Source organism: Magnolia sinica, chromosome 10, assembly GCF_029962835.1.
Source record: "Magnolia sinica isolate HGM2019 chromosome 10, MsV1, whole genome shotgun sequence".
In the NCBI taxonomy this organism is placed as follows: domain Eukaryota; kingdom Viridiplantae; phylum Streptophyta; class Magnoliopsida; order Magnoliales; family Magnoliaceae; genus Magnolia; species Magnolia sinica.
Window position 1 is genome coordinate 78,221,140 of NC_080582.1, and position 72,089 is coordinate 78,293,228.

General features: G+C 39.1%; 3 protein-coding genes across 3 annotated transcripts in view; 2 read left to right on the forward strand and 1 right to left on the reverse strand.

The window, feature by feature from the left end:
* Positions 1-392: 392 nt before the first annotated feature.
* Positions 393-30,115, forward strand: LOC131217078 (protein REDUCED CHLOROPLAST COVERAGE 2-like). The gene is made up of 23 exons (XM_058211821.1): positions 393-675; positions 1,435-1,496; positions 1,681-1,773; positions 8,244-8,316; positions 12,929-13,258; positions 13,380-13,444; positions 14,002-14,133; positions 16,005-16,046; positions 16,143-16,676; positions 17,158-17,315; positions 17,997-18,516; positions 20,648-20,710; positions 20,823-20,924; positions 21,998-22,327; positions 22,811-22,903; positions 22,993-23,094; positions 23,210-23,314; positions 23,831-23,964; positions 24,868-25,051; positions 25,529-25,660; positions 26,028-26,140; positions 27,371-27,455; positions 27,578-30,115. The coding sequence occupies exons 1-23, from the start codon at positions 606-608 to the stop codon at positions 29,732-29,734; spliced, it is 5,679 nt and encodes a 1,892-aa protein (XP_058067804.1). The 5' UTR covers positions 393-605; the 3' UTR covers positions 29,735-30,115.
* A 23,706-nt stretch (positions 30,116-53,821) lies between these two features.
* Positions 53,822-62,480, forward strand: LOC131217079 (AP2-like ethylene-responsive transcription factor At1g16060). The gene is made up of 8 exons (XM_058211822.1): positions 53,822-54,221; positions 54,590-54,672; positions 54,805-54,813; positions 55,067-55,155; positions 55,652-55,725; positions 56,718-56,768; positions 57,708-57,784; positions 61,462-62,480. The coding sequence occupies exons 1-8, from the start codon at positions 54,043-54,045 to the stop codon at positions 61,962-61,964; spliced, it is 1,065 nt and encodes a 354-aa protein (XP_058067805.1). The 5' UTR covers positions 53,822-54,042; the 3' UTR covers positions 61,965-62,480.
* Positions 62,481-66,307: 3,827 nt separating this feature from the next.
* Positions 66,308-72,089, reverse strand: part of LOC131217080 (tubby-like protein 4) — a 10,248-nt gene continuing 4,466 nt past the window's right edge. The window contains exons 3-9 of the mRNA XM_058211823.1: positions 69,173-69,349; positions 68,397-68,455; positions 68,163-68,259; positions 67,989-68,078; positions 67,743-67,838; positions 66,918-66,985; positions 66,308-66,800 (exon numbers count right to left, since the gene is read on the reverse strand). Coding sequence (XP_058067806.1) covers positions 66,725-66,800; positions 66,918-66,985; positions 67,743-67,838; positions 67,989-68,078; positions 68,163-68,259; positions 68,397-68,455; positions 69,173-69,349 — 663 coding nt within the window. The 3' untranslated portion in view covers positions 66,308-66,724. The remainder of the gene's footprint in view (positions 66,801-66,917; positions 66,986-67,742; positions 67,839-67,988; positions 68,079-68,162; positions 68,260-68,396; positions 68,456-69,172; positions 69,350-72,089) is intronic.

The following is a 72,089-nucleotide window of genomic DNA, read 5'->3' on the forward strand; positions in this document are numbered from 1 at the left end:
TGATATGTTGGCATGTGTGATTGAGTATGGATAGGCATGGCTAGCACACGCGTGTGGACATGGCTAACCTCAAATAAGACTAGGATGACGTCGTTTTTTTCTATCCTAAGAAGTCTAGTCCTTTCCAACAAGTTAAAAACAGTCAGACAGAGAAAGAGAATGGATTTGAGACCTTTCGTTTCTCGGCCTTGAAGATCATATATCCCTTTCATTCTTTCTCTCATCTGTCTTGCACTCTCTCTCTCTCTCTATCTCATTTTGTAAGGAAGAGGTGTACCTTATCCTATCCTCTCATCCAAATGACCTTAACCTAAAACCCCACTACTTTTTTTTTTTCCTCTTCGAAAGCTTCTCTCTCTCTCTCTCTCTCTCTCCAAACACTACGACTAAGAAAGAAGATATTTGCATTTAGATAGTGTATTAATACTTTCCATCTTTTACGATTTTCATACCTTGAATTTCGAAAGAACAAACGCTAGGATTTGATGGGTTTTGAGAAATTCATATGAGAAGTTACACTCTTTAGTTTTACAATTCGACGTGGAATTTCTTTGGAGAATCTGTTAGAAAGCATCTGAGTCGGAATTCGAGAGTTTTGATGATCGATGGCTCCCAAAACAGGAAAAGCAAAGCCTCATAAGGCCAAAGGAGAGAAGAAGAAGAAGGAAGACAAAGGTACTTCCCTTTTTCATTTAATGTATTCATTTAAGCCATGCAAAAGAAATGCACCACACCATCAAAATCAGGCAAATCCACTCATTAGGTGGCCCACTCGTATCCTTTTAGTCATACCATAGGCTTTCTAGTGATTTTGACGGCGTGGATAGCCCGATGAGCGAACCAGACTAATTTTCTCCCTAGGTGTTCTTCTTTGTGCGGTCCACCTTTTGCATGGTCCGGATGTCCTGCACAAGTACTGAGAAACAGAATCTGGCCAATCTAGTCAAAGGTCGATCACACATACAAAAGATATGGGCCACACCATGAAAATCAGGCCAATCAACTCATTAGGTGGGCCACACGTATCCGTTTAGTCAGACCATAGGCTTTCCAGTGATTTTGACGGCGTGGATAGCCCGATGAGTGAACCAGACTAATTTTCTCCCCAGGTGTTCTTCTTTGTGTGGTCCACCTTTTGCATGGTCCGGATGTCCTGCACAAGTGAGAAATTGATGGAAAAGATAGGGGTTTGCTAATGCAATGCATACAACATACTGCACGTGACATGCTAGTCGTTCATCAGGTGGGCCCCACATGCAACACCGAATGTGGATGGTTAGCCATTCTATCATAACCGTCTACTTCACTTCACGCAACTGGAGCCCACCAGACGAAAGGCTTGAATCTCATACACGTGTGAATGTGTAGAGGTTTGCGTGTAGAATCTCATACCTTCATTTCTTTGATTTTTTAACCCTCTTGCTGTATTTACAGTTTTACCAACCGTGCTCGAGATAACCGTGGAAAGCCCCGACTATTCTCAAGTGACGCTCAAGGTAGCACTTCTAAACTTAATTTTCATAAAGTACGCATGGTGCGCGTTACGCACAGATGTTTACAATGGCTGCTACTGAGGTTAAGGAATTCCGTGGCGTACGTTAACCTCAGTCAGAGGAATGCAAAGGTGGGCCCACAGACGCAAGTTGAGACACTAACTGCACACGCCCTCCTATTTTGCAGGGAATTTCAACGGACAGGATTTTGGACGTTCGAAGGCTGCTAGCCGTCCACGTGGAAACATGCCACCTCACTGACTACTCGCTCTCTCACGAGGTAGGCAGCTACACAGAGATGGATAATGTGAACTTAACCCCAAGGCCCTAAATATGGAATGGTGGGCCCCACCCAACTACTTATTGATCCAAGCCGTTAATCTTATAGTGCCCAACATGGATAGCCTCAGGTTTCAGATTCAATATTCGGGCATTTCTCTATCGAATGTGGACCCTTGCTATCTTTCTTCAACTGAATTTGCGAACAAAAAATAGATCGGTTAGGATCGTTCGATCAGTACCAATATTTGGAACCGGGCCCATCAGACCAACGGTGTAGATCACCGCTCCATTGGTCCACTTATCCAAACTCAAGGCTCGAGGATTTCGTCCGTATCCTTGCTAGACTCGCATGCACCCTGTCCACACGCATTCTCACACCTTGCTCAAGTGCCAACCTGGAAACCTTTTGTGAGATCTGAGCCGTCCACAATGAAGGTGGCCACACGGTAAAATAAGTATGGTCCATTCATCCATCGGCAGGCCAATGGTGCACATTCACCTTATGTTTGTGGCCCACAAGATGATTGGACTAACCTAATTTTATCCTAAGGTAATCTTCTAATTGGGTTCTGTCTTATGAACGGCTCAGATTATCAACCCACTCGCCACTACGGCATTTGTTTGGTCTTGTAAAGCTGCGAGTGTAGAGAGTTACGTAGCTTGCTATTCTTGGAAGAATGAGTGATTGCATTTTTCTCTCCTAAAACAAGGAAAAGTACAATGACGGATCACCATCACTTTTAAAGTTTGGGTCCCCATCCACCGTTTTAAGTACATTGCAAGTGTAGCTACCTACCTATCCGTATATCCCATATTTTCTGGCAGTTCCTCTTGAGGATCTGAGTCGTCCAAACGTGTTGGATCAGTGTCAAATCAGATGGTTCGGATTATTTGTTCAGCAAGATGTTAGGACTCTTGTCCATCCACAATGGGCTACTGCATTGATATAGATAGCCAAAAAGCAGACTTGCATGATCCTTTTCCTTTGGTCTTTGGATTATATTCCATCTATTCCATAGTTTAGACGGTCAGGATTGAGTTATATTTATGCCACGTGTGCAAAGTCTGTGTGCGTAGTATGAATCATAGTACTCCGCTTCGATGTACCTAGAAATACATGTGGATATAGCCATCCTACATCTCACACAAAGTTTCACTCAATCCAGCCGTAGAATGTGTGGATCCCACATTGGGTGGGACATACACTTAAAATCAGATTGATTAAAAAATCCTAACCTCAAATTAAGTACGTTTATTTGTTGAATCGACTCTTTTCCACCTTAGACGTCCATTTGATGGCCATCCATTCAATATCTATGATTCCACGCCGAAAATGGTCCTGTATTTTGGACGGTTTGGATTCAAGAACGTAGATATGCGTCAACTAGCTATATGAATGACTACAGAACCTCGTAGTCTGCCAGGGTATCAAATAACTGTTACGGTCTTCTTACGTTGATATACTAGAGTGAGTTAACCACCATTTTGAATATGTGGTATCTCAGCGACCGTACATGCAGCACACTTGAATTGCAATCAGGACTGTTCAAATCATGCGCCTCATTATGGATGGAGAATATCCGTTCATATGATTGAACCATCTCAACCGTCTGATTATTCTCACTAACTTTGAACCATAGATTCGCTTGTCCATCCATTCAATAGCAGACAATTGATGGTTGGGATCTTAATCCGTGTAATTGTTAGGAACCACTCCATTCCCAATGGGCCAAAGGGATCCCACGGTCTGCGCTGACGTGCATCAATGCATGTACGCTAGGGAGACGAGGACGCTTCCACTTTAAAACGGTGGTGAACTTAGACCTTAGTATGTCCTTTTTCCTAGGTGAGACAGCCTAGCATCGTTCCGTATCTTTCAGCTCTGTCCGACCATTTTGCGATTCTAGGATTCTTCTGAGGACTGTTCAGATCCATCCGCATGGTCCGCAAAGTTACCATTCATCGAGCGCGTGCAGACAATTTATAGAGATTTTATAATATCTGATCCGTAAAAACTGTTTGGGGCCACATGATGATCATTATATATAAAAATCAGACTGTTCTGATGATCAGATGGGCCACGCATCTAAATTGATCCAGTCCATTGACCGTTCATTGTTTTCTATATTTTATACAGTGTGACCCACTTTATTGATTGATCAGATTATATAGTTCTCTAAGTGATATTCAAGACAACCTTTTAGATGGCTCGGATGTCGCATACATGTATGCAACTCAACAGACATATTGGCCTGACTAATCGATGGTAGCTGTGTGTTGAGTATGTGGATATACTGGCCTTCCCAATGACTGGACTGACTTTTCTTTTGCAGTAGGTCACTTCCAGAGTGGGGCCCATACTTTTCACGGCTCAGATTTTCCCTTAAGTCTTCAAATGTAACACACGCAAAGGCGTTCGAACGGCCATCTGACTGTGGGAAACACTGCACTAAAGAGCACTTATAAAATACATCACGATGGACGGTAAAGTCACCATCAACTAGTGAGTACTGGCAAGTGTCACGTGTTCGCAACTTCAGTTTCGGGGGATCCGTGACTGCGGGGCCACCATGATGCATGTGTTTTATATCCACGCCGTCCATCCGTTTTTCAAGATCATTTTAGGCTATGAACCCAAAAATTAAGTAGATCCAAATTTCAGGTGGACCACTTAGGAAACAGTGGTGATTGAATGACCACCATTAAAAACTTCCTGAGACTCACCATAACGTTTATTGCCATCTAATCTCTCGCAGAAATGGATGAAGGGAAAATACAAATATCGGTCTGTTCCAAAACTTTTGTGGCCCCGAGAAGTTTTTAATGGTAGGCGTTCAATCACAACTGTTTTTGTGGTGTGGTCCACCTGAGACGTAGATTGCTTCATTTTTTTAGCTCATTCCATGAAATAAGATGTTAAAACGGATGGACGACGTGGATATAAAACACATACATCACGGTGGGTCCCACAGTCGCGGATCCATAGAATCGGCATCCCAACATCCTAACCTTCCAAAAGGTTGGGCACGTGCTGGAGAAACAGTGGTCTAAACATCGTGTCCATGCATTTATTAGGTGGGCCACAGTTAAGATATAATCTACGTGTTAGCGATATTCTTTGTACCTAGATGATGAGTGGTTGGCCTGATTTTTGCCCCACACATCTTTTTGGACGGACCAAATGTAGATCAAAACAATCCATCAAAGAATGGTTGGATTGGTGGCATTTTATTTAAACCATCCATTAGATTTCATTGCTAAATTCAAATATTAGTTTGACCTAATATTAGTTAAATATTTGATTTCAAATATATATATATATATATATATATATATATATATATATATATATATATATATATTTGAAAATGTTAAAAGATCAACGGTCAGATATTATGAAATAAATAAACTGCCTATTATTATTGACTAATGACCGAACAATGCTTTTAAGTCTCACTACAATGTATGCGTTTCAGTCACCTTCTACATCTATTCTTAATTAAAATCTTTTTTAGGGTTACAAAAGTTTTAGGTTAAGTTGATATTTATATTTTTTTCCTTAATCTATATTTGCAAGACCTAATTAACAGGTCATATGACAAAAAACAATACTGTGGGCCTTGGGAAGTTTTTAACGGCGGGTGTTCAATGGTCATTGTTTTCTCATGGTTCGGTTGGATTGAGGTTTTAATTTGTCTCATTTTTAAACTTTGCATTAAAATGATTTAGAAAAATAAATGGACATTTGAATAAAACACATATACCATGGTAGGGCCTACGGAGCACTATCCAATAGCCAGTGTTAGTAGGTGACACCGGTGGGCAAATCAAGTATTAAAATAACAAAATTATACAATTTCATATCTCATTTATTCTTCTTTTTTTAATTCTAATAATAATTTAAATCATGTTTGAATTTAGAAACAATGATAGAGTCTCTTTTCCCTTCTGGGTTCCTGAATTAAAGCTTGTTCTAGAAATAAAAAATAAAAAATCTGCTGCATTCACAATTTTCCTGAAAAAGGCCTGGGCCATACATATTTTTCAAATCAGACTTTGATGGAACGGGCAGGAGAAAACCCGTTTGTCCCCTTGTTCATTTTTCGAAGTGTTACAAAAAACACACAAGGAATAGATTGGTCCTTTCAACACCATCTATTCAGTCAGATGTCTCATGGGAAGTAGATATGGTTGAGCTCTTTCTTTCTTTTTCTTTTTAATGAAGAAAAAAAAAAACTTTAGTTAGAGAATTGTGTGGCCCATGTGGTAATTATATGTCATCTAGCCAATCCAAAAGATTCATTCCACAATGATGGTCATTTTATTAATTCAATCAAAAGGTCGGCCACACCACAAAAACCATATAAACCATCCAAAAATATCCAAATTCATGTATAGCTCAAATATTTTAAGTTGGTATGATCAACATGATGGGATGCATATATTGGACAGGTTGAATGTGATCCACATATCATATGGTGATCCACATATCATATGGGCCCCACAAATCTTAACTTTAACACCATTTTAAAAATAGACAAACCATCTTGATTATTTCTCCCTTTGAAAAAATATCCAAATTCCTGAGAAATTTTGCAATATAAATAATATAAAAAAGAGATGTCTTTATAAAAGAAAGTCGTCTAAGTTGCGTGTCCCCTTCATGCCATGATCTAGTGGGCCCTCTTTTAAGTGATTTTCAAGCCATTAGTGTAAGTTAGTCCAGGCCATAAGTGGATCAATGACTGAAGTTAGGTCCAGTTCCATGGGACGGTTGAACACTCCATCACGTCAAGACCATCGTCCTTCCAAAATGGCATAAATTCCTTTGCTTTTCTATGCTTTTATCTACTGAAACCATCTTCCACCAAAGTCATTGGCAAATGTCCTAACTTTACCACCATCTTATAGTGGGAGACCGTATCACCTCAACTTGTTTGAGAAACAATCACTTACAAGCGATGAGAATCGTGGGATCCATCATGAAATCCACCAGACACAAAAATTAGGCTGGTCTAAACATCAAGTGGGCTACACCATTATAATGTCATGATATTGTATCTGTATTGGCGAGCATTGTTACATGATATGATTAGTGTATTACATCGACCAATGTGACTGATTTATAGGCCATGTTGGTGTGAATTTTTTAAAAGACAAGAAAAGAAAAGAAAAAGAAAAAGAAAAATAATCTGCATATGTTTTCCAAATAAATAATCCTTTAATACTTATTAATTGTGTGTTTCGAACATCCAAACCATGCAAAAGGTAGGCCTCATGATGAAATTGCGCGCCTTGCAAAAAAATGGGGTCAATCAAGTTACTTGTATGTTGGGCCAATTACCCAGTACCCATTGATTCTTTATGGTGTGGCCCATTGGATGAGTGGCTTCTCATTGTCCTAATTTTCAGAGCAAGTGATCACATGACTCATTTTTGTACTATTAAGAGGGTGTTTGTTTTTTCAATTACATGTATAAATGGAGGTAAATAGTTAATAGTAACTTTTGAGGTTGTTTGGTTTTTCAATATATATATATATATAATTATTAATAACTTTTTGAGTGTTTGTTTGAGAAAAAGATAATTAGGTAATCACGCTTTAAAAATAGTGTCAAATGCACGAAATCTAATAGGAATCGGTACTATTAATATACGTGGGTCCCGTAGTGATGTATGTGTGTGATCATGCTGTCCATATATTTTACCAGCTCATTTTGGCTCATGAGCCCAAAAATGAGGTAAATTGGAAGCTAAATGGGACCACACTATATGAAAGAGGGTGATTAATGATGTTTACATTTCGAATCAAAATCTTCCTTAGCCCCACCACAAGGATGTGTATCTAATCATCCGGCTTGTTTGTAAGATCACACTAACATATATGTGAAAGGTCCACACAAATATAAACTTGATTCAAAACTTTTGTAGCCCCCAAAAAGTTTTCATTGTTATAAGTTCAGTTCCCACCATTAGAGCCTAGGATCAAGAGTTAAGCTATGAAAATTGGTTCAATCTTCAAGGTGTAATTATTCTTACCTTCCCAACAGCAGTGAAAGGTAATAACTACCTTTTTAATCTTAAAATTTAAAAATATAAGTAATTCAAACGGACCCTTAAGGACGGTTTTTAGCCGTCGGCGTAATTTTTATAAAACCCTCCAAAAAGTTAACCCACGTGTTGGTGCCACCCTAAAGTCTCAATTCACCTCCCTTATTTCATTAATTAATCAGTCCTTCCTTCCTGAGTCGGGTCAAGACTCGTCTGAGTCAGGAATGACTAAAAGGGTGACTCGGGGTATTGAACCGCTGAGTCTACTCAGATGGGTCGTGTCAGACTCGTCCAGAGTCTTAAAACCACGGACATGACTCCATGGGCCTGTTTACCAACGTTCACCAGTCTACTTCACGACCTAACATGCGCCTATTTTACTAACGTGTGCAACACCTGACTTGCTAACGTTCGCAGGTGCGAGGATCTGAGCTGAAAGACTCTGTCGAAGTCGTCTCTCTCAAGCCTACTTTTCTCAGCATTGTCGAAGGTAAATATTCCTCATGCAACGTATCAAGGCACAAACATGGTGGTCCGCGAGACAACTAAAATGGATGGTCAGTCGGCTTCCATTGGTTGACTTAGTGGGACCCATGTGTTTCTGGCCGGGGCTCAAGTGCTAGGCTTGCATACCCGTTTCACTGGTCCTGCGTGGATGATTTTATTATTTAAAAAAAATTAGGGGGCGTTTGGTTGCACCAAATATCATCAAGAAGGCGCAACCAAACGCATACATTTGTATGAAAGCCATCCAAACCATCCATCAGATTCATCACCTCGTATTATCCGCAAGTGCCAAAAAACCAGCCTGATCTACCACTTATACATGGAACAATATGTGTGGGGTTGCCCACCCTTGATTTAAACATGGGCTTACTAAAGTTCAAAAACGGCGTGACCATTCATCTAGACTAGGTGAAGCGTCTGAATGGCCTGGATTTCATATACATGTTAACATGACAACACTACACAAATCAAGAGTGGACATTCCCTCCCAGCTTTTCTCCTATAGTGTGGCCCACCTGACTCACTAACCAGACTTATTTCGGGAGCCTATCAGTAATATGCACTTACGCATACAATGGACAGGTTGGATTTCATGCACGCATCACGTAGGCCCCACATCTACCCCACCACTTGAGCGGGTCACGGAACTTTCCATGAGGTTGAGCTGTGTAGGCCTCACCGTGATTTTTGTCAAACATCAACACCTTGAATTTGATGGGTACCCCTTAGTTTATGGGATATCCCAAAAATCAGCCGTATACGTGACTTAGGTGGGCCATACCATTTAAAACCATGTGAAGATATGCCTAAAACATATAAAAGCATTTTTTGGGGCTCATTTGAGTTTTGGATGCGTCTGAAACATGGTCTGACCCCTCATCCAACACAATGGATGGTTTGGATTTGTGAACCACGTGTCGATGGGCCCAATAAATGATTACGAATGTTTTAATGGGAGTCTAACCCCTCTCAACTGTTGTATCTAGTGTGGCCCACCCAAGTCATGCATTAAATTGATTTTTAATCCCGTGGCCCACCATGGAATGGTTCATCTGACTGATGGGGTAGATGTTAGACGCACATCAAGGTGGGGCCCACACAGCTCGACCTCGTGGAAAGTTCCCGTTTTATATATATTATGTATATAACATGGTGACCATGTAGGAGGTGGACTACCTAGTCAGGATCACGTTTTAGCTGAAATCCGGATCGTCCATTCTCCAGGTCGGCTACAACGTCCCAATCAATAGACAACTGATGACTTGATCGTTGAGAGTACGTGTGTGGTCCACCTGATGGATGGATTGTTCCAATTTTAGCTATAACCCACCTTTTCACGGTTCTCACGTTCCACTGGATAAATAAACCATGGACCCATTTACACGTATTGAGATATTTAGCACGTGCATGCATTATATCAAACAATAATTTCTACACTGAAAATGATCATGATTAAAGGTGCGTTTGGCTGCACCAAATATCATGATATTTGGTTCAACCAAACGCAACCAGTTGTTAGCAGCCACACCATCTAGACGGTCCATTAGGTTTAGTTCAATCATCTTCTGCAGTTTGGCAAAAATCACAGCACTCAGATGGTCCTTAACGTCCATGATGGGCCTATCCTTTACAAATGGTCTCCCTCCGTCTATTTTTTTCCATGCCACCAACTGGACAGTTGGGATCATTTAATCAGTATCATTGTTCAAGGAAGTCTGTGAAGAGTGGACTCGACGTAATGGACGGTCTACATAGGTTGTGGATACCAAAGACTCCAAATGCAAGTAGCCGATTACATCAGGAGATATCATTGTACTACATCACATGCACTGGACTACATTAAAAGCTATTGTTCTTTCAAGCTGCGTAGGCCCCACTATATATCTATGTGTAATCCAACCCGTGCATTGGGTGAACCCAGCCATTTAAGGTCTAGATTCCAAAATCCAGCCTGATTTATAACTTATGTGGGCCACAAAAGCCGAAGAATGGAGGACATTGGGGGGAGGGTGATACCTGCCATAGATACTTCCAGATAGAATATGGTGTCCACCATGTTCTGTATATACCATCCAAACCATTCATGATGTGAAAACGAGCAGGATGAAAGGACAAAGTAAAAATTAATGTATTCTTAAACTCAGGTGGTCTACACCATGTGAATCTATACATTTTTAGGCGTGGTTGTACATCGCTTCCTATGGCGTGTCTCATCTGAACTTTGGATCATGACTATTTTTGGGATTTAAGATGGACATGAAACCTTCCACCAGATGCATGGTTCGGATTCCACAAACAGATCAGGTGGGGCCCACACAGCTTCAAATTACGATGCTCCATTAAGAACCAGCAGCACTATGGTCGGTCCATTTCTCATATACAAATGGTGATGGGCTGTCTTGGGCTGGTCCCCATTGTCCTAGGCCCGGCCCAACCTTCTGACCCGAAAGTTAGCTCCAAGCCCAGTTGTAGATCAGGCCCAGAAACCATACTCTCTCCAGCCCACCACGGTCCCTGCTGTGGATGTTGGCTAAACTGCCCATTTGAAGGTCACCCAGATTGTCTGGTGGGCCCATCATGGGCAGGTGATGACTCAGATAATCTTCCCCACAGAACAATCTGAATCGTCCGATTGTTGCCCTTCAGATGGACAAGTGGGTCAATGGTCCACACTCAGTAAGAAACAATGCTCCAGTTGTATGACTAAGATTTTTCCACCAAAGGAGATCAACCACAGGGGGCCCGCCAGATCAATGAAAGGTGGGCCCCATCTAAGATTTTGCTTGCTGTCTCGTACTCACTACCCAGTAATTGCTGATTTACCAACGTTATTATTGGACAACCAGCTCTAGAGCTAGGGGGTCATTAGGAATCATGGAATGGTTGAAGCATTTTTTAAAGTTGTTCCGCCACTCAAAGTATTGGATGGCCCAATCAAATCTTACCACATGGGGTTGCTAGAAAATTTCCTGGTGATTGAATCATTAGGCAATTTATAATAAGAAAGAAGATTATCTTTTGATATGACGTGGCAGGATTTTATTACCATATGTTAAGTGATTGAATAATTTTCGAATATGCTTTATGTGAACTTATCTCCGACAATGATACATGGTTCAATCAAATCCTGCTACATATGATCCAGGAGTAACTATGGTAATTTGATCACCAGGCAATCTAACAAGTTTGCTATAATACATTCGGCCCATTTTAATAAGTGATGCATGGATGAGTGTAATGAGGTCAATCACGGTCTTTCTCAAGGGATAATTACTTCAAATCCATAAAACTTCTTTGAACTCTTCGTAAAGACTTCTCAAATTCAAAAGAAAAAATAAAAACTAGAAATAATTATAGTATGCAAAATAAATTTATTGAATATTAATAGATGAAATAAATGAATTTACAGTGCTTTAAATAGGGATACCAAAACTTGGAATAAGTTTAGGACTTAAACAATAACTCAAACTCCTTAAAATTTACAAATTGCTATGAATAGTAAGTGTCTTATGTAGCTTAACCACATTATTCTCCTAATATTAGATTGGAATATTTCAACAGTTGATCACTTGATTTTTCTTCTTTACCATTTAATAATCAATTAGTAACTTTATTTATTATTATTTTTTTAATACCACGGGAGGTCTTATGGTTTATCTGCCATATGTGGTGAGGCTAATAATATAAATGATTTAAGTATTAAAAAGCACCCAATCCAGTGGAAAGGGGTTGTTTCGATGGGAGTAAATAGAGGTAAGTGAAAGGACTTTAGAGCAAATGAAGGTAAATTACATTTTAAGATGTATTTGGGTGACACTAAATGCATGAAAATGAAACAAAACGGATATAGAAATGAAATCTTGTTTGTGAGAGATGATTTGAAAGTAAATAAGGTGAAATGTTGTTTTGAGCTCCTTAGAGAGTCTCATGAGTAAATAAAAGTGCTGCTACATGTATGGCCATGTTTGCTATATATGTGGCATGTTGATAATACTTCAAAACAATTTAATTTTAAGCTACTTCACTAAAATTATATGAATATCATGATTCAAACCATATAAAGGTTAGCCATATAAGTGGATGGCAAAAAAAAATGCTAGCTTAGTTTCTTGTTTGTGATCCTTACTTTTGTAGCTCACCTAGGTTTTGAAATTTCCTCAATTTTTTCTAAAATATATATTTTAATGTGCTTATGATAATCATTCAGTTTAATATCACATATGTACATTGATTTAAGGTATTAATGCTAGTGGGGATATCATATCTTCTCCTGTAAATGTATCGGAAAATTTGAATCCAAGCATAATATTTAAATTTCAAATCCAAGTACATATGTTTTTACATCTCAACCTTTCATGGAATTTACTTCCATCTACTAGTTAAGCAATAAGCTCAACTAAATAAGTGAAAGTATTGCTTTGTAAGCCTTTTAAACCGGGCACATCATCTTGACAGTTTAAAATAATTTATTTTTTTTCCTGCCACATGCACAATTTTTAATGCCTGCGTATCAACCATCACAATCTATCAGAGTACCAAAAGTTCGTTTCTTTCTCCCACTCATAAACTCCTCCTCTCCTTCTTCCTTCATCCAGACGACTACACCGAAGAACTATCCGTCGCTCACGTCCGTCGACTTCTCGACATCGTCGCGTGTACGACTTCCTTCGCCTCAAGACACTCACCAAAGAGCCCAAAAGAACCCGGTCCAACCAAACCCGGTTCGGATGACGGGTCCCCCAAAACCGTCACCACCACAACCACAGCCAAACCTACCAAAGACGGGAAACCAGAATCTCCCTCAGCCGTTGATGCAGAAAAGGCAGATGCGGCGACGGCTGCAACGGTGTCGATTTACCCTCCACCAAAGCTCGGGCAGTTCTACGACTTCTTCTCGTTCTCGCACCTCACGCCGCCGCTCCAATGTAGGCACTCTTCTCCTTCCTCATCTCTCTCTCTCTCTCTCTCTCTCTCTCTCTAATGAATTCGCCCACAGCAGATGGTTTTGCTGCCAGTGATTGATTCTAACTGTTGAATTTCGTGCAGATATTCGGCGTTCGTTGCGGGCGTTTGTCGAGGATAAGAAGGAAGATGATTTCTTTCAGATTGATGTGAGTATCTAGATTTTTATTTATTTATTTATTTTAAAATTTCGTTATCTGGAAATGGCTGGAAATGGAAAATAATAATCTATTTTTTTTTTTCCTGGATTTTTCTAGTTTGATTATTGAGTAATTGTAGCTAGACTCTGGCTGTGTGCTTTCTGCCATTTTCTTATGGCGGCGATGCATCCATGTACGTGTGGCATGAATGCACTTTAATCTGTACTGTTCTGAATCTTGGGCCCCATTGTGGATGGAGATTGGATGATCTTAAGATTGGATACTGGCTGTTGAATGTGGATAGCTGATTGTTTTCCTTTCAACAGTCCATTTGATTGGGGCTGCTGGGATGGTTAGGGTGACCTGAGCAGTTTGATTTTCAGGATATGCTTCATCCGCATGGGGTTCAGCTATTTAGATGGCATAGATTTGAGATGCATGCATGCCATGTGTATAGTCACCACCATTTAAGAAATGGTGGGACATACACCCTGAATTCTAATGGGTGAAAAGAACTATTCGTAAAGATGGAGAATTTTGTGATATGGGGTGTTATAAATCGACAGGTTAAGATTTGTAATGGGAAGCTGGTGACAGTTGTTGCTTCACGGAAAGGGTTTTATCCAGCAGGGAAGCCGCTACTTCTAAGTCATTCGTTGGTGGGTTTGTTGCAACAGATTAGCCGGGCATTTGATGGCGTGAGTAATCGGAATTTCTTGAATTTTATTTTGCAATTTATTTCTTGCTGTAGTTGGTATAAGGCTTAGATGATGATATGGAAAATGCTAACTATGTTACTTGGACCAACTAGAGGAGACAACATCCTTATACAATGTACCTTTTGTGAAGTTTCCTCACAAAAAACTCCAAGAACCTTCTTCCTATCTCCTTCTAGCATATGACAACTATGTATAAGCTTAAGACACTATAAGAATAATCTTGATCTGGCTGGACTACAGTGTTGAAAACATACATCTAACTTTGGGGCTGTTTGGATGCAAGCAAAGTTATGTTCCGGACAATCTGTCAGGGCATGCTGTCTTTGACAGGCTATGTAGGTTTTGCTATCTTGGACTAGCTACTTTATTTGTTGTTTGTCAAACACTGTAGAATAAGGAGTAAACATGGATGATTGGCGCATGTGACTACAGTGTCGAAAACATATATCTAATTTTGGGGCTGTTTGGATGCCTCCAAAGTTGTATTTTGGATAGACTGTCTGGGCACGCTGTCTTTGATAGGCTATCTAGGTTATGCTATCTCAGATTAGCTATTCCGTTTGCTGTTTGTCAAACACTCTAGAATAAGGAGTAAACATGGACAATTGGCACATTGAGGCGTTTAAGATGGACACCATCACATGTAGTACTTATGACACGTGCACATTGACAGATGTGGCTAGAGCTGGACACTGAGTTGAGCTTGACACAGCTTGGCTTGGTTCGGTTAGCAGCCTACCTCAGCTCGAGTTTGGCTTGGCTCAATCCCCGAGCTTGACTGGGCAGCTCGGGCTAGCTCGGGCCAAGTTCGAGCTGAGTTTGAATGAGGTACATCCTAATCTCAAGTGGACAACATTCCAGGAAACATTTTTGAATGAACATTGTGCGGATCGGATCCAATTGGATTGGATTCCAGATCGGATCGGTCCGGATTGGCTACTGATCCGAACTTGACTCGACGTACGGTCGGATTTGAGTGGGCCTACTCGATCTGACCCGATCTTGGCCTTCGGTTCGGATTGGATCGGGTCGGATCCATCGGATCGGATTGGATCCGTCAGATCGGGTCAGATTTTGCCCAGCTTTGGGCTAAAGTCTATTGATCAACACATTAAATATTCCTAAATTGTCTCAACTTGTACTAGGAAGGGAAACGAAATATGGAAACCGGAAATGATAGTCCCATTCTCATTAGATCTCCTTATAGACCAACAATATGGGTTCTATATACATGACTGTCTGGTGTTTACAAGCTGTACAGTTTGTAGACAATCACCAGAATACTATTTAGTTTGTGTATAGGTGTACAAGTGGAACCTGTTTGTAATGTGGACTCCATATTCCAGCAGATGGCTTTTTTTTTTTTTAGTCCATTGACCCTTTGGGTTCCACAGGTCAATCGGGCATTAGATAAACTATCCAATTGGATATATCCTACAGTCCAATAAGATCGTTAACAAGGGCCAGATCTTGCATCTGCCAGCTGTGGGTTTCACTTGTGGACCTAGGTATTGTACCAATGGTTGATCAGTAACGAATGGGCATCCTCATTGTTTTTTATATTTCAAATGACTAGGCAATCCTCCATTGAGCACAACACAAGTTATTGGAAAGTGCTACAGGCAGTATGAATCAGTGAACTCCTCACACAAAGCTAGTTTTACAAAAAAAATCAACGTTCTTGTACTATTTAGTTGCCATAGAAGAAAGCATCTCTGACCAGAATGTTTGCAACTTCTAACAATCTCCTTTTGTTTATTTCATCTTGTTTCGTTACACGAAGAAGAAAGAAAATTTAAGCTTTTGTAAATTTTTTTTTTTTTTTTTTGAGAAACCTATTTCTCTTTCAGGCTTACAAATCCCTTATGAAAGCTTTCACAGAGCACAATAAGGTGAGTTTACAGAGAAGATGGTTCTAAATAAAAAATTTTAATATCATGAGTTCATCAAAAAGCATGATCTGAACAGAAACATCTATCTTATTTCAGTTTGGGAATCTTCCATACGGTTTCCGTGCCAATACATGGGTTGTCCCTCCCATCGTTGGGGAAGCTCCATCCATCTTCCCCCCTCTTCCTGTAGAGGATGAAAGTTGGGGCGGAAATGGTGGTGGTCAAGGAAGAGATGGGAAGCATGATCAAAGGCAGTGGGCAAGGGAATTTTCAATCCTAGCTGCCATGCCATGTAAGACCCCGGAAGAAAGACAAATCCGAGACCGGAAAGCTTTCTTACTTCACAGTCTATTCGTCGACGTTTCAGTTTTTAAAGCAGTTGCGGCAATTCAGCATCTTATCGACAGCCGTAAGTGCTTGAATGAAAATCCAAGTAGTCATCCAAACTCAATTTCTTATGAGAAACAAGTTGGTGATTTAAGGATCACAGTAACAAGAGATGCACATGACGCAAGCACGAAGCTGGATGGTAAAAATGATGGAAGTCAGCCACCCGGAATGTCATCTGAGGAGCTTGCTCAAAGAAATTTAATGAAAGGGATAACTGCAGATGAGAGTGCGACAGTTCATGTAAGAGTTCCTCATTTCTAATTTTTGAGCAGTGCTACTGCTATGGCTACTTGCGAGAGTAGATACCCGAATCCTACTCTTCCAACATGTACCAATGCAGCATGTATGCATGATATCCTGACAATTCATCAGGTGGGCCACACTCGGTATGTACTGTAGCCTGAAAATCATGGCTTTTACAATCATCAGCTAGGCAACACTCTCATCTCAGATGTGGGTTGTCAGTTCTTTTTCCCCCAACAATCCAACAACAGTCATGATTTTTGGGCGATGCACAAACTTGGTAAGCCCAACAAGATGGATGGTCCAGATCTCTCACACGTGTCACATTGGCATGTGTTCAGAGAGTAGGATTTTATGGCTACTCCCATGGGTGCCATCATTTATCCTGATTTGTATGACTATCAGTCCTGAGATCCTTTCCTTATTTATTATTGAAGGCGCTCGTGTTAAGCCCTGAAGTAGCATAGTGGCCTTGCAGGATACTGCTACTTTAGGTGTTGTGGTAGTTAGACATTGTGGATACACGGCAGTTGTAAAAGTTCCAGTCATTGTCAATTGCGAGGGGACTCCTGTGCCTCAGGACATTGACATTGAAGACCAACCTGATGGAGGTGCCAATGCCTTGAATGTCAACAGGTATCAGTTAGGAGATCTTGTGTTATGTTAAGGGACCTGTGAGGCATTTATTCAACTTTCAGATGAAGAAAGTCAAGCACGTCATTTATACAAATATACGCAACAGAGTGCTGTACACACTACCCCTATACATCTCTTTTTCTTTTTTTCTTTTTTTTTTAAAAATAAATTTAAAAATCCTTTTTTGATGGACCTTTTTTAAAACTACTACTATACAGCGCAACATGGAAATAATGTCACTGACACAGTTGGCCATTTTAGAGTACACAAGAATGCTGTTGTACACAGAATACAGACATGTATCGATATAATGTGATACTCTAAGTCTGTGCTGTTTGTGGGTGCTCAATTGAATTGAATTGCAATACCTCAATTCTATAAAGTGGGAATGACATAAGTGGAGCTAGTCCCATTATTCATAATGTGGAATCCAGCTTGAAATGCATGGAATTGGAACTAGGGATCTATAACCATTATCCATTATTCCAAAAAAAAAAAAAAAAAACCATTAGAGAGGCCCCACCTCATTTTGGTTATTTCTACATTTAATTATTGCAATTTACTCCAACTAAGCATCCAAACACACCCTCAAGAAACTCCAGCCAAGTCCTTTTAAATTTCTCTACAATTCTCAATTTTAACAGTCACTGATCATGAATTGGTTTCCCGATTAACTTTCAGCTTGCGGATGTTATTGCACGAGGCATCCACACCTCAATCGCCTGGTGGAGACCAACGCTCAGAGTCTGACGATTTAAAGTCTGCCAGGTTGTTAATACGGAAAGTAATAGGGGATAGTCTAGCAAAGTTACAAGGAGAGCCTACTAAACAGAGAAGATCCATCCGATGGGAGCTTGGAGCATGTTGGGTGCAACATTTGCAAAACCAGGCTTCTGGGAAAACTGAATCTACGAAGAGTGATGATAAAAAAGTGGAACCCACTGTCAAAGGTCTAGGGAAGCTAGGGGGACTGCTAAAGGAGATTAAGAAGAAGACAGATGACAAGAGCAGCAAACTTGATACGGGAAAGGAAAATTCTACCTGTAATAGCTCCAGCTCAAGCAAGAAAGACACAACGGATACTGCTGACCGGAAAGAACTAGAGAAACAAGAGTTGGAAAAGGAAGCGATGTTGAGAAAGCTGCTTCCTGGCCCAGCATTTCTACGTCTGAAAGAATCTGAAACCGGTCTGCATTTGAAGGTTAGCGCTGCTCACTTCCTCCACAAAGGGATCGTTGGCTAAGTCAGTTTGACATTTCTTGGAAAGAGAACTGATCTCATGAAGGCAAGGTACTGCAGCATGTGGTACTGTGCCATCTTTCCACCAAAATGACCCTTGTCTAGGACATCAGTACCATGAAAATGGTAGGTCCCACCATGAAGATCACCTGGAACAAAAATCAGGCTATTCCGCTAATCCGGTGGGCCACAGTTAGAATCAATGGATAGCCACCGGTCTGACTCGACATACAGATGTTGCCCACCTAGTAAGTGGACCACCATGATTTTCGAGAAGGGTGATTTTCATGGTAGGTCCTACCACTATCATGTTACTCATCAAGCTAAATCATTTCTTGGGGAAGTGGCATATGAACATGTTCCACAATTTTTAGATTGTCATGCTGCATCTTCAACTTTAAATTCAAGTGGTGGAGACTGGTTAGAGGTTCTACTCCATGGCTTATACGGTTATAACAGGTTGTCTTCATGCTTTATTCATATTATATTATCATATTCTTGGCTGGCCATTGAATTCACTAAGGCATGAAACTTGATGTTCTTCATCAGCCGTTGACATCCAGGAACCTCAAACGGCACTTTCCTGTACTCATACCTTCATTGGACTTACGTGTCACCCATTTCAATGTGGTATATGTATGCAAGGTCCAAGCTGTTCTTCCCCACTACTGTGTGCAAAGATATGGACGGTTAAAAAGGTTGACCATGGTCCACATTCAAAATATATGCCCACCAGAAAAGTGGACCTAACCTGATTTTTGGGCTTAGTCATACGTTCCTTCTAATCAGATGCTACTCTCGCTTCAAATTGTGCATCAGATTCGTGTTCCTTCTCCTGCTTCCTAGCTGTTTATGCTTGCTAACGTTTTGAAATTGATGCTTCCCCACTCCAGCACTTGAATTTGTTGTTCCTTTGCTTCATGCTTTATGCAACGCTGCAACTTTAGGTCATGTTTGGATGCCAGGGATTCCATGCCAAACAATAGGAAAGGAAAAAGGTTTTCCTTTGATGTGACAATATCTGTTGTTTGGACAGGAAACAAAAGGATTGATTCCACAAAGGAATCATTACACATTTCCATAATTTGTAATCTTGGCACTAGAAACCATGTGACTGTTGTGAGAGGGATATGATATTTCCGCTTGCTATCCAAAGAAGAACTCTAAAATTGGAATCTATGTTTCAATATTACTCGTGGAAATAATCATGGGATCATCTTCATCATCATCTAAGCCTTGGCCCAATTAATTGGGTGCGGCTACGTGAATCCTATTATGCCATTCCCCTCAATCAAGGGCCAGTCCTTCCATTAGACCATAGGTCATCTAGTCTTTTCTTACTACCTCCATCCACGTCCTTTTGGGGCTTCCCCTTGCAACATGTACCAAATCCTAACAGGCGTAGTTCTTGGGCTTTGTTGCATGACCAAACTATCTAAATCTACTTTCCCTCATCTTATTACCTATTAGTGCTACTCCTAAGTTTCACTCATCCATGTCAATATCCTTATTTCAGCTCCACTCATCCAATGAACATGTTGTTCCTTAAATGCCCAACATTCTATCTCAAAAACATGGTGGTCTGATAGCTATCCTGTAAAATTTCCCTTTCAGTTTGAATGGTACATGACGATCACATGAAATTCCACGGGCATATCTCCATTCCTTCCAACCAGCTTGAATTCTATAGGCAACATCCTTATCAATCTCTCCACTCTCATTAATCATTGACCCAAGGTAATGAAAGTGGTCATTTTGGCAGGAAATCATCATTAGATAATTATTATTTTTTCCCCTTTCTTTTGCTTGGATTCCACATATCCAAACATGCCCTTATTTTTAGGTAGGCATGAGAAAACTAAAATCTGATGTGTCTGCCACACTGGGACGTGTAATTTACATGACAAGTCTCATTCAAAATATTCATAGAAATCTCATTGTTCTTTCTGCAAAATGCAGCACATGGTAGACACGTGACACATGAGATAAACACTGAAGAGTATTTCTTTACTGGCCTACTCAGTTTCCTGTTCTTGCATGATCATATGTCACTGCATGATGTCATTTTGGTCTCATTTTATGTTTGTTGGCAGTCACCTGATGAGTTGACTCAGATGGCCCATAAATATTATGCTGATACTGCATTGCCAAAACTGGTAAGGTCCACTCTCCTTCCCAATCCTATTTTTTATATCGAGCTATCCTTTGTCCCTATGAATGCTTTTCAATCTAGTGTACTTGATGGGATGTTGCTTGAACTTTTATCAGGTAGCAGATTTTGGTTCCCTTGAACTTTCTCCAGTTGACGGAAGAACATTGACTGATTTTATGCACACAAGGGGTTTGCAGATGCATTCTTTGGGATGTGTGGTAAAATCTCCAAGATCTTATCTAATATTTTTGTTTTTTCATCTACTTCTAATCTATATCTATGCAAAGGGCATGGCACTTTTTGTTTTAAAGGTTTCTTGCATGTTGACATTTTTCCCACACGGCCTTGCATATCCAACTAGAGGCGCAATGGGTGGGGTTCGGGCTGGTCAGGTTGGATCATATTCAGCCCATGCCTGATCCATCAATTAACAGGCCCAGCATCTAGTCCCGAGCCCGACATTTGATCCAACATGAGATGACCAGGTCTGAACAGTTGATAAGTTTCCTAAGCCCAAGCCCGCCTGACCCAACCCATTTATGTAAAAAAAAAAAAAAAAAAAGGATATGGAGGATTTGAACCGAAAGCCTTTTGCAAGTTTTCACACATCTAAAGCAAGCATATTTTGTGTGAGTACTTTTTATTTATCACACATCTGTACCAATAAAGCTAGCATATTGTGTGTGAACACTTTTTATTTATTTATATAAATTACATACACAGGTGAATTGGGTGGGGTTGGGCCAATGTCAAGCCAAGCCCTATCCATTGAGTTACATGGGCCACGTTTTCTGACCCGAGCCTGACCAGAAACCCAATAAACTCAACATTACACTGGATTTTAAGTGGGTAGTGTTGGGTAGGTTGGTCCACTTGTCACCCAACCTATTGTTAGTCCTATATGGCTATATCCAACATCCCTGGGCTTAATACCAACTCATTAGGTTTATCATTATTATTGTTTATTTTTGGGATATTTTTTCCACAAAAAATCATTTTTTGGGTTTCCTCTTATTATTTTTGAAGTTTTAGGATTTTTAAATATAAATATTTACACTATAATATTAAAATGTAATATCCATTAGTTTACTAATTTTTATGGATGTGTCAGTGAATTAGTCTTCCGAAAGTCACAGTGTCTGACACTGTGTAGGACCCCAACACATGTCACTCCAAGTTGCATGGATCGATATTTGACCAGAGCATTTAATCCATTTCATTCTTAAAAAAAACTTTGAAGAATATAGAAGTGTTTCTGATTTGCCTTCATTTTTAACCTCTATCATACCAGGTTGAACTTGCAGACAAGCTCCCTCATGTACAATCTCTATGTATCCATGAGATGGTTGTTCGGGCCTTTAAGCATATACTCCAAGCAGTTGTTGCGGCGGTGGATGATGTCGCTGACTTGGCTGCATCAGTAGCCTCATGTTTGAATATCTTGCTTGGATCTCCATCAGTTGAAAATGCTAATATGGAGTTGGTTAATGATGATAACCTCAAATGGAGGTGGGTCAAAACCTTCCTTTTGAAGAGGTTTGGATGGGGATTGAAAGATGAAAGTTGTTGTGATTACCTCAAATGGAGAAAGTTTGCTATTCTTCGTGGCCTTTGCCACAAGGTACTATGCCTTGATTCTTTATTTCAGGAGGATTTGTAGATGAGTGATGATGCATCAGGATTTAAATGGTGTCCTGATGTGCCCACCCCATACATGTGGACCCATGGTTAAGTGATCTAATCCATTGATATGATGGGCTCACTGTGAGGGGGATGACCCAAAAATATCCCAGCAGATGTTTAAGAAAATAATACAAAATGGGTCCATAGAAATGTCCAAGGATTTGGACAGCCAAAATCTTCTAATGCTGTTTTTTTTTTTTTTTTTTTTTTTGGGGGAGGGGCGGGATCTTCCATCCATAGTGGGTCCCATGATCACCAGTTTGTATCTTCAAATCAGGGACCCCACTCGCACATAATGTGCCCACTAGGACATTGTTCACGCACTGATGCATGGTTACCCTGAATGTGAGTTACCGGCAAGTCCTATTTCCTCTCTTTCATATTTAATGTTGTAAAATCCCACTAATCTCATCTTTATTAGGTTGGACTTGAGCTATTTCCCAGAGACTATGATATGGATGCCGCATCTCCCTTTAGGAGCACAGATATTATCAGCATGGTCCCTGTATATAAGGTAAGATACATAATTTTCTAGTTATTACTTGGATTCAGCTCTTATGAGAGTCGTTAACAAGCATTGACACCTGTAATTCTGTGCTACAGCATGTAGCTTGCTCCTCTGCAGATGGACGCACGCTGTTGGAATCATCCAAGACTTCCTTGGATAAAGGCAAGTTGGAGGATGCTGTCAACTATGGCACTAAGGTATTTACAAACTGCGCATCTGGGACTAAATGTCGTTCTTTGGTGTTTATGTATTGGTCCACTACAGTTCCTAAACCCCTAATGCTTTGTTTCTTCAATACTTTGATTTTTGAAGGCACTTTCAAAACTTGTGGCAGTATGTGGTCCTTATCATCGAATGACTGCCGGAGCATATAGTCTTTTGGCTGTAGTTCTTTACCACACAGGTGATTTTAACCAGGTATGCAGTTTGGTATGGATAATGGATATATGTATGTATTTATTTACAGGAATTCCAAGTGAACTTGAGGGAGTACACATCTTTTTTGGGTGTTCTCACATGTGCCAATGTGGCACACATGTGTAAGATCCAAGCTTCTCATCAAGCGGATCTCACCCCATTGATGCCTTGTCTAAGAAGCTTCTCATCAAGCTAGGCTGATTGAATCATCAGATGGACCCTGCATGTGTTTTGAATTTGGACCATTGGCCACTGCTATCTTTCTATTTATTCTGGACATGTGCGACCTACCTAATGATCAGACCAACCTGATTTTTAGATGAGGCGTCACATAGTGGGCCCATCTGATGACAAGCTTGGATCTCGCCCAACATGCGAGGCCAAGAGCCAAGAAAGTGTACTCTGTTGAGTTCCCCAAGCATTCCTCATTTCTGTAATGGGGATTGGTTTTTTTCACATCATAAGCCATTTCAAGCAGAAATTCTGCACAGTAACATTAGTTTGCACTTTAAGCAGGCAACCATCTATCAACAAAAGGCTTTGGATATAAATGAGCGGGAACTTGGTCTTGATCATCCGGATACAATGAAAAGTTATGGGGATCTTGCTGTTTTTTACTATCGGCTTCAACACACTGAATTGGCCCTAAAGTAAGCTTGTCTGTCATCGAAAACTGCCTCACTAGATATGCTTTCATGCTATTGCTAATCTCTAATACATGGTTGGCTTTCAAAACAATGGATGAATATGCCTTTGTAATTCTAGTTTTTACCGATTCATGGAAAAGTATGCCTTTTTTCTAGGTTTCTTTTTTTGAACTTTGTAGTTCTCTCCATGTATAGCTAGAGTCAGCCTGAGCCTGTCCCCATCATTTTCCAGCAGGAAATTTAGGTCCAAACCATACAGTGGGCCTGAAATTAGTCTCAAGCCTGGAAATGATAGCCATAAACAATCCTAAATTTGGGTTTGGGCCAGACCTTAATAAAAAAGGTTGTTAAATCTATGCTTCTGGCCGACCCCTTTATTGTTGGTCCTAAATATCAGGCTAGCAGGCCTGAAAGTTAGACCTAAGCCTGACCAATGGCAGACCACGCCTCAAAGCTTTATGAGCCGGCCCAGCACTTTAGAAACCTTATGATGTTAACATTGCTTAAGAAAGCTATTGGAGCTTATGCTTAAAAAGAAGAAGAAGAAGATGAAGAAGAAGAAGAAGAAACTATTGAAGCTCATGCCTTAAAAAAAAAACTATTGAAGCTTACGCCTTGAGGCAAGGGTTGTAAAGAACTACTAGGAATTATGTGATGCTACTCTAAAGACTCTACACTCCTGCTGTCATTTGAGGCTTCTTTGAGAGGAGCAAGTCTTTTGGCTGTAGTGTTTCATGATACTTGGCATCTTATCCATTTTGTCTATATGCAAAGGACCTCATGCCCAAAGGTTTCTCATGGGACTCAATATTTTATTCAATACACACGTACATATTTATGAACATACATCAATGATTTGATATTGATGGATGCATTAGCTTACTGTTGCCTTTTGCATTGTTCCAGGTATGTTAACCGTGCATTGTATCTATTGCATCTAACATGTGGCCCTTCGCATCCGAACACTGCTGCAACCTACATTAATGTGGCAATGATGGAAGAAGGCCTTGGCAACATACATGTTGCACTCAGATACCTGCATGAGGCTCTCAAGTGTAACCAAAGACTGCTTGGAGCTGATCACATACAGGTCTCTCCCACCCCCCTCCCTGTGTGTGTGTGGATCTTTTGATTCTGATCAAGAGAGACAGTGTTGTATGTTCGACCCAGCAGTGGTACAGGTGGGTGCATCGTTTAGTGACCTAAGCACTGGTCTGGTGGGAGCCATCATTGGGTAGTCCATGCCTAATATCTCCGCTATTTGATGATCCACCCCATCTGAGGAATATGAACAATTATGAATGACAGTCCACTTTTAGTGGAGGCGCTGCTGAATTGTCAGGATCGGCCAACGTGGAAGATTTTTGGGATGTCCCCCATCTACAAGGTGATCCATAAAACGACAATCTGGATCACCAGAAGGTGCAACCAACATCTACAGTTTGTTTGCCTGAGGAAATGCTTGGGGAACATTGCATATTTCCTTCTTTTATGTATTACTTCCATATGTTATGTTTGTTTCGATGACACTGATGTCTGATCTGTTATCTTGGGCTTTATTTCATAGACTGCAGCCAGTTACCATGCCATCGCCATTGCTCTTTCTTTGATGGAAGCCTACTCATTAAGTGTTCAACACGAGCAGACCACACTTCAAATATTGCAGGCCAAACTTGGTACGGAAGATCTCCGAACTCAGGTATCATCTAGACCATTGGTTCATGACCAAATCTAAGCTGATTCTGTATTTCTGATTATCAATTTTACTTCTAGTTGCATTTGGATGCTCAACTGGACTGAATTGCAATTCATTTAATTCACTATCCAGGAAATGACCCAAGTGTGTAGTGCCATTTTATTCATAATTTCAGCCACACCCCTAATGGCAATCCCATGTGTTCCAAGTTGAAAGAGTGTAACAGTAATTTGGGGGCCAGTCCATGAGCGGGATGGTGTTAGCTCCACTTTGGTCATTTACTCTTTATTGAATTGAATTATTGCAATTTGTTTTGATTGATCATCCAAACATAGCCTGAATGTATCTGTAAATCTTGCATACAATGTAGGATGCTGCTGCATGGCTTGAATACTTCGAGTCCAAGGCCTTGGAGCAGCAAGAAGCTGCACGCAATGGTACTCCGAAACCAGATGCCTCTATTGCCAGCAAAGGCCACCTCAGGTAGTAATATTAATATTAGCTGGGGTTTGTTAATAATATTGATCACTTCCAAATTGTGTTTTTAGTGTGGTTTTGAGGTGTGTCCAAATGTACTATCTAAATGCATTGCGATTTGGGTAAAGGGAAATAACAAAACCGTAACTTCCTAGTGTTCATCTTCGGGATCTGAGATACGAATTGAAATTACATTACTTTCAAGTTGGACTTCGAAAAAAAGAAGAAAAAAAGAAGCTTACTGCTATGTGAAGCCCAATTCTTTATGATAACTAAGAAACATCAGTAATTCCTCAGTAAATTGGGTTACTTATCACAGTTCAATTCACCTGTGCATCCAAATGCGACTAAACTGTTTCAGGATTCTTTTGCATTCAAGTTAATGGTCTAGGTCTTGCTTGGAAGTTAAATGCATTTGGCATGCCTTGGCCCTAATGGAAATCATGCGTTTGTTTCTTCTATATGAAGAAACAAGCTGAGTTGCCATTTGGAGCTGGTCTGGACTTTCTCCATTCCACTCAATGTGGGATGGGATTTATGTACTTTCCAAACAAAGTGCTTTTCACAGTTTAAAGTCGGTGCCCTTTAAATAGCGGGACATTTTTGATTTGCAACCTTCTCCAAATAGTGCCTTAGGTAAGCGATGCATATCCTTTTAACTTAAGAAGAATTACTTAGATTATGGCCTTTTTAACTTCACTGATATATTCACAATTTTCCAAGGAATGTGGCAAACTTGGTTCAGATGATCTTTCTAAGGTCTTAATTTACCTAGGAGGTAATATATGATGCTTGATCAGAAGAAGAAACCTTTTTTTTTTGGGCCCAGAAATTGTACAGGTGGTGCGCACCTTTCTGTAACCTAAGTCATTGATCCTGTGACTCATATCATGGGATGGGCCATTCTCTCTAGTATCTCTCTTATATATTGATCCTTGTCACTCAATAAAATGGAGGATACAAGTTACCACCAAATACACACTTAAGTGGTGTCTGTCAGACAGTTGGGGTCGTCTGACGGGGATATGTTTTAGGGTATCTACCATTTGATATTTCGCATGAATAATTTGGAGCACCAAAAGGTCTACCCAACATGTATGGTTTATTGGGCTGAGAAACTGCTGAATTTAGCATTCTATATTTCCTCTTTACCTCTCAATCACAACAGTTGTTAAATAGTTAGACCACCAAGTTCTGCATGTGATGGTAATCTGATTGCTCTGCCCCTTTCACCAGTGTGTCGGACCTTCTGGATTACATAAACCCAGATGTGGATATGAAAGTAAGAGACATTCAGAGGAGACAAGCTGCCCGTGCAAAGGTATTCATTTTCTTGCATGTACCGAGAAATCTTAAAGAGCCCATATAATCCTGATTTCTACTTGTTTTCATCCAATTAAAATTATCTTATCAAAATCTCCTTTATTTCTTCATACATCACAGATGAGAGGCAAACCAGGCCAAAATCAATGGGAAACTGCCACAGATGAAGATCAAAAGGATGCACCTTTATCACCAACTTACCCTTTGAATGAGAACTCCAATGATAAAGAAAACAGCACCAAAACTCAACCTGTTGAATCCAAGGACAAGATGCCTGTCATCGGTGTGGCAGATGAGCTGCCTGCATTGCACCAACAAGATGAAACAATGCAGGTCGACACCTCTGATGAAGGGTGGCAAGAAGCCGTCCCGAAGGGCCGCACTCCTGCAAGTCGCAAGTCTTCTAGTTCAAGGAGACCAAGCCTAGCAAAACTCAATACAAGCTCTGTGAACAGCTCAGAATCCGCACAATATAGAGCAAAAACCACCAACTTCCCTTCCCCAAGAATGTCTCTGAGTGATTTTGTTGGAGCTGCTGCTGCTGCTGCTGTTTCTACTCCCAAGAAGTTGCTCAAGACCTCAAGCTTCAGTCCAAAACCCAATGCCCTTACCATCTCAGCGAGCAGTGTGGAGAAATCCACTAATGCAAAATCAGCACCAGCTAGCCCTTCCAGTAAAATCCAACCTGTCAAATTGGCTCCTCTATCTAGTCCAATCAGCACGCAGTCGGCTGGAAAACTTCTGTCATACAAAGAAGTAGCATTGGCTCCACCAGGGACAGTAATGAAGGTTGTGGCGGAGCAGCGGCCAAAGGAGAACCATCCAGACGAGCAGAAACATCTAGTAACTGAAGAAGCAACAGCTACTGAAAAGCTCAATGGAGAGAAAAAGGTTCAGAGTACTGTTGAAGAAGTGGACGAAGTGCCGTCCTCTGGTCAGGAAGTAAAGAGTCCTGTTGGCATTCAGGTAAAAAAAGCAGAAGCAGACGATGCTGTGGCAACAGAATCCTCTCAGGAAGCAAAGACTGTTGCTGTTGAGGAAAAGGATGCAGTGTCCTCTGGTCAGGAAGTAAAGAGTCCTGTTGGCATTGAGGAAAAAAAAGCAGAAGCAGACGATGCTGTGGCAACAGAATCCTCTCAGGAAGCAAAGACTGTTGCTGTTGAGGAAAAGGAAGTCGCTGAATCAGTAGCTGCAAATCCCACTTCCCCAAAAGAAACGAATGCTGAAACTTCAGAAACAGGTGGGATCATGGAGAAGCAATGTGGACCCACTTCCGATTTGGAAACCCAATCAGTTTTAACAGAAGAGACACCTAACTTGACAGAGAAGTGCACCGCCAATGCTGAAAATAAAGCAACGGAGGAAGGAGATGGGAAGCTGCAACCTCAACTCAATGAACACGAAACTGAGAAAACTTCGGCAAACGAAGGTGAAAAGCACGATGAAGAGGTGGGAACTGGGAAAGAGACAAGCAAGAAACTCTCGGCTGCCGCCCCTCCATTTAACCCATCTATGATTCCGGTTTTCGGGTCAGTTCCTGTGCCAGGTTTCAAAGATCATGGAGGAATTTTGCCTCCACCAGTGAATACTCCTCCAATGCTGACGGTTAATCCTGTCCGTAAGTCTTCTCACCACTCGGTGACTGCAAGGGTGCCATATGGTCCACGTCTCTCTGGTAATTACAACCGATCTGGGAACCGGGTCCCACGTAGCAAGCCTGTTTTGCAGAATGGTGAACATGCCATTGATGGTAATCACTTCATCCCTCCGTTAATAATGAACCCGCATGCCGCTGAGTTTATACCAGGCCAGCCATGGCTTCCCAATGGTTATCTGGTCTCCCCAAACGGTTTTCCAGTGTCCCCAAATGGATATCCGGTGTCCCCGAACGGCTTCCTGATATCCCCCGAGAGTATCCCAGTGAGCCCCAACAGTTTTCTGGCATCTCCTAACAGTTCACTTGCATCGCCTATGCTGGCTGCTGATGAAGTAATTGAAAGTGGATCTCAAGGAGAAGAAAATGCTGATGTGACCGAAAAGCCTCCTCTGGAAGTGAAAGAAGAGAGCCTGGAGCAGCAAATAGATCAGCCCCCAGCTAATGAAGAGACCCATCTCAGCGACACTGAACAAAATCCCATTCCAATAGCTGCTGTTTCTGAAGAAGTTGTGATGGCAGCAAAAGAAGATTGCAACAGTACTAGAATTGAGGAAAAACCAGTGAAGTGTTGGGGTGATTACAGTGACAATGAAGCTGAGGTAATTGAGGTTAGGAGTTGAAAGAAGGATAAATTCTTTAAAAGGGCACCACAAATTCGCATTACTTCAAAAAAAATGCATTACTTTTCCCTTGGTCATACAAGAAATAGAAAGCGAGGAAGCTGAGTCTGTTTCGGAAATGAGAATAGGGAGATTTACTGTTGTTTTCCCGCAGGACAAGATGCTTCCAACATTTCCATGATTTGATTTTGCAGCATGGATCAAGGGATGTCCGGGCATGGAATGTTCTGTAAGTTCATGTTCTCTGTCCTTGTAAAAGATCAACTAAGAAAACAGCTAAAGGAATTAATTAGTTGGTAGATGGTCCTTTAGATTTTCTTTCATCTGTACTTTAATTGAAAATTTCATGCACTAATCTGAAGAATTTGGCCTTTCACTTCATTCTGATCTTCATGTTCAATTGGGTTCAGTGTTCGAAGTATTGGTATCGCTACAAATTTCGCTAGCCAGGGATACGGAAACAATATCGTTATTGTCGATAATATCGCTGATTCTCGGAAATGTAGGGAAACATGGGGAAAACGATGAAATTTTTCAATGAAACTACAGGAGATCCTAAAGTACACATATTTGCATATTTAAGAATCAAATGATAGGGGGAAAAATGACTATTTATATATTTAGGAACCAAATAATAAATTTCCCTTTAATGGGGCATAAAAGCATGTATTGTTGACTCGGGGAAAACATTGAGAAACATGGGGAAAATGGTAGATCCATCCAACCATCCATCCAAGCATGCATATACATACATACAAACACACATGCATGATCCATCCATCCATGCATGCGCACAATTATTGGGGAAACATTGGGAAAACAGGGGGAATATGGTGGATCCAACCATCCATCCATGCATGCACATACATGCATACATTCAAATACATGCATGATCCATCCATGCATGCGCACACACATTGGGGAAGCATGGGGAAAATGGTCGATCCATTCATCCAACCATCCATCCGTGCATGCACATACATACATACGAACATACATGCATGATCCATCCATCCATGCATGCATGCATGCACACATTGGAGAAACATGGGAAAATTGGTGGATCCATCCATGCATGGACATATATACAATCACAAATGCATGATCCTTCCATGCATGCATGCATGCTCACACACACATACACATCCATCCAATCAACATTCCAACCATCTATCCATCCATGCATACATTCATTCATACGTGCATACATATACATACGTACAAATATGCATTTCATCATACAATCACGTCTGTAGAAAAAATTTGAAATGATTTTTTTTTTAATAAACATACTTTTGATGATATCAATAACATTGGCCATATTATCGAAATATCACCGATACACTGCGATACAAGGGACACTAGAAAGTTACACAATCGTAAATATCAACGATACAAGAGATGCCTGGGATTTATACAGTCGAAAATATTATTAATATCAATATAGTAGCGAAATTTAGTGATATATCCTCTATACCTAAAATTTCTATACTACCAGTACTATCGGTATAGCCTATCCGAGCTGGAGATACTGATAATATCAGAAATATTTCAATAATATCAGAGATTACTTCAAACAATGATTGAGTTTCCAAAAGGCTGGCGGTGAAGAGAATAACCCTCTCTATCCTCACTTGGGCTCTCATGTGGAAGGATTATAGAGGCATCTCCAGCTCTGATTTATATACTTGGGGATTTCGGGCTGTTGTGAATAGCAGATGTGCTGAAACTAATATAGAAATTAAATTGAAGCTACTCATGGTTGGTTGTTCGAAGCTTACTTTTGATGGTTCCTTGCTTGGAAATCCAGAGCAAGCTAGAATTGGGGGTTTTTGAGAAATGAAAATGGTCATATTGTCATTCTTCTCTAGTCCCATCGGTATTGATGGATTCTAATGCTGAGGCAAAAGCTCTTAAAGGAAGGACTGCAATCTTAGGGCCTGTTTGGCCAGGCAGATTAAGAGATTAAGAGGGATTAGGAGGGATGGGATGGTAAAATTCCGGGATATGCCAAACGAGCCAAACAGACCCGGTGAACTTGTCCCAAGATATAGCAAACCCATGGATCTTAAACCTATCCACTGACAATCACCATCATTACCTTAAAATCCATCCCGTCCCTCCTAATCCTGTTCAATCGTACCTGGGGCGTGTTTGGTTGGACGGATTGGAAGGGATTGGGATGATAAAATCCCGGGATATGTTGGGCGTGCCAAACAGACTCAGTGAACTTGTCCCGGGATATAGCAATCCCATGGATCTTAAACCAATCCATTGACACCACCATCATTACCTTAAAATCCATCCCATCCCTCCTAATCCCATGGGATCTGTCCGGCCAAACAGGCCCTTAAGGGTCGTTTGGTGTCCTGGGATTTAGAAGGGCTGAAAGAGAATTTGTTTCTAGGAAAAGAAATCACTTCAATGTATGAGCTTATTTGGCTCCTTAGAGTTTAAATGGGCCTAAAGAATTCGTTTCTAGGAAACAACATCCATAAGAAAGATATTCCAGTGGAAATGTAATTATGTGGAATCCAAAAATTATGTTTGAGTGTTGGGAAAGAGTCAATACGAATTGTAATCTGAGTTACTATTTATTAAAAAAGAAAAAAGAAAATCCAAACCGTGACCATTGGGAAGGACACCATTCCCTTGTTATTTGCAAGCCAGCCCCCCCACTATATATATATATATATATATATGTATAAAATGGTGAAAATGCTAGAATAAGCTTCCAACTGGAAATTGTCTTTAAGTTTTTTCTAGGGTCTCCAGAATTTAGTACCAATTGATATGCTTTGATATTAGGTATTCCATGGAAATCAATGGAAATAGAAAGAAAAATGGTTTCTTTTGATTTGATAGTTTAAGGTTTTCTTTGATAACGGTTTTGGTTTTAGATGTTTGGATAACAAAGAAAATAGTGAATTTCACCTGATTTTGTTCATGGTCCACTTTACATGGAAGGATCATCATCTTTTCTTAGTCATTGGATAACTTTAGTTATGTGTGTTCTCTTAGCTCAATAAAACATATTTTGCATACTAAAAGGGCTTGTTACATAAGTTAAAACTCAAAAACTTGACCTGAGAAATTTTATTGATTGTTGCTTTCTCCAAACCTTTGAGAAAAGCATGAAAAAAAGAGGCTTGAATGATACCATCCCTCTATCACCCAAAAATAAAAGCAGCGATCTCATAGTTCTTGATTTGTGAAGATACGTAGCTAGGTGCTTCATTTTTCTAGTGGAAGACCAGTCAAGACAAGTCAAGTAACTCGCGCGAATCTTTTTTCTTCCAAAGTTCTCTACAATGTTGAATAATTCAAAACATAATGGGATTTAAATGTTGTGGAGCCATTGCTAGTAGATTCAGGTGGACTGTTTTTCCTTGTTTTGTCAAATCGAGTCCAAGTAAACTATAGTTGACTCTCTTATCGGGAGTGAAGAACATTCTTTACAATGTTAGATCACTAAATAAACTTGATTTCCTTAAGGGCTCATGTCAGATCTTGGATTTGAAATGCATTGTAATCCAAATCACAATTATATTAGAATCAAGGTGATTCTAAATCATTATTTGGATCCTGAATATTTAGTTTGAAGTTACATTTGGAAGGCATTTTAATTCTTCGGTATATTCATAGGACTTAGATTTGATTAACTAAATCAGCTTTCATAATCCAAATTTTTATGTGTGTGTGATATTAGATGAAATGAGCCCACAAAAAATATACTTTGGCCAAAAAAGAGGAAATTGAGAGCTTTGAGTGGGCCACAAATGCTAAGGATCACAAACAAGTGACTTACCAGTGTTTTTTAACCGTCCATTAGATGTCTAATGTTTGGACAGCTCAAATCATTTTATTGATATAATTTTAGTGTTGCAGTCAATAATTAAATTGTTTTGGAGTATCATCAGTGTGTCATGTGTCCCGTGAAATAATAACCCAGATACACTTTTGTCATATGTGTAACTCTTTCTCCTTAAAAAGAGATAAAAGAGACATTTTCTTTAGATTAATATGGAAGCTCAGCATTGTGTTGAGATTTCAAGATATACTGAAAATGTAAATTTGAAATATATATCAGGATTTTTACCCATGCCTTAGTGGTAGACTCACAAAAGTTGCATTTTCAAATATATATCAGGATTTTTACCCAAGCCTTAGTGGTAGACTCACAAAAGTTTCAACTCTTTCGATTTACATCCCACTGCAAAGCTGCCAAATGCAAAAACCAGCTAATTGGATCTGAAACATACCCATTTACCACCAAATCCAAGGTGCCAACTGGCCATGTAAGTACAGCTACTTTAGTTGTTTTCTTTTAAACTTGTTGTCTTTTATTTTAATTTTTATATTTATTTAATTTTAACTGTGAGGGTTGGTCCTTGATCTATGTTTCAAGTTGCCGTAGAAACGGTTGGTTTATCAAATCCTACACAGCTCATTTGCAAAAAACTAACAGCTTGTCAAAATATCAATCTAGACCATCCATCCAATAGGCCAGATTATCGGTTCCCCATATAATCCAAAAATCACTTTGATTGATTGGTCCAAATCAGCCATTTTGTTTAAATTCTTAGAACAGTGGGCCCACTCAACAGACAGTCGAAATCATCAGTCCATCTGTCAACATACATATGGGTTGTACCATAACAGTTGGATGGGATAATTCCTAATATCAAATCATTAAAATTTTTTTTAAAAAACCCTATATTCCAACTGGTATCTGTTGTGTTGTTGGTTGTATCGGTCAATCCGGCTATTAAAAGACATGTTTTAATCAGCATCCCATGAAACGGTATCAGTTCACCATCTATGAAATGAATATATGCCGAATTTGTTACGTGTATATTAATGGCTTGGCTTTGGTGATAGTTTACCACCGCTTTTTAGATGGTAGTGGCGCATTCATCTTGCAGTGGCACACTTACATATGTTAATCCAGACCGTCCAAGGGGTCCATTTTGGGAGGATCGCCTGAAAAAAAATACACTGATTGAAAGAAACCATCTAAATGGTGGCTATAAAATGGTTGCTAGTCCAAATAAGATGGTTAAGATAATTGTGCGACATTCAGTACATCCAGAACGGGACCCATGATTTGAATGGTTTGGATTGATCTACATGCACGTCACATGTGTACTGGAGGGATTATATGATCATTGATTTATATAGGTGGGGCAACAGATCATTAATCCAACCGTTGATATAAAGACATCATAGGTCCACATTCAACTTAAGAATGGCCAAGACTAGATTCCTAGGATGATCTAATCTGAAAGATTTTTGGGGCATGTTCAATCCATAGTGCGGCCCACCTAGACGGTTTGGATTGCCTAAAGAGTGGGTCCCACTTGTAGAAACTCAAAACCCTAAAAATGGTGGTGAACTATCACCATACTGTCAGTCGTGTGCTCTACGGTGTATTGGCTGGCAATTGCATTTCGGTGAATTAAAGCCGTTCGATTAAAATCAAAGAGTAGCCCACCAAATGTACGTTCAGACAAAGCAGTAAAGGCCAAAAAGGGAAGGAAGAGTTCGATACTCTTGCAGATTGTGTGGTTCATACGCACGCACAAAATTATGTACACGTGGCACGAAAAAACCAAGTTGAACGGTCCAAGCTCTTGGTAGGTAACAAAACCCAAATCAGATGGATTAAAGAGAATTTTTCGTGGAACTTAGACCATTGAATTTTTATTTTGACCGTACATTAGTTGTCCAACCAGTCTGCTAGATGGTACATCAATTCACCTCAACTCTCTACTAACAACGCATCTCAAGTGGGTAGGACGATTTGGTCGGTTAAAATTTTTTACATGTGTGCCACGTGTACAATTCCAAGTGCATGTTTATGAACAAGCATACTCTACCAGAGTATCAAATGCATTCGATATTTTGGGCGTCCATTAGAGAAATTTAGGACTGTGGACCCCACCTTTTATCCAGCTGTTTTTACGAAGCAATACGAACCTTGTTTTGCAACTTAGACGTGCGCGTACGGACAACGAATTTGAGGACGAAAATACCCCTCCCTTTCGAAGACGAGCGCTGACGCTCCTCCAACCGAGAGTTGTACGAACGGCTCAAAAGAGATCAAAGTTACATGGCCCCACAACTATGTATTTATTATATCCACAACGTTCATCCATATTTCGAGATCATTTCGGAGCATTATCCAAAAAACATTCATATCCAAAGATCAACTGGACCACACCACAAAGAGCAGCGGGAAAACTGATTTTCACCGTTAAAAATTTTGTAGGGCCCACTACTTGATAGTAAGATCTGTCTTATTTTACGTCTCAAGATTAATATGAGCTCGCAAAATAGATGGACGGTTTGGATATAACACAGACCTCATGATGGGACCCACAAAAGGCGGTGGGGATTACAACAGCAAAAAAAAAAAAATTTAATAAATAAATAAAAACCCTGAAACTATAGCTACGGATTATAACCGTAGCTATAGCCGCAGCCCCTGCTGTATCAAAGGCCTTTCGATATATCGAAAAAGGTCCCGAACAGTCCAACAAGTTTGCCTCAAAATTCCTGCAGTGTTACCTATAGCTACGGATTATAATCGTAGCCATAACTGTAGTCTGTTGCAGTTCGTTTTTAATTTTTTTTTTTTTTTACATGGAGAACTTTATTCTACTTACATTTTTCTCTAATACATATTTATATAAATATGTATATATAAGCATATAAATTTTTTTTTTTCTTTTTTAATTCATTTATTTATTTATTTATTCAACAAGCATATCTCCTAAACTAAAATGATTTACTTAACATACCACATATGATTTTGGAGTAGGAGAAGTTAATTTAGCCAACAAACCTAGTTATTTTCCAAGATTCCATCAGGTCGATGATTGAAAATCTATTTCATTCACTTCGTGGTCAATTTCAATCACTTCGTGGTCAAATTGAAAATTGAGCGGGGCAAACTAGAAATTCAGCGGGGTAAACATGAAATTTAGAGGGGCAAACTTGAAATTGAGCGGGGCAAACATGAAGTTGAGCGGGGCAAACATGAAATTGAGCGAGGCAAACGGTGGGAAACAAAATATATTTGTGTTTTCCCCTCATTAATGTTTAAGAGATCTTATGAACCAGTTAGATGGAAAATAAACATATTAGGCCTAGAAGCACTAGTCTGTTTGGAGCTCAGAACTGGCAGGGCAATACTTAATCCACCGTTAGACTTTCTTAACATGTCAGCGCATCAAATGATCGCGTGTTGTGCTGGAGAGGGAAACTGATTGGCTGGTGTACAGCTGCTGTAGGTACGTGTCGTTGGAAGAGGAGCACTGACGCTCCTCGATCTCCACGTTGTACGAACGGTTCAAAGGAGATCAAAGTTACATAGCCACACAGTGATGTATTTATTATATCTAGATGATTTTAAAGCATTATCTAAAAAACTGAATCATATCTAAAGATCATCTGGACCACACCATAAATAGTAGTAACAATAATGATTTTCAGCGTTAAACAATTTGTGGGGCCCACCGTAATGTTTATTTTACATCCAATCTTTTCATAAGGTCACAAACACCCGAATGAAGAGTAAAAACAAATTTCATATTGATCCAAAACTTTTGTGAGCCCAAAAAGGGTTTCAATGGTAGATGTTCAATCCTCTACTTATTTTTGCAGTGTGGTCCACTTGATAGTTAGATCTGTCTTATTTTTCATCTCAAGCCTTAAGATAAGATCCCCAAATGGAAGTATGATCGGATATAACATATACCTCGTGATAAGACTCACAGAACTTTCTCCCATGGCTACTCCCCTATATAAAATGCATTCGGTCCCTAACACAGATCTCATGTTTGCCCCGCTCAATTTCATGTTTGCCCCGCTTAATTTCTAGTTTGCCCCTCTCAATTTCATGTTTGCCCCGCTTAATTTCTAGTTTGCCCCGCTCAATTTCATATTTGCCCCGCTGAATTTCTAGTTTGCCCCACTAAAATTCTCGTTGGCCCCGCTCAATTTCATGTTTGCCCCGCTCAATTTCTAGTTTGCCCCGCTCAATTTCTCGTTGGCCCCGCTCAATTTCATGTTTGCCTCGCTCAATTTCATGTTTGCGTCACTCAATTTCTAGTTTGCCCTGCTCAATTTCATGTTTGCCCCGCTCAATTTTTAGTTTGTCCCGCTCAATTTCTAGTTTGCCTCGCTCAATTTCTACTTTGCCCCGCTCAATTTCTAATTTGCCTTGCTTAATTTTCATGTTCGCCCCGCTCAAAAGAGTTCAAAGTTACATGGGCCCCACAATTTTTTATTTATTATATCCACAACGTTCATCCATATTTCGAGATCATTTGGGAGCATTATATAAAAAAAGGAATCATATCCAAAGATCAACTGGACCACATTATAAAGAGCAGCAGGAAAATTGATTTTCATTGTTAAAAATTTTGTAAGGCCCACCATAATAGAAATTGAGTGGAGCAAACTAGAAATTGAGTGGGGCAAACTGAAAATTGAGCGAGGCAAACATGAAATTGAGCGGGACAAATTAGAAATTGAGTGGGGCAAACATGAAATTGAGCGGGGCAAACTGAAAATTGAGCGGGGCAAACTAGAAATTAAGCGGGGTAAACATGAAATTGAGCAGGGCAAACTGAAAATTGAGCGGGGCAAACATAAAATTGATCGCGAAGTAAATGAAATTGATCACGAAGTGAATGAAATGGATTTTCAATCGTCGACCTGATGGAATCTTGAAAAATAACTGGTTTGGTTGGCTAAAGTAGCTTCTCCTACTCGAAAATCATATAGGGTATGTCAAGTAACTAATTTTAGTTTAGAAGATATTCTTGTTAAATGAATAAAGAAAGAAATGAAAAAAAGCGAGAATTTATATATATATATATATTAGAGAATATTGTAGGTAGAATAAAGTTCTCCATGTAAAAAAATAAAAAATAAAATAAATTGTAGAGATTGGCACAGGCTACAGTTATGGCTACGGTCATAACTACGGTTATAATCCATAGCTATAGATCCTACGATATATCGAACATCTTTCGATATTATCAAAAAAGTCCAGAACTGTCCAGTGAATTTGCCTAAAAAATTGTAATTTTCGATACACTATTGCTATGGATTATAACTGTAGCCATAACCGTACCTATACTGCGCGGTCGGCAGTGCCGCTGCAGTATGTGGTTTTCTTTTTTTTGTTAATGTTGTGTTGCTTATGTGGGTCCCATCATGAGGTCTGTGTTATATCCAAACCGTCCATCTATTTGGCATGCTCATATTAAATCTTAGACGAAAAATAAGATAGATCTAACTATCAAGTTGACCACACTCTAAAAGGCAGTGGGGAATTGAATATCTACCATTGAAACACTTTTAGGGGTTACAGAAGTTTTGGATCATTATAAAAGTTGTTTTTCCTCTTCATCCAGGTCTTTGTGACCCTATGAATGAAATTAGACAGGGAGGATTTCTCACAAACATCACATGGGCCCCCTAAAGGTTTCTAATGGTTGACGCTCATTCAACACTGTTTCCTGTAATGTGGTACACTTGAGATTTGGATATACCTCATTTTTGGTCTCATACCATAAAATGATCTGGAAAAGTATATGGACGGCATGGATGAAAAAAATACATCATGGTGGGGCCCACAGACCACTGACCATCCGCCATTGGCTGGTGGCAGGCGGAGTACCCAATCCGTTTCCGTGAAAGGAGGGGTATTTTCGTCCTCAAATTCGCTGTCCGCACGTGCAGGTATAAGTTGCAAAACAAAGTTTGTATTGTTTCGTAAAAACAGCTGGATTAAAGGTGGGTTCCACAGTCCCAAATTTCTCCGTCCATTAACAACATCCACATGGGCGCACCAAAGTCGAAAGGGTCTGAGATTCAAAACAGTTGCACGAACGAACAATACCTAAATGCAAAATCAGAGCTTTTCTAAGCCCACACGTGTGTACAATAAAGCTCATGTACGCGCCACACGTGTACCAGCATGGCAAGGTAAGGTTAAGATCCAATCCATACATCAGAACGGCACTAGCATCCTGATATTCTAGACCAAGAATCAGGTTGACCCACTTTTCAAGTGGGCCACAGTTTGCGAAATCGAATGGATGAAATTTCTAACCCATCCACCTATTATGGACCATGTGATGACTGGACCAGATTTATTTTTTGGGGAGTACGTAAAAGGTTAGATGAACATGATGGGTGGATTGGATCTCAAAGTGCCTTGCTGGCACACGTGTGGCGTGTGCGGTTAGCAAAGCTCACAAAACCAACCACCCACGTGGACGTACCCAACAAAGTTGAAAATTAGCTAATGTAGAAAGAAAAAACCAATCGCACATGATACCGAAACCAACACATGTGGAACCCACTGTGATGTATGTAATTTAAATCTACACTGTCCATTCATTTTTCCAGCTCACTTTAGGGCATGATCCCAAAAATGAAGCAGATCCAAATCTTAGATGGACCATACCACAGGAAATCAGTCCCAAAAATGAAGCAGATCCAAATCTTAGATGGACCATACCACAGGAAATAGTTGTGATTGAATCCCCACAATTAAAAACCTTTTGGGACCCAACGAAATGTTTATTTGCCATCTAACATGTGGATAAAGGTCACAAAGACGTGGATGAAGAGACTACACAAGTATCAGTTAGATGCAAAACTTTCGTAGCTCATGAGATATTTTAACGTTCGATTATCAGGGTTTCTTGTATTATGGTCCTTGTGATATTTGAGTTCGTTTAGTTTGCATACCATCTGACAGTTCCTAGCCGTCGCAAACTCTACTCGACCCAAGAAATTCACTTTCAATGTCCTACATGTATTGATTTTCTCTTCTTCAACGTAATCAAGTTCATCATCCTATGGATATAAAGAAAATACACCACGGAAGGCCTCATGGTCAGGATCCCACCCAGCGCGCTCACCAAGACCTAATTACTGGCTAGAGATGGACGGTCTTGACAGGAGATCTGTGGGGCAAACCATGATGTATGTGTTATCCACACCGTGCATTCATCTCTACAGATAATTTAGAGCATGATCTCAAAAAAGTAGTTAGAAGGCTCAAGTGGACCACTAAATATAGAACAGTGAGATTTCAAAAAAGAGGTAGATCTAAGGCTCAAGTGGACCACATCATAGAAAATAGTGGGATGAATGTCTACTGTTGGAAACCTACTTTTGGATTGAGTTGGTATTTACGGTTTTCCTTTGTGGGGTCTTTCTGACCTTATGAAAAGGTTGGATGGCAAATAAAAATCACGTGTGGAGCTTAAGAAGATTTCAATGGTAGGGTATTGTCACTACTACTTCATGTGGTGTGGTCCACTCAAGCCTTGGATCTGACTCCTTTTTAGGCTCATGCTCTAAAATAATCTGTCAAAATGGATAGACGGCGTGGATCACCCCAACACTTCACTAGTTTTTAATGTGGGCTCCCATGAAGTTTTTAATGGTGAGGATTCAATCCCTACTGTTTCCTGTGATATGGTCCACATAAGATTTAGATCTAGTTTATTTTTAAGGTCATGCCTTAAAATAAGCTTTCAAAACAGTTTAACGGTGTGGATTTAAGACACATAAATCACTGTGAGCCCCACACTCAGGTGACTCATCCACCTCAGTGGATCCGGGGTCTCACCTAACCAATCCGCGCCATAGCTAGTAAGTTATTTATAGTACTTTAGGAAAGCACAATTAAAGTTGGACATATTTACGCTCAAGGTTAAGTAGCCGTTGAAGTTTGTTATAAGGGTAATTTAATAATTTTATGGGGATTTTTTTTTGTTCTCTGTTTGCGCACGTACCACCACCATGCAATGATGGTGGATGGGACTCTTAACTGGCATTTTGAAATGGGCTTTTGGGATTTTGCGTCTAGATTCGCGTAGATAATTTTTAAATGGTGAAGGATGCACCGTGTAAAGTATACTCGAGTTTACGTTTTATCAGGTGGGGCCCATTTTTCAATCATCCGAACCATGGGTGCGGCAGGATTTGCTGTGGATGGACCATCTTGGTCGTCCTTTCAGTTGAATGTGAACCGTTGCTGTATTTCTCTGGTTAACCGTGTATTTGATGGGACACGAATTGAATGGATAGTATTATGCTATGGAGGATGTTTTCGAGATGGGGTCCATCAACCTTGAGGCCCAACAGACCAATGGTAATGGTCTGGATCCATGAACTACGACTGTAAATCAACTTGAAGACTACTCCGAATTGGTGGCCCACTCTTATATCTACCGTGAGCATGTGCAATGATCAGAACCGTTAACTTACTGGGCCTCTGACGCAGGGGAGGACGTGAGGTCGAGCACCGTCTTCCTCAAGAGGATAACTATTCCGAATCCACGGAATTTCTCTGAACTCCTCACAGAGACTTCTCAAATCCACGAGGAAAGAAAGCAGAAAATAGAAATAAATTCTAATAAATTCGAAATTGATTGATGAATAATTAATAATTCCCTAATGTGTCTCCTTACACCATTAATATAGGAAAAAAAATAAACTAAAATTCGTAATTACCAAAAATAGCAAAATTCTAACTCTAATAAAAATCCTAATTCTAATAAAACTCTTCTAAGGCCTAATTTCTAAAAATAAAAATTGCAAATAAACTTTCTCTAGAAGAGTCCTAGTATAACTAAAAGTTATTTCTAAAAGGAAAGAAAATCTAAAACTCTAAAAATATTTAAAAAATCAGAATTACTAAAAATAGTAAAATTTTCCTGAAAATTCTTTTTTGAGCTGAAAGCGCGCCTTTTCTGACGAAATGGACAGATGCGACCCACTTTGTGGGTCGGTTCACCTCGGATGGCCCATTTCAGTAAAAATTGATAGGTTGTCCGCCCCATAACGATACTCGGATCAAAAGTTATAGTCAATTCACGGTCCATCTTCTTTTGGCTCAACCATGCTAGGAACGTGTCTGTGACAGGTTCTACATCACTGTATTGGATACTGGTCTGAACAATGACAATTAATGGCACATGAGTCTGAGATAACTTCTGACGCCGATGTTCATTAGACTTTTTTTTTGTACTTAGCATTAAGCTTTTGAGCCGATACGATACATATACTCATGCTTTCCTTGACTTGACTAATATCGATTAATTCCTTCACATCTGTCTTCAAGATTTCATATTTTTTCTGATAATGTGGGCAATTAGGTGGACTTGCCCCTGCGATGGGATCAACGTGATTTTGCATATCTCGTATGAGAGGTAATTTATTAGGGAGTTCATCGAGCACAACCCCCTTGAACTCTTGCGATACTGGTTCCAAATCCTCTAGGATATTCACAGGCTCCACATATTTTTTCTCTTCAACTACTGCATATATGTCTCCCGTTTCCTCAGATTGTTTAACAAAGGCCTGTTCAGTCATGAGAGATTGTCCCTCCACTTTAGAAGTCTTGAGTTGGCTCACCGTTCCCATAAGGGTCACATGTTTTCCACTGATGAATCCTGTGGTTTGTTGCAACTCTGTTTTGACCCGGTCACCTCTCGCCGACAAATAATAGGATTTCTCTGCATAACCCTTTAATGATTGGTTATCTTGCCAATAATTTTGATTTTATTGGAATAATACCTGATCGTAATTGGTAGGGAAGAATCGCATGCACAATAACTTCTTCATCAGCGACCACATGCGGATTGACGCCTTTATCTGTCTCGTTCGCTCGAGTTGAAGTTGCTCCCACCAATCTGAAGCTCTGCCCGTCAACTTGTAGGCTACGAGTTTAACTTTATTTTCTTCCATTATGTTCATGTAGTCGAAGAAACGTTCGACTTTAAGCAACCAATCGAGGAAGTCCTTGAAGTAGAGTTGACCATTAAAACTAGGAAGATCGACTTTCATCTTGAATTCTTGATCCATCCGATCTACCTGATCAATGGCTCGTCTAGGATGCTGTAAAATTATGTTGCTAGATCCCACTTTATTAGGAGGGATCCTGTGGTTCACTGATAGCGTCGCCCTACGATCAATATGATTACTAATTCTAGCAATTGTTGATGGTGGATCACCACCATGAACACGGAGCTGCCCTAGGGCCTCCGCCAAACGATCAGCCATGTGATCAATAGAAGCCTGCAGCTCTTGCATGGCTTGCCGATTCTCTCGCCGTGCTGCTTCGAAAGCTGTCGCCATTAAAGGTAAATTCCCTGGAACATCGCCCATGGGATTGTTATTAGACCTGTTGTTAGAAGCCATCAATCCAAGGAAAAACCTTGCTTTGATACCAAACTGTCGCAGGGGAGGACGTGAGGTCGAGCACCGTCTTCCTCAAGAGGATAACTATTCCGAATCCACGGAATTTCTCTGAACTCCTCACAGAGACTTCTCGAATCCACGAGGAAAGAAAGCAGAAAATAGAAATAAATTCTAATAAATTCGAAATTGATTGATGAATAATTGATAATTCCTTAATGTGTCTCCTTACACCATTAATATAGGAAAAAAAATAAACTAAAATTCGTAATTACCAAAAATAGCAAAATTCTAACTCTAATAAAAATCCTAATTCTAATAAAACTCTTCTAAGGCCTAATTTCTAAAAATAAAAATTGCAAATAAACTTTATCTAGAAGAGTTCTAGTATAACTAAAAGTTATTTCTAAAAAGAAAGAAAATCTAAAACTCTAAAAATATTTAAAAAATCAGAATTACTAAAAATAGTAAAATTTTTCCAAAAATTCGTTTTTGAGAAAAATTCGTTTTTGAAATGAAAGCGCGCCTTTTCTGACAAAACAGACAGATGCGACCCACTTTGTGGGTCGGTTCACCTCGGATGGCCCATTTCAGTAAAGATTGATAGGTTGTGCGCCCCGTAACGATACTCGGATCAAAAGTTATAGTCAATTCACGGTCCATCTTCTTTTGGCTCAACCATGCTAGGAACATGTCCGTGACAGGTTCTACATCAGCCTCACTATGGTAAGTCACCATGAAATAAGTGAGTCTAGTCCCAGTGCGGCTTGCAGTACCATAAGCTGAAAATAGTGCTCGTTTTTCTCGCTAACGCGGTCTAGTTTAAGACATTGATCCGTTCGAATGGTGGCCCCACCATGAATCTCATCTAGTATGAAAATTAGGGTGATCCATTCATAAGGTACTCTAATCCCGAATATGGGTCATATCATCAGCCGTTCATTCATTTTGATAGTGTGGCCCACCTGATAATCAGATCGGCGTGACTTTCATGGCTAGTAGTATCCATGATGAGGAAATTCTTTATATCCTGCACACGTGGCACATTGTCTGGAAAAAAATGTGTTCCTTAATCTCAGTGAAAAGTTTACGGTGGAGATTGCGGGCTAGAATCATCTGAGATAAATCCGCCCGATAGGAAAGTAAGGCCCCGTTTGTTCTGAAGTCTAAAGCCTGAATCTGAAATCTAAAGCTAATATGAAATCTAAAGCTGAATATGAAGCCGAATAGGAAAGTAGGTCCCCATTTTTCTCGTATCATTTTAATATATAATCTTAAAGATTAGGCAGGTCCACATCTCCAGTGAACCACCCCAGAGGATGCAGTGATAATGACATCTACCGTTGAAACCTTTTTGAGGGCAACTGTGATGTTTTTTTTACCATCCAACCTATTCATTAAGTCATGTAGATGTGGATGAAGTGAAAACAGATGAAGTGAAAACACAAATACCAGCTTGATCCGAAACTTCTTCAGCCCCTAAGAAGTTTTTAATGGTGGACATTTAATCCCCACCTTGTGTTCCAGTTAATCCTTGGACCTGCCTCTTTTTTTGGTTCACACCTTAAATAATATAAAAAAGTTGATGGACAGTGTGGATCAAACACATAAATCATGGTGGGGCATAAAGAAATTTCAAAGGTTAAAAGTTGATTTTGCACTGTGAAAACAATTTAAAGAGAAACAATTGCCGTATTAACTTAAAAGGGAATAATTTCGGAAACAAAAATTTTCATTTAATAAAAAATTTGCCGAGTGCATTCCGCATTCACCATTTAGTTAGACTCCAGTCACGGAAAGAATTAAGTGAAAAACCTCTTAATGCTTTTTTTCTTCTACGATACCGATGCATTAATAAACACCACTAAACATAAAATATTTTTTCCATTTCACGTAAAGTGCAAAAATTCAGCAATAACAAAGAGGGCTAAGTTATAAGTGCCAGAGTTTCAAAAAACTACAAAATTGACAAAAATGTACCGACAAAAAAGTACAATATTGATACCAGAGAACGGTGAGAACTGAGAACGGTGTTTTAATACACTGGTTGAGTATGGTGGTTGGTACACAGTACTCAGAAACTGTACACGTGTCATACAATAACTCAAATTAAACCTCCCAAATTGCGGAACCCGTTGCAGATAGGTCATCATCCAAATCGAGATTGGTTGAAAGATCCTAGCCATTGATCCGTAGGCATTTGTTCGTATGGTTTTCTACGGCAGATAGGTCATCGTCCAACCAACACCCATAAATTAAAAGATATATGCAAGATATAGAGAAACAGAATCAGTTTTCTTTTTTATAATTGCATTAGAATGTATTGGGTTGCTACATTTAGATGGGCACAAAAAATAATTAATTAATGTTTCTTTATATTAATAGTGAGGAATTCACCTCCAAATTATAATTATGTTTCTTTCTAGTTTAATTTAAAAGCAACCAATACCAAGGAAAGTAGAGTGTTTTTTTTTTTATTTATTAAAAATTTTAATATGGGCCAACAACAATCCAACTACTTTGACTTTCTTAAAATTAATAATTGTAATTTAATCAACCAAACACGTTGGGATATTGGAATTTGAGTTTCCAACTATGACAGTTTAATAACTGTGAGAAGGTTGAGTTGGTTGGAAAACTCAAGGAATTCAATACTCGAGTTCGTATAAAAATTTCAGTCAAAATTCTTTATTAAAATACACAAAACATATACGGAGTCAAGCAATTTTCCGATAGTCTTAAATGCATTGATTTTAACTGTCCAATTTAAATATTTGAATTAATATAAGCTTTCAAATGAGACTAATTACAATGATATTCATGAAATAAGATAACCAATGTAATGATCATTTAAACAAGATGTATGACCATAAGTTTATGGTGGACATGGATGAATATTAGATGCGTACCATCATCAATAAAATCTGACCGTTAAAATATGATCCTCCATGTTGATAACAGGATTGAGTATTTTTAAGTGGGATATGGTTTAGTAATCCAAAATATTAATATGGAGGGTCCCACATTGGTGGGTTGGAAAGTACCATAGATCTCAAGAACCTGTAATTTTTTCTTACCCATTTATTTATACCTCCTCGATTTTCTATCCCACTGGATCAACGGTCTAGATCACTAGTCCATGGCCCCCACTTGTAGGATTTTGGGACTGTGCTCCATCCAATGTAGGTCCCTCCTACAGGACCTACCTAGATCTATCCAAGCTGTTTTCCACATGGTTGTCTGATATATTCAGGTGTACAATATTCAATGCTCCACAGGACCATGACAAAAGTCTTCGGTGCTAGTTACCCACCATGTTTATATTTTAAACAGTGGTGTCTCATCTACCGTACACATCACCGTCCAAATCGTAGGGCCCACCATGGAAGGTGCAAAGCCTTAAAAGTCACATTCCTCTACCAATCCTAACCATCCAATTAGCAATCTGAGAAATAAAAAAAATAAAAAGACGTCTGAATTCCAAAAGTAAAACTGGATGGTTGTCAATCGGTGTGGATTTCCCGTCCACGCTCCATCCACAACCAGGCCCAAAATAAGGACGGCCTGGATTTGCATACATTTACTCCACGTGTATAAAATATGAGACACCACAACTTAAAAGAAAATTTAAAATTTTACCACAATCTTTGTTTTTCAAAGTATCATAAGCGCTTCCTGAGGTGGATAAAGACCAAAATATCCCTTTTTTTCTTTAACAATGTGGCCTCCAGTATTGTGGGGCCCACATGTCGTGTGTATGCAATCCAAGCCCTACAACTGTTGTAGCCCACCAGAATGATCACATAAAAATTAAAAAAAAAAGAGAAAAAAAAAAGGCCACTCCAATCATGAGTTGGGTCAGACCATAGAAAACAAAGGATACCACTAAAAAAGTTTCAAATTCATGTATGGCCCACCTGCATAGTGACAAATGTGTCCTTGAGAATTTCCAAATTTGGAAATTTCAGTGTAGATTTTTAAATTTCGAGGTTTTTCTTGAAATATTACGAGAAAATCTCACCAAAAAAAAAATAAAAAAAATATTGGCTATAAATTAACAAACAATTTTAAAATCAAGTATATATTTTTAAATACTGAATTATTTAAAATTTTAAATAATTTGATGTAAACATCAGTATAATTACACAATAAAATTACAAAAAAAATAATAATTTGAAGTATGATGACATCCCTCAGTTAATTTTATCGAAGTTCTAAACTTACTGATTGTAACGCTCCAAAAACATAACACCCGAGTGACTCAGGTCTTAAGTTCTGAGATGTTAATCGCAGAAGGGTTGGGTCCATTCTCACCGATGCTGACAATGCCTCAATTTTAGACATGAGTTCGATGCTCAAGGTGTGCAAAATCGGACAGTTGTATAGGAATGCAACGCATGAGAAAAAATCCCTCACACGGATACTTAGTCAGATTAATATTTATCATATATATATATATATATAAATAAATTAGAATAATGCATTTCAAATTCAACAAATATCAAATAGAGAACTAGATAAATAAAGCATAAGCAATAGGGCAAATAACCCAAGTACAGAATCAAAATAGTGCCACATGATTTACACAAACCATAAAGCCAAACACAAAATGTCAACATTAAGAGAAAGCCAAAAAAAGAAAAAAGAAAAAAAGAAACTAATGGCTCGAGCTTCACTCAGCCCACTCTGATCTCCTATTGCGATCATCCAACTATCATTGATCCAACTTTAACCAGGCGATACTGCATCTTGTTTAAATGCATGAGTTCATGCACATATTCTTCGATCTGGGGATGTACATCCAGCCGAATCAAGAATGAACATTTCAAACAGTCAGCCCATTCAATGCAAAAGGGAATAAGTCTTTCAAATAATCAACCTATTCTCGTAAAAAGAGACTAAGTCTTTCAACCAGTTGACCTAGCTGAAAGATTCATTAATTCGAACAATACATTACCTTTTTAAATAGTTCATTAGGCACTCGATAACAGTGCCTTTTCTCGAATTCTAAACTTACTGATTGCAACGCCCCAAAAACACAACACCCGAGTATAATGACTTAGGTCTTAAATTCTGAGGTGTTAAACGCATAAGGGTCAGGTCCATTGGAGCCGATGGTGACAACGCCTCAATTTCAAACACCTGAGTTTGATGCTCAAGGTGTGCAAAAACCAACAATCATTTAGGAATGCCGCGCGTAAGAAAAAAAACTCCCACATGGATACTTAGTCAGATTAACATTCATCATATATACAAATAAATTAGAATAATGCATTTCAAATCCAGTGAATATCAAAGAGAGAACATGATAAATAAAGCATAAGTAATAGAGCAAATAACCTAAGTATATAATCAAAATAGTGCCACGGGATTTATACAAACCATAAATGAAGTGAAACATAAAATGTCAATATTAAGAGAAAGATATATATATATATATATATATATATATATATATATATATATATATATATATATATATATATATATATATATATATATATATAACGGCTCGAGCTTCGCTCAGCCTACTACGTATACGATCTCCTATTGCGATCATCCAACCATCCTTGATCCAACTCTAACCAGGCAATATTGCATCTTGTTTAAATGCATGGGTGCCTGCACATATTCTTCGATTTGGGGTTGTACATCCAGCCGGAGCAAGAATGCACCTTTCAAACAATCAACCCATTCAATGGAAAAGGGAATAGGTCTTTCAAATAGTCAACCTATTCTTGTAAAAAGAGACTGTCTGTCAACCAGTTGACCTAGCTCAAAGATTCGTTCGAACAGTACATTGCCTTTTTTAATAGTCTGTCAGACACCCGATAACGCCCGCGTGTAATGGATGCATGATTAATTCAACCTTTATTATTCCAATTCACAAACAATCCATTTATGCAAAATCGATCTCAATTAGAGGCCAACCGTAATTCAACAAGTAGGCCTTACCATCCCAAGATATGAATCTACTAACGGGTTTTTCCCAACAAAAGTCAACTAGGCAAGCCAATAATGTACAAATGATCCACCCAAATAAAACCAAAAAGGCATAATGATACACCAAGATGGTAAGTCTACAAGCAAATATAATTTGATCAAAACATGGGATGACCAATAGATTAATGTGTAATCTCATATATGCAAAAATTATATGAATCACAAGCATGGCAACCCGAGCACCTAGGTCAACCCATAATCGTGATTCCAAACGTCATAGCATGCCATATGGATGGATTACACTAAAGCATACCGTAATTATATGTCCACGTAAATCCTACGAGGTAAGGGACTAATTTAAGAACATTTGAATGTATTAAAAAGTGTATGTGTGTGATTTAACTTAAGCATTACATTAATCATGTTACGTGGTCATATCCAAGATTCTAAACATGTCATAGATTCTAATAGGGAACTAAGCATTCATAGATTTTAGCAATTCATCCTAAATTTAACGTATGAGTGATATATTAATAGGGTTATAGCATGATTATCAAATGTTGAGACTATTGCAATACTAAAAATGTTAAAGGAAAGCTTGAAGGTTAAATCTCACCTTAGAATTAGAGATTCTTGGCTCTGACGTAACCTCGATAGAGAGAACTTGAGAAAAGTAGCTTAAAATCCTAATTCAACGGTAATACATCGTTAATAACCTAGATTCTAACCTAATTAAACTTTAAATAAGAGTTTAAGGGTTTTACCTAACCCGATTTGATCAAGCCCTAATTCGATTGAGCTCACATGAAATTGACCTCGATCATGGCCCACGAACGAGAATGGGCTACATAAATTGCTTGTGGAGACCACGAACCTAACAATGAACAAATCCTAACATAAAAAACGCTAAAAATGGATGGAAATGAAAGGTTTTCCAACCCTAACAGCTATAAGGATGTTAAAAATAGGAGAAAGACACACATGCACTAAGGGAAGACTATTTACATCACTTATCAACAGATTTTACGGCTGGGGAAGATGTGAAACAACGAGAATGAATCGGATTCGACAAAGAACAGTTGGGTGTGACGATCTGCACCTGATCCCCGAGCTCACACTCTCTCCCTCGCTCCATCTCACTCACTTTTCCACTCTCTCAAGCTCTCTCCCCATCTCCCAAACATGGAAAATGAAAGAAATGGGCAAAAGCCCTTTTGAAGCCCCACTTGAAAATTGCGAGTGTTTTTAAAATCTGGAGGCTATCGGTCGGACCAACAACAGCTTTCAGTCGGACCGACATGAATCAATGATTGGCCGGTAAGACCGATAGATATCAAATCTGCCATATTTATGTGCTACTTAAGTTTGTTGATCTGATAGGGGCCAGAGTAGCCTCGAATTAGCCTAGTTCATATCCTCGAGGGCCTTATGGGTCTAGTTCTCATGCTGACCATTTACTCATACCAAGCCACTTATTCATTGAAATGGAGCATCAACTCCCGGTCAGACACCAAAGCCATCTGAATCAGAGCGTTTGGCGGTTTAAGCTCTAGTTTTAAGTTAGTGGGGTTGAATGACGATTCGACTGACCAGCACTGAAGTTTGATCAAATGTATTTACAGGCTAACTTTCAACTGAATAATCAATTTGATGTTTGTTTGATAGATCCTATTGGATCAGACATCCGAACTAGCAGGCGGGGGATTCGGGGAGTTCGAGTCCCACCGGTGATCTAATGCGGTTCATCTAGTTGGGGCACGGGGTTTGACTGAGCTACAGGCTTCTAAGTCAGGCTTTGACCCATGAATTTCTAGGTCTTCAAGTACAGATGGGTGCAAGCACATGTAGCTTCCTATTTTAACCCAAACTCCTATGGTTAGAGTTGGGCATCAAGTCGAGTCAGACCGAGTATGGGTTGTCCCGACTCGATTTAGTTTTGAAATAAACCTGACTCGAACTTGACCTAACTCGATACGGAGCCCAACATGCCTGATCGGATCCGAGTCTGGGTTTGGCCTGTACTAATCCAAACCAAATACCCGGTCACAAGGATTGAATCGGGTCAAGTTGGCACTGTGTCGGGTCGGGTGCAGTGGGTATCCACGGGCTGAAATCACAACTTAAAACCTAGGTCCACCTACTAGAAATACAACCTCTCCATCTGCTACTCGGCATCTCATATCTAACACGTCAAATCTAGGGTATATATGTGTACAAGCCGGGTTTCGGATCGAGTCAAGTTAGTACCAAGTTAGATTTGGGGTCAAGTCGAGTCGAGTTACTGGGTGGATTGGACAAAGTCTACTCGGTTTGGATTGACTCACCCACTCGATTCAAATCGAGTTGAGTCTGAATGGGTCGAACGAGTTGAGTTCGCCGAATTGAGTTATCTCGAGCCCAACTCTACCTACATTAACACTAGAGGACATCTAATACTGGAGTATTAGAGGGTCGGGCTATTACACTAAGTCAACTTGGTGAATTTTTTAGTTGGGTATCTGGAAAACTCAGTATTAAGCCTGACTTGACTAGATAGTTCAATCAACTAGGCACTATATAACTCAAACCGAGTCACTTAAATTATTATTCTTATTAGGATTTATTAGCCACCGTAGTTTTTCAATTTATAATAATTAAATATTGAGTTCAATTAAGTCTTTAAGTCAACTCGACCTATGTGAAGTCAATTCAAATATTCCAATTTTTGAACTATATATGAAGTTTCTTCACAAAAATATCATTTTAAACATTTCCACATTATTTATCAATGAATGTCCACATGATGATTAGATCCATCTAATTTTTGTTCGCCTTTTTATCGTGATGGTGTGCACTTGTTGTATAGATAGAGCACATGGGCTAGACTCCACTTTTAGAAAATTAAAAATAAAAGGATCCAACCGCACCATAATGATCATTTCACCTCTTAAGAATCGTGTTACAATAATCGTATAAAAAAAAAACATTATTTGAAAAAATATGATTTCTTAAGGTTCAAGTTAGAACATAGTGGAATTATGTTTGGTTTTATAAATTCTATCCAGTGTTTAGAAATGATAAGAAGAATTAAATTAATCTAAGTATTTGATCTTTTAATCCTAACATGAGAAATAATCATATTTCTAGTAGAATTCAAAATGGAATACATGTGGTCCCACATTAACACGTGTATTTTATCCACACGGTCTATCATATACACCCTTTATACATAACACCCTAGTTGCATATAAATACAAGTGAACAAGCATCAATTGTGAAATCTAGTCAATTGATTATAATTCTAATTTTTACCTAATGTTAATTTCACATGAAACGGTATTTTTCTCAAAGGAGGAATTCAATCCCAAATGTAAGTAATGTCCAACTATCATAAAATACCTTGTTTCATATATATATATAGGGAAATGCTCACCTGTGAACGTACGAACTTTTTTGAGAACCCATCATACGTGATGTGGATCCGAAATCTGAACCGTTCATGTGAAGAAGCACCTCCTGAAACCCCCAGGGCCTAAGTTTTACTTTGATCTAAAACTTTGATGGGCCATTAAAAATGAAAACAGTTTCCTTCCTTGATTTGCATTTCTCTTTGCTATGGCCTCCCAGAATATTAGATTGGGGTGAAAATTTGTCACATGGGGTTTTATGGGATTCCGCATCACATGGACCGTTCAGATTAGATACTCATGGCACGTGTGCAAAGGTGCGCACGTGCGTAGGTGTGCAGGGGAGCATGACTCTCTATATATATATATATATATATATAAGTGAAATCGAACTATTTTTTTTTTCCAACAATGGTAATAAAGCATTAAAAAAAGAGGAGTTTTTAGCTGTGTCCTCCAAGTATTAGGACATAAGGTAGTACGCCCATTTTCCACTCAATCCACAAAGACATAAGAGTCTCTTTATTGAAAGGGAGAAAGAAACGACAGGGAGAGGAGACGAAAGCAGAAGCCGCTTAGAGACGCCCATAGCCGGCCCACCTTCAGATTTGCCAAACCACTCCCTTCCAAATCCCAGCTTTGCCGCCCCTTCCCTTTTCCTTTATAACTCCTCTCCTTCAAAGACCAAGTCATCTCTCTCTCTCTCTCTCTCTCTCTCTCTCTCTCTCTCTCTGGTGAAGACTAATGGCGAAGATTTCACAACAACAACAACAGCAGAAGAACACCAACAACAACAGCAATGGCAACAACAACAACAACAGCAATCTTACTACGACTACCACAACGAAAATGAAACGAACGAGGAAAAGCGTCCCCAGAGACTCTCCCCCTCAACGCAGCTCCATTTTCCGGGGTGTCACGAGGTCCTCACGTGACCATCGAATTTTCTTATCTTTTCCATTTTCAGTTCATTTTATCTCGTGGCCCTTTTGTGTATGATTCTTCCATGCATCGAATCAGAAGTCACGTGACCACTGATTTCTCTTTTTATTGTTTATACACTGTTGTTATCATGGTCACGTTCTTTCCACCTAGCAATGTTGCAGGTGGGACCAATGTCCTAATATCTCCCATGTCAGTGATCCAACGGTTAGGATCTTCTGATGGGGGAGATTTTTTGGGTAATTTACATCACCTGAAGGTGGGCCACACTAGTATACATCTAACACTGTCACGTGATCATGATTTTTTATTTATTTTTAATCTGTTCGGTCGTGTATGAATCCTTCAGGCATCGATGGACTGGTCGATATGAAGCTCATCTCTGGGATAAGAACTGCTGGAATGAATCCCAAAATAAGAAAGGAAGACAAGGTTCATTGAATTTTCTTTCTCTTTTTTTTTTATTTTTCATTTTAATTTTATTTAATGATTTTTTCCTAATTTTCTTTTTTAATTTCTTTTTCATTGGGTGATGTTTGGAAATGGAAATCAAATGGAGTACAGTCTATTTAGGTGAGTTTGATTGGTATTCTTTATTTATTTGAATTTTTTTTATTTAAATTCAAACTTAAAAATATTGCAGGAGAAAACCCAAAAAGAATCTTAAATTTAAAAAAAAAAAGAAAATCTCAAAATATAAAGAAATTGCTTTTGGGTTTTTCTAAGAGGATATAGTAGCATTGAGATTTGTGCTTGTTTGGCTGTCTTACTATTAGATTTTATTTAAATTGAGATTTCTTCTTCTTTTGGGTGTTTTTTTTAATAGGTGCTTATGACGATGAAGAAGCAGCTGCACATGCATATGACTTGGCAGCATTGAAGTACTGGGGCCAAGACACCATCCTCAACTTTCCTGTAACCATTCTTCCTTTTTTCTTTCTTTCTCTGATTTTTTTTTTTAGGTGCGCACAAATCTCCTACCAAAGAGTAACTTTTGGTGGGAATCCGAACGCACATTTTAAAATGGACATCAGAAAATTCAGTTTTTTTCTTTTTTTTTGGGTTGTGAATCTCAATACAAATTCCAAAACAAATATTTGAAAATTCTGTTTTTCTTGAAATGCTTCTAGATTCTCACCAACGGTCTTGGAATGGTGTGGGAGATAATGTGCACACCAACAATTTTGTTTTTCCGTGCGCCCATCATCAAACAACCGTTGGTGGGAATCTCAACACGCATGTCAAAACAAACATTTGAAAATTCAGTTTTTATTTTTTCTTGAAATGGTTATTAATTCCCACCAATGTTCATAAAATGGTAGGAGATAATGTGCGCACCAACAATCCGTGATCCGTACGTGTATTGAATTCGGTGCTCCTTACTGATTTTATTTTATCATTTGTAATGTAGTTAACGACTTACAGCGAAGAACTGAAAGAAATGGATGGACAGTCCAAAGAAGAATACATAGGATCTTTGAGAAGGTAATGTGATTTTTATTAAAGAGAAGATATGGGCCAAAAATTACAGTGATTGAGTGATCCTGACCACCCAATTGGAGGGCTATTAAATGGACGGTTTAAGATCAAATGGTTAGTGTGATTTAAGGCTGTACTTCATTCACAATGGGACCACGATTTAAATGGTATTGATTTCCATACATGTTCGCCGTTTGGGTGGACGGGTCACCACCATTTAAAAGGGAGATGGGGTGACACATGGCAAACATGGGTCAGATGTGAAAGTTCATTCTGTTAAGTCGAATAGTGGGGACGATAACAAGCAACGACTCCCATTCAATGAGAAAAAAGAAGGTTCATTTATTAGATGGTTAGGATAGTCTCCGATCATGTCAACCTTTTTTGTTAGTGGCTAATAAATGGTGGGCCCACGGGATGCATGGTTCAGATCATACACGTGTGCCATGTGGTAAGCGTACGATGAGGATGCACGGAAACTGTGCATCCCTTTTTTTAAATGGTGGTGGTGAACTGTCACTGTAGCTTAAGCCTTTGATTAATATAAAAGAGAAAAAAAAAAGACTAATTAAATTGAGAATGTCTCAAGTCCGGTCAGTTGGACCAGAAGTTAAGATCCACCCGGTTGATAAATTCAAGATATTAACTGGATGCATCATCCAACCGTCCAATAGGTTGGACCGACCATGAAGATCACCTTCTTCCAAATTCAGCCATCAATACTAATGAAGTGGATCAGAATTATATTTTTCTATTACCTATAGTTAGATATTGTTCTCTACAGTCTGGCCCACTTGGTGAATTTATGGTGCTAATTTTAAAATTGGGAGATTCTCATGCTGGGGTCAATCTATTGGAAGGATTGGATGTCAGATGTATTTAACAGTTTAATAGTTTTTCTCAAGTTGGACTGTAGCGTGTGGTCCAACCGGTTGGACTTGAGACCTTCTCATTAAAATGATTTTATATTTATTTATTTTTATGGATTTTAATTGCAGGAAAAGCAGCGGATTTTCTCGTGGAGTCTCTAAATACAGAGGTGTTGCAAGGTAATTAATAAATTAATAATATATAGATGTAAATATCCGGTGCTCTCAAGAGAAATGTAAATTATAGTGCTCCTAGTTGCATCGGTTCACTTGGACAGTCCAATCGATCCATCTGAACCGTCCATTGTGTCCAGAGAACTTTTCAAAAGATACCCAGAAAATATTACAGCGATCAGATGGTTTAATCCATCGTTGATGAGGCCTTCTTTTTATAGACTTCCTTTTTCCAAGCCATGGATGGGACGGTTATGATTACCTAATAAAAGTGATTATTTTAGAATCATAAGCAATCCATGATGGTCCCTAACAAATAGATGTATCAGATTGTCAATTAAACCTATTTTGTGTAAATGATCTTGACCATCAATGCTAAAGTCCATTGATCAAACGGTTAATATTTCTCCAATCTGATTTCCATTTGTATGGTATCTCATGATATGTGCCTTGGGCCTAATGAACAGTCTGGATCGATGAATTGAAATGTCTTAAGTGCTCCAATGCAACTACCAGCACTTATATCTTATAGTGCTAAGCAATATCGGAGCAACTCATATCAACCTGTTGATTTATTTTTTTTGGTTTTTCATGTTGTCTATGATGTGGCTCACCTGATAGTTGGATCGACTTAATTTTTGAATATTCCATTACCGTGGAAGTATTAACTTCCTAGGGACCAAATAAATTTTGTGGGCCCCATTTTCAGAATGTTATAATGCAAGCTATTGTTGCGGGCCCCACTGTGTTGTTTTAATAACTTCCACTCGGACCATCTTGTGAACCATTTCTCGTTTGGTAGTGGGTCAAAAAATCAGGTCAGTTCATAACTCAGGTGGGCCACACCAGCAGGAAAAGTAGAGAGGAGACACTGACCCTTGATTTTCGATAAGGTCCCACCGTCTTGAGATTTCACTGTTTTAATCTTTTCTTTTATCTTTGCAGACATCATCACAATGGAAGATGGGAAGCTCGAATTGGAAGAGTATTCGGCAACAAATACCTCTACCTTGGAACTTATGGTACACTATCTTTCCCTCTCTCTTATCATCATCGCATGTGACATTCACGTACGGCTATCTGGACCATCCTAACCCTCCAATTAGTGGCTCTATATAACATCATCTTCTAACCAGCCATTGGACGGTGATGGATGCGACGAAAACACTGGGCCATAGCTCCAGCGCTCGCTTACCAAAATATGACTATCAACTACACAAATGAAAACTAAGTCATTTTAGTTGAGACGTACCGTGAAAGCCATTCAACTCGGACGCATACTGACAGGTTCTGTGGGGCCCACCATGATGTATGTGTTGTGTCTACACCGTCCATTCATTTTTATAGAACATTTTAAGGCATGAGACAAAGAATAAGTTAGATCCAAATCTGGAGTGGACCCCACCACAGAAAACAGTGGGGAGAGGGACCTCCACCGTTGAAACCTTCCTAAGGTCCACTATGATGTTTATCTGAGACCCACCTGTTTATAAATTAAGACACAAATGAAAGAATGGAAAAAAAATAAATTTCAGCTTGATCTTTATCTGAGATCTAACCTATTTATAAGTTAAGACACATGAAAGAAAGGAGAAAAACAAATTTCAGCTTGATCGAAAACTTTTGCGACCCTAGGAAATTATTAATGGTGGGCGTAACTCTCTCTATTGTTTTCTGTGGTGAGGTTCCCTCGAGCTTTGTATTTGACTCATACTTTGTATCATTCACTAAAATGATATCTGATAAGTTCAAAAACTTGGTGACGTCACTTCAATAGCCAGTCTGGCTGCTCAACCTGTCGCTATCTAATCCGCGTCCATTCAACTCATTTCACCCGAACCGATTTTCTAAGCTATTCACAGTGTGACACGTGTCAGAATATCACAGTGCCGGTGCCAACCAGTTTGGCTAGTGGTTGGTGCAACGAGGACCCGGCCATGATGTATGTGTTTTATCTACGCCGTCCATCCATTTTAAAAGATAATTTTAGGGCTTTATCCGAAAAATGAGGTATGTCTAAATATCAGGTGGACCACACCATAGGAAAACAGTTTTGATTGAACCTCCACCGTTAAAAACCTCCTGGGCCCACTGTAATGGTTATTTGACAACTACTAATCTTTTGATTAGGTCATACAGACTTGGATGAAGGGAAAAAATATATATCAGCTTGATTCAAAAATATTATGGCCCCCCAAGAAGTTTTTAATGGTGAGCGTTCAATCAACACTGTGCGGTCCACTTGAGATTTCAATCAACCTCATTTTTGGGATCGTACCATAAAATGATCTGGAAGAATGTGTGGACGGCAGGGATGAAACACTTACATCCTGGTGGGGCCCACAGAGAACCGACCAATAGCCATTGGCTAGTGGCAGGGTGCGTAGCCGATCCGTTTCCAGATGACTGACCACTTCGTGATGACAGTTTTATGCTGAAATAAATTAGCAAGTAACAAGTAGTGGACAACCTAACTCTTACCTACATTAGATGCGCATGACCATTAAGTCCAATCAATGGTCACGTCTTGTGGGGCCCACAGCCCTAAAATTGCACCGATCATCTGTTTCTGACCGTCCAATCAATTGCCCAAATGGTTTCACAAAGTGGGTCACGGGGCCCACCAAACGCCCACGGATCCAACGGTTTATATCATGCAGTCCACGTGATCATCACAATGGTGGGGCCCACCTTATGAAACACTTAGATGTCCCACACACTTTCCAGGAGGTGCATGTCGGAGCATTGACATTTCAGTCAATCGCGACAAAAAACAAAGGGAATCCATCAATTCAGTAGTTGGGGGGAGTACCAAACTCAACGGTTTTTTAAAATCTACAATAATATTTCCAACCCTCCACCGAATTTCTCACCCCATTCAATTGACTTCCGAACTCTACGGTCGCGATCAGCGTGGGAGCCTTTTCCATTTCGTCGAGTATGGACAACATAATCCATCTGCCCCTGTCAGAAACAAAGTACCATACGAGCAGTGTGGGCCCCACCTATGATGTCTATTTAATATCCACTTTAGCTCAGTGGGGTCCACCTAGTGACTGGGTGGATGGCATATATACAACACGGTGGACCCCACATTCCCTCCAGTGTGGCCACCTGAGTTATGGACCAAGTTGGATTTGAAATCTTCCCCTAACATGTGGGGTTTAGGGGTGTACGACAGAGCTCGACTCTGCTCGGCTTGGCTTGGCTACTAGTTGACCCTAAGTTGAACTTGGATCGGCTCAATTCAGTTCAGTTAGCAGCTGGGGCTAGTTCGAACTGAATTAGCTTGTGCAGCATTTTCATAAACACATGAATTACACCTTTAAAATTTCATTATATGTAAACAACAATAGTGATTTTACAAATATGTTGTCAAAGACTTTCTAAGCAGCATAAAAATTAAGAAAAAAATAGCATTTGTTTCGTATACATACCTTTCCTGCCACCTGCCACACTTGGTTGAGTAATTTCATCAAATATTTAGTGAGTAACATCAATATCAAAGTAACCGTGTCATTGAACTGGTTTGATCCGAGTCGAGTCTAGCTGGGGTGCTCAAATTTATTTTTGAGCTCAAAAAATCAGCTTGACTCGACTCGAACTCAGCTTCAAACCAAGTTGAGCAAGCTAACCGAGCTAACTCTGTTCATGTATACCCCTAACGAGGGTGCATAAATGGTTGGATGCCATGCAAATGTTATAGTGAGCCCCACATATCTCCGATGTAGTCATTTCATTAATGGGCAATTTAGATTATTGATTTCAATAATAATATAAAGGAAAAGTGTAATATTTAATATTTTATTATTATCTAATAATATTTTAAATTTAAATTTAAATAATAATGTGTATGAATATAATGATCTAACACTTATGATTGACAAACCAAACCTAAATATTTACTGTTACAGCTGACTTTATAATAATTGCACTTTTATTATGCATACACCAGGCCCATCTATGTGTTTTATAGGAATGCACATGTAAATTAACCCTGACGCATGCATGGAACCCAATCAAACTGTCTGGATAGTGGGCCCCACTTTAGATGGGCCATTAATGGACAATCGCAATGATCTGCGGTTCTAGCCGGAATGTTAGTGAAAGTCTAATGTGGGATGTGAAAATTAGCCAACGGTCACAATTCAACGAACAAGTGTCCATGACTTGGAGGTTAGAATCTGATTGTCCACTGATTAAATGGTCAGGATTGTCCAATCACTTTCCGTTTTCAGGACATGCCCCTGTACACAATGGGCCACTAGATGGACGGTCTTGATTACATGCAAGGGAAAATGCTAAACACACAGACAGGAGCATGCGCATTGTTGTATATATGATACTCGGGCGGTGAATGGTGCTTATATGCAGGCACTCGGAGATGGTACACGTGGCATACATAAACTCAAATCATTCGTTGCATGTTGTTGAAATAAGACCAACGGATGATTTTCATCTTTCACGGTCCAATAAATGTCTACCAATCCGTTAGTCAGATAATCAAATAAGCTCCATTTTTTGTTCACGATACATCTATATTGGGTACCGTAATTTGGACGGTTTGATTTGATTATTTGTAAGCAATTTATTAGTACTTTCTAAGTGCCTGCGTATCATCCATCACAGTCTGCCAGAGTATCAAAGTTTCTCTTTAAATTTACGAAAATAACCTCAACGTTTGGTTTTATTTCCACAGCCACCCAGGAAGAAGCAGCTACCGCGTACGACATGGCCGCGATCGAGTACCGTGGACTTAACGCCGTTACGAACTTCGATCTCAGCCGTTACATCAAATGGCTACGTCCCAACCCCCAAAACCCTAACCCTAACGCTAGCTCCGACCCCGCAAACCCTAACCCTAGCCCCAGCGCCGACCTAGGTCTGGGGTTCCTCCGCCAACGCCAAGCCGGCGCCGCCGACGCGGCGCCCCCGCCACGCCCGGCCGGTGGCGCTGCGGCTTCATCGGCGCTGGGGCTCCTGCTGCAGTCATCCAAGTTCAAGGAGATGCTGGAGATGACGTCGGCCGCAGACTGCCCGTCGACACCGCCGGAATCTGACAACCCGCGGCGCTGCAGCTTCCCGGAAGACATACAGACCTACTTCGAGTGCCAGTACAACGGGGAAGGGGATGACGTCATCTTCGGCGATCTGAACTCCTTCGCACCGCCGATGTTCGAGTGCGAGCTGGAGGTGGAGTGAAAAAGATCGGCGATTATTTGAGCGGTGTGAATACGAGGGAAGCGACGAGAAGGGGAGATTCTTTTTGGACGGTTGTGATCGGTCTGATGTAGATAGACTATAAAGATTCATCATTATTCTAATTTATTTTCAAATAACGGACACGTGGCGGTTTAAGGGTTTAAGATGGTGGGTTTTTTTTTTTTTTTTTTTTTTTAAAAATTATTGGAATTTTCATAATAGAAGAAATATCGCAATCGTTATTTTTATTTTTATTCTTTTTTCATAATGTGGTATGGACAGGGATGTGATTATAGTGGATGTTACCGTACACTCAGTAAATCTGGACCATTCAAATGGTGGGTCCCACAGCGAATTGCCTCTGGTGAAAAAATGGAAATCAGATTGAATAAACTCTATGGTTTTTCTTGCGTGGTCCCCCAGACACTGCAAGGTTCGCCAGATGGACGTTCTGGATTTACTAAAGAAAATGGCATCCAAGCAGCATTTGAAGATAAATGAGTTTTTGTTTTAACTGATTTCAGGATTTCTGTTTTACCTGTTTGTACTGAAGAAATGATTTTTGGACCATCTTGAAAGTAACTTAACAGCGACCCAAACCTTCAGCATCAACGCTTATGCGGATTAGATACTGACAGGTTGAGTAGCGAGACCTGCTACTGAAGTGACGTCACCAAGTTATGTGGGCCCCACTATGATGTATTTGTTATATCCAAACCGTCCATCCATTTAAAGAGATCATTTTAGGGCATGAGACAAAGAATGAGGCAGATCAAAAGCTTGAGTAGACCCTCCACAGAAAAGAGTGAGTAGAGTGATGCCTACCGTTGAAACCTTCCTAAGGCCTGCCATGATGTTTATTTGAGATTCAACCTGTTAATAAGTTAACATAGACATGAAAGATGGGAAAACACAAATATCAACTTGATTTAAAACTTTTGTAGCCATTAGAAGTCTTTAACAGTGGTTGTTGCTCTCCCCACTGTTTTCTATGGTGGTGTCCACTCCAGCTTTGGATCGGACTCATTCTTTGGCTCATATCCTAAAATGATCTCTGCAAATGGATGGACGGTGTGGATACAAAACATACATAATGGTGGGGCTTCTAAAACTTGGTGATGTAACTTCACCAGGGAGTCTGAATACTCAACCTATCAGTAGCTAATCGACCTCAAAAAAAATATCGTTTTCATCCAAACATAGGCTTACACATGGTTTGGAAACAGTGTCTCATCTGTAAAAGCATGTTTGGATCAAATGTAAATTAAAAACATGCAAGGGAAAGCAAAAACAGCAGGATGGGTAAACTGACATTAATGCTAGGTGAAGCAGGATATAGATTGGGTATACTTGGCAGATTTCACTGGCTCTAATAGGTCTTTATTAGAGATGGACCTACGCAAAGTATATTACAAAAATATTTGGAAACAACCCATCTCTATCAAAGTACTCCGCTTGTCTCCATCTTTGACATAAGCCTGCGAGACCACCAAATCCCAAGCCGATTGGGTACTACCCCACCGTGACCTAGCTAGAGATGAATGATATGTCGGGAGCTTTTAAGGGCTCACTGTAATGCATGCATTTTATCCAATCTATCCGTTTGTTTTCACAGCTAGTTTTTGGGCATGATCCCAAAAAGGAGGTGAATTGAAGGCCCAAGTCTAAACTTTTCTAGGCCTCGCAATCATGTTTATTTGCCATCCAACCTGCTCCTACGCCCACATAGACTTGGATGAAAGGAAAACACAAATAGCAGCTTGATCCAAAACTTTTACGGCTCCACTGTTTCTTATGGTGTGGTCCAGTTGAGCTTTCAATCAGCCTTTTTCTTGGGCTCATGACATAGAATGAGCTTTCAAAATGGATGGACAACTTAGATAAAATAATTGCATCACAATAGGCCTCACAAAACGCTTAAAAGGACCATCCATCTCTAGCTAGTTATTGGTGGGGGTAGTACTTAATTTATCATAAGAGAAACAAATTCTTGGCATTTATTTGTTTTGATGAGGAAATTTTTTTTAAATTTTTTTAAATTATTATTTTGCATTTGCAATTGTTTAGATTCAAATCCTACAATAGGATTTTTTTAAAAAATATTAAAAATTAAAAAAACTTTTTAAAGTCTTTTTATTTAAAACGACACATCAATGGTAACTTCTTTTTCCCAATTTGGTTTTTTGAAGCAAAAAATAAGTTACAGTCTTGTTGGGTAGGACAAAGTAAATACAAATACTTCATTATAATATTTAGTGTTTTTTAAACAATACTAATTTGTTATCGACGCATCACATTTCTCAATCTGCAACCCGTCCAAACAAATCATAGCATTATCGCCCACTCAAGTGTCCAATGGACTAAATTTTATTTGAAATAGGTTTTTGCGGGGCCAAGTTTAACAAACGGTTTGGATGTTACAACACTTGTTCAAAATTCAGGGCACATCGACTTCTCTAGAATACAAACGTACTCTCTTATGGGACATGAAGCATTTGCCAAACGGACCAAACGAAGGAAAATACAACTTGGTTATTTCCAAATCATTAAGAATATTGATTGCAATTAAATTTGATTGAGCATCCAAATGTAACCTTTTACAGGACACGAAGCATTTACCAAACAGACCAAACCGGTGCTCTTTCATACCTAGCTCTCAGTAAATCTCTCTGTTTGAGATGGCCCATCTGAAAGGCCGAGCTCATAGAGCTTCCATGGTATTTTAAATAATCAATCCACCGCAGACAGAATATTGTGATCACTTGTCGTCATCGAGCGGGCCATCGAGATATGAATAGCATATTGACCTTGTATGGTAGGGCTCTTCAGCAGGGTCTAGTTTCATGGCTTAGTGGTAGATCGATTGCGTTTTAATATCGAGGTCTTGGGTTACATGACCATACAAATGGCTCAGGTCAGCTTGGCCACTTTCACAATATCACTACTACACATGCTTACCACAGAAAGATAAACCACCATTGAATCAAAGTCGGCCAATGCCACCGATTTAAACCGGAAACAAGGACTAGAGCCACTTGACCTTGAACTTCATAATAGTGATTTTCACAGGTATGTAGCAATTTCAATTGCATTTTCTTATGCATTTTGATTTGAAAACAAACCACATTTTAGAGATCCAAAATGCTAACTGTTGGATCATTAATCCAACAGTTTTTGTCCAAGGGATCAATGTGCCCTTTCAGTAAAGTTGGTGATGCCCAATCCCATATCACCATCTGTCCAAGATGGGGTCTCAACGGTCCAAAACACCCCATCTTATTAAAGAAGGGTTAAAATGGTTTTGTGCAGCCATTAATCCCAACATACCATCTGAAGGCAGTGCAATGAACATGTGTCATATAACATTATAAAATTATTTAAATTTGCATTGTAAGATTGATATTTGATCCCTACATTAACAAAAAATACAAAGAAGAAAAGCCCAAAATTTAAAAAAAAAAACAAAAAAAAAACAGAAGGTGATTTTTAAGAAATTACAAAGACGTGATAGTCTAAGGAAACAAAACGAGTAGAGCTATGGAACACACATGGTGGACCCCATCCTGATAATTACCCTTGCGAGTAGCCGTTGCAAGTATAACATGTGGATGAGGTTTGGTAGACTGGACCATGGCTGGGACTAAACCTTTGGATCTTATCATTCAATGATCCAAGCCCTTTATACAATCGGACGGATTGGATGTTTGGATATTCTGTCACTTTTCCATTGAATATGGGACGGTCTTCGTAAATTTTGAATAATTGAAGAGTTTAAATATTTCAATATGGAAGTGTTTTTGGGTATCCTCATCCATCGTAAGGCCCACCATATGAACGGTTTGGATCATTAAAAAGGACCCCATCAAACCGCTAGTCTGAATGTAAACTATTGCAATAGATCAGGTGCATTCTAGCAAAACTTCCAACAGGTAGATGATCTATACACCCAATGCCTGTGATCAATACACTTTTTTAAATTGCTAACACCAAAAAAAGAAAAAATAAAATAAAAAATGGTGTATTTATCAAAGGATAGGGTCCACAGATCACTTTCTCCAAAGTAATCTCTTCAGTAGAGAAGTATACACAGGATCATCCCACATGGCAATCTAGATCTTTCATCTGGCTGCCCATCATGGATCGTTCATCAACCAATCCCATCAGACTGCTGGATGGTTAAGATACAGGTATAGCAAATGGGCATAATACTGCCCAATGGTGGAATTTTTATTTTAGCATTATCCATCCAAGTGGGCCCCACCTGACAAACAGTTCTAATCTCTGAAAGGAGTCAACAAAGATGCCACATCCTGTCTTTCCTAATGCAAAGACAAAGGGTTGGATTGAACTGAAAATGGTGGGTCCTTAAGAGGCAACAGATGTTGTGGTACACTTCATAAGCTTCTAACATTGAATAAAAGTGCAATCTAATCTAACCTTTTGCATTCAGAGGCTGAACAACAAGGTGCTAAGTCCACACATGTGTGTAAGGCAGATCATGTACACACCACACATGTGCCAGCATGGCACATTAGTGCAAGATCCAATCCAATCATCAGAGGGATAAGACTATGTTGACATTGTTACCCAAGAATCACGATGGCGGTGGGCCACTGTTCAAAAACCAAATGTACAGCTGAGAAAGACTTTGGCCCTTCGAACTATCTCCAACATCATGGCCCACCTGCTGAATGGACAGCTTGGATATCGCACCTATGATGGTGTGTGCACAAATGCGAGCTTATCAAAGCTTGACAAGATTACACTGAGCAACAGAGCTTCGAATCAATTGATGCCAAACATATGCAGAAAGCTTGATATGCGGTCAGCGGAAATCTGCGCGCAAGCAAAGAAAGCAAATGTTTATAAATTTTCCTCTATTTAATTCAATATGAATCAAGAAGCTTGACAGTTAAAATTGTTTGTTGTTTTTTTTTTTTTCATAAGATTTACCTATAATCCATCACATACTTTGATTTCCCAATCCGTCCTAGTTGCAGAATTGATTGCTTTCCCTTCTCCTGTTTGAGGCATACAAGTTAGATAATGGAGGCGAATTCACAAACAGATGAAATCCAATATTCACATTAGTTGTGTTTGGATTTATTATTATTATTTTTATTTTTTTTTACACACACCCACAACCCACACACTCACACCCATACCACATGGGCACTCGATCCCATGATCTCAACGTCGAAACAGAGTCTACTGTAGATGTCTTCCTACGTATTTCAAATTGGACAGTTTGGAACATTGGATTGCTGTACAACTATGCCATGTGTACGGGTGAGACACCACCATTTTAAAATGGTGGTGAAGTGTCATGAGAGTTGCACAGTTTCCGTATCTGCTTTAAGAAGAGGTTTGCAAAGCACTTCAAGCTATTTGTTTAATTTGAATTAGTTGGTGCTAAAATGGGACATGGACAAAGGTAATGAGATATCAAAGAATGGATCAAGGACTTACATTTAAGATTTTCATTTTGTTGTAACACCAAATTTTAGATGTCAAGGCTTCCCAAGCCAACTTAATTTGCATGGTTATCGGCGGCGGCGCAGCATATAAATCGCAACCCACGTTTTGGTACTAGCGCAGCATGTTGGTCATAATCACCCAAAAGTGCTTTACGCTTTCTATCTAAAAAAGTCCATTGAGAGCTGGATTTGTTTGTCTTTTTTTGAATCTTTCTCACGGCTCGATAGATAATTTGATAAAGCCAATGACTGGGATTGTCTATAATGAAATTCTAAATAGAACCAGAGAATATAGTTCTACCTCCATAGTCAACTGGAAATTCTTTACTGATGTTCGAATTCTAAGCCCCGGTGCTCTTCCCCTCTCTCTGAAGTCCAACTCATATCGCTTAGACACCTTAAGTAACATAAGAATATCACAACAAAGTAGCATTAGTTTAAATAGAAATCTTTACACAAGCTTGAAGCACATCATCTCAACATGAAATGCGAATAAGGCGGTATCAATATGCTCATCTATACAGGAAATGTTTGCATTTAGACTTACATTATTGTAATATGGGACCTTGGAAAAGAGCTGGTGGGTTTTGTTCGTCTTCTCCTCCCAATTCTTGGGTAGTCCATTGGCATGTTGAATCTAACAATATTGAGAATGTCAGCAAGAACTTACTGTTTTTAAATTTTACAAAATTACAAGGGGACCAAGTACCGTAAAACTCACCTGAGTGGCATTCTTTAACTGCATTGATTGGTGCTTGGGTATCCACGCCCTCATGCTTCTGAAACTTCCTGTCAAGGTGGTTATGGTAGGTGTGAATCTGTGAACCAAGAACGAAACCAGTGAGCAAAAATAAGGAAAGATTTTAAAGTTGTGAAAGGAGGCGGCAAAACCAGTGAGCAACATTAAGGAAAGATTAAAAGTTGTGAAAGAAGTTGGCAAAACAGAATCACATACGTTACAACAGCGAGAAGGAGCTTAGATTTTTTCTTTAGGGAGGAATCAAAAGGGTTCCCCTGCAATCAAAACCAGTAGTTTATTTAGGTCTATCAAAAAGATTAAAGGCCAAGAAAAATCTTTGCAAAATTTTTTGCAAGAACACTTACACCTGTGTTTAGATGCTTAGTTGATTCAAAGTGCACTGCTTCAATTTGATAAAGCATACACAATCAAGTGGGGTGAAACCTACTTCATTTATCATGAGATGCTACTGTACTAGCTCCCAAATTGCAGTATCTATTGTTTCAGGTCCAATTTGAACCGGATGGAATTGTGATTAGTGACCAGGGATTTGGTCAACATTATGAGTAAAATGTCAGAGAGAAAAAGGTTTCCCTTTGTGGAATTGCAATCCAAACCGTAGCAAATGCAAAGAAAATGCATTTTCCAGGAATTCTCTTTAGCAAAACAAACAGGTGCAAAGGCTTTGCTTTCCCTAGTGTTGATGTCAGTTTACCTCCCACTTATGTCATGTTTTTTATTTACCTTACTTTCCCCAAGCAGCCCTTAATGAATTGAATGAATTGCAATTTTGTTCAACTTAGTTAAGTTCTGATGCTCAATTGAAATGAATCACAATAACTCATATCAGTAAAGGAGACCTAACAATATCGCATACACAATCAAACACTAGCCCACCACCACCATTGTGACCATTTCGAGCCCATCTTGAAATGCATAGAATTGAAATAGAAATAAAAACTTCAAACTAATTATAAAGAAGAGAATTCAACCTGGTCCCATATGCTGTATCTTGATCCCATGAGGTTAGCTGTTATAGTCCCCATGAAACTCTCATCAGAACCACAGGATATCCCCTTTGCATTTTGAGCTATGATGAACTCAGAACGACCATTTCGACGTCTGTGTCGAGCAACGGCAAGTTTCCTGTCCTGCCGTCCTTGTCCCTCCTGTTCAAATGAGAAGGCAACACTAATATAGTACTTTTGAGATGCAATTATCACAATTTTTTTCTTAGTGACTGATTATTGCATTGCAATATGTACCTCTTGCCTGCTCTACAACTAAGAAGAGGCATTGTTATTAATTTTTCAATGTGCTACAACTTTAATTTGAACCATTCACAGTGTTGTCAAAATCCTACAATTTATGATTTGAGTCGAATCGTAAGCAAAACAATTTGAATCCCTTTTTATACAAATCCTACGATTTTATGATTTGAATCCTATGATTTACAATTCAAATTATACTTGTTTTTTCTAGTTTAAGCTTCACTTGGCTTTCATTTTATTTTTTAAAATTGGTGGGGGCTTTAAGAATCATTTAGGAAAAACCTTTCAAAAAAAAAAAAAAAACAAAAAAAACAAAACAAAAAAAAAGGAATCATTTGGAAAAGGTAAATTATTTCATTTTGTTCTTTATCAAAGATAAAATGATATATATTCTCTTCAACATTAAATTGTCGAGTTTTTCTTTTTCTTTTTAATGATTTCTTACTTCTTAAGTGGTTGAAACACCGATCTGATGTATGACTTATCTGGAATGTTTTTATGGATGGTAACAATCGTTTTGACTTACATGTATCATGGAATGATGGTTAAAAATTGAAATATCTTTTTCCGTCGGTCTACAGAATCTAATGTCACTTTTACAATGTTATTATGCATTCAAGAAATGTAACAAGAACATAAATTATTAAAGGATCCTTATATGTTTTAAAGGAATTTTTCTTAAAAGACAAGAAGAATGAAATATAAGAATCCTTTAACATTATCATGACATGGTATTACTTGGTGCATATTGATGGTTAAAAGGATGATGGCTAGTTTTTATTTTTATTTTTTTTAATATGTTTCATATTTGTAAGAAAATCATTTAAAAAAAAAAAAAAACTTGTGATTTATTATACGGTTTGCGATTCAATACGATTCAATCCCTATTACAATTTGCAATACGATAACAATTTTGACAACATTGACCGTACAATACAAGTATAAGCAGAATGAGATCATAAAGGAATACTTAAAATGATCTTAAGGCAAGATATCAAAGACTAGCTCTTAAAATCTTTGGCAAAAAAAAAAAAAAAAACAGACTAGCTCTTATGGTCATATTAATTGTGACCTCCTTGAATTTTTATTTCTTTTAAATGGTAAGAGACCTGTAAGGCTATAACTTGTTGAGTCTTAAAGCAGCAACAAAGCATACTCGCACACAGGTAGTGATACAAGTACAACCATACCATATAAAATAAAATAAAAAACAAGACAAAGATAAATAGTATTTAGCAAATAATAATAATAATAATACCAACTCAAATATCTCTTGTTCTCTTTTACTCAACCACCATCTATTGACCTACATCTACCACAAATGAGTTGTGTAGTCTGTTGATGTCCAACTTACAGATTAATTTTAGTTAAATCCCATTATCAGAACTTAGGGTCAACAGGAACTCCTGCAATCATCAACACCTTTCCACTAGTTCATTAACAATCCATCCCACGAACTTTAGGATGGACCTATGTGTAAAAGGAGGCAAGAAAGGACACCACCCAAAGTCATTTAAAAACTAAAGAGTGGCCTATTTTTGTGACGGTAGAATCCTGCCAAAACATTTAAAATTAAAGGATTTTAAAGTGACATTGAAACAAGCCCTTTTTTTTTTCAAAAAATATGGGGATTTATAGTTCCCTTTTTGGACAATAAGCAGCACTCTTACAGTAATTTTCCACATTTGAGATGGGCATTGTTCAAAAAATACAGAAGGCCCATTGGGCAATGTGTCCAATGAGTCTTCTTGTCAAACCAATGCTAGATTGGCATTAAGCTTGGTTCTTTTCCAACAAGACTAAAACAAGCATTTTGATAAATGAGAATGGCATCAATGGGAATTTTTTTTTTTTTTTGGAAAAGTATGGGCTCAAACCCTCAACCTCATTGTTGAAACACAATCTGTCTACCACTGAGCTACGGGGTCAAACCTGTAGCTCAGTGGTAGACGTATTGCGTTTCAACACTGAGGTCAAGGGTTCAAGCCCATACTTCCTTAAAAAAAAAAAAAGGAGGAAGCTTAACCAGCTCTTATTGATGGAGCTTAATTAGCTCATTATGTCCACAACATAACATGTATGTAAGCAAGCTTCGGAAACATAACCATTGATATAGGCTATTGCTTTAGTCTCTCTCTAACAGTAGCTTTAGTAGCATCCAGTCCTCTTCAACAATGTAGACATCGCCACCAAGTACCAATACCATAACCATCAAACCCAACATTCTGAATCTCATCGGCCTCTCAACAACTAAGAGTGTGTGGCACATGCACATCCCCCTAGCATTAATATCCCTTCATAGGCACTATAATATTTTCATCCAGGGCTTGTGGTCCCTCTACTTGAAATCATCTTAGGAGCTATTTGGATGCTATCCTTAAATTATTTAATTTCAAATCTGTTGCTAAGAATGACACCATTAAGAAAACAGGATACTCATACTTTCTTTTTTTTTTTTTTCAAAAAATGAGTTTGGGAGGCATCATTTCTTCATCCCCTTCCACACCAATTACGAGTGTGCAGGATCATAACCATCGTGTCATGCAATGAGAAGAAAGTATCATGCCCCTATTATCAAACCCATCCTATATTTAGGTAGGTCACATTATGCAAGAGAATCATAACCATTCGCAATTTA

Coding starts and splice junctions, on each gene's coding strand:
- LOC131217079 (XM_058211822.1), top strand. CDS start 54,043: ATGGCGAAGATTTCACAACAACAACAACAGCAGAAGAACACCAACAAC. Junction 55,726..56,717: donor TACATAGGATCTTTGAGAAG/GTAATGTGATTT, acceptor TTTTAATTGCAG/GAAAAGCAGCGGATTTTCTC. Junction 57,785..61,461: donor CCTCTACCTTGGAACTTATG/GTACACTATCTT, acceptor TTATTTCCACAG/CCACCCAGGAAGAAGCAGCT.
- LOC131217078 (XM_058211821.1), top strand. CDS start 606: ATGGCTCCCAAAACAGGAAAAGCAAAGCCTCATAAGGCCAAAGGAGAG. Junction 23,315..23,830: donor ACACAGGTGATTTTAACCAG/GTATGCAGTTTG, acceptor CACTTTAAGCAG/GCAACCATCTATCAACAAAA. Junction 26,141..27,370: donor GCCAGCAAAGGCCACCTCAG/GTAGTAATATTA, acceptor CCCTTTCACCAG/TGTGTCGGACCTTCTGGATT.